Genomic DNA, 60,948 nt, shown 5'->3' with positions numbered 1-60,948 from the left:
GAACTAAAACCAACTTACCTGAATTAGAGAGCTAGTGTTATTTTCCGACAAAATAATGCTTGCTAGAGTAGTCAATGAGGAGTATCCTGCAATGGTCCATTGGTCAATATGGTAACCTTAGATCCTGGATCCAATGTTTTCAGCACAGGCTCCCAAACTTCCAATGCTAGTGGAGTCAAACAGAATAAAGGCAAAGAGAAAGTTTGAGAATTTCTAATGTATCTTGATTTCTCTAAAAATAGAGTATATATACAAAGTATGCAGAAACCTAATAGGAAAGTGATTACCTAATTACATCGTAATATACTCCCCCTTAACTACATAACATTCTAAATAATTACACAATCCTAATTACATAACAATTGCTACAATCAAGGGATACAATTAAGGAGTGACTCACTCCAACACTCCCCCTCAAGTTGGAGCATATAGATCACTTATGCCCAACTTGTCAAGTGAGTCATAAAATGTCTTTGTGAGAATGTCTGCCAACTGCTCCTCAGAAGGTACAAAGGGAAAAGAAATAATCTGCTGATCCAACTTCTCTTTAATGAAATGTCTATCAACTTCCACATGTTTGGTTCTATCATGCTGGACAGGATTATGAGCAATTTCAACCGCAACTTTGTTATCAAAAAACAAGGGCATGGCCTTTTTCTGTTTGAATCCCAAATCCCTCAACAAATGCCTCAACCATAACATCTCACAAACTCCACGGGCCATTCCTCTATATTATGCTTCAGCACTAGAGCGGGCCACCACTTTCTGCTTCTTAATCTTCCAAGTAACCAAATTCCCACCAACAAACGTAAAGTAACCAGAGGTAGATCTCCTGTCAGTTATACAACCTGCCCAATTTGCGTCTGTATACCCCAAAACGTCCAAATGCCTATGCTTAGAGAACACCAGCCCCTTGCCTGGGGCAGACTTCAAATACCTCAAAATTCTAATCACAGCTTCCATATGAGCCTCACTAGGATTATGCATAAACTGACTCACAACACTAACCGCATAAGCTAAATCTGGTCTAGTGTGCGACAAATAAATTAATCTCCCAACTAACCTTTGATATCTGGCCTTGTTTGTGGGTACCTAATCCGGATACTCAGCGAACCGATGGTTCTGCTCCATAGGTGTATCAGCTGGTGTACAATCGAGCATACCTGTTTCTGCTAACAGATCAAGAACATACTCTCTGGCTCAACATAATACAATCTTTTCCTCGAGCAACTTCAATCCCCAAGAAATATTTTAAACTCCCCAAGTCTTTCATCTCAAACTCTGTAGACAACTCTCTTTGCAACTTCCTCATCTCCTCAAGATCATTACCTGTCACTACCATGTCATCTACATAAATAATTAGAGCCGTGACTCTACCTTTCTGATGCTTAAGGAATAAAGTATGATCAGAGTTGCTCTGCCTGTATCCAATCCGTTTCATAAAAGTTGTGAACCGACCAAACCAAGCTCTTGGGGACTGTTTGAGGCCATATAGAGACTTCCTTAGACGACACACCACCCTGGTCCCAGTGGAAGTACCATACCCCGGAGGTAAGTCCATGTAGACTTCTTCATTCAAATCACCATGTAAGAAGGCATTCTTAACATCAAATTGTTGAAGAGGCCAATCAAGATTAGCTGCTAGAGATAGAAGTACTCGAATTGTATTGATTTTTGGTACTGGGGCAAAAGTTTCATCATAGTACGTCCATGCCATACTTCTGGGTGTAACCCTTTGCTACTAGCCTTGGCTTATATCTGTCTACAGAACCATCAAAATTGTGCTTCACTGTATATACCCACCTGCACCCAACTGTTTTCTTTCCAGGAGGTAGTGATACTAACTCCCACGTTTGATTTTTCTCAAGTGCATCCATCTCCACGGCCATTGCTTTTGCCCACTTCTCGTCCCTCATTGCATCCTGCACTTTACTAGGAAGTGACAAAGAAGATAATTGATTCACAAAGGCTACATATGGTTCAGACAACCTATGAGTAGACACATAATTAGCTATAGGGTATTTGGTCTTAGCACATAAACTTGGTTCATATTTCTTGGGAGGCTAACCACGATTGGACCGTTCTGGTAAGACTCGGGTTTGAACATGTGTAGAATCAATTAAAGGAGTAACACTATTAGACAAAGGTGGGTTATAGGACAAAGGCAAACTACTACGTACCTCAGATGAAGATTAAACAGGGGAGACTGCTGATGGAGAGAGAGAGACTGAATGATTAGGAGCTCTCTTCTTGAAGGGTAGACGATTCGGCAATTGTCTTTTCTGTTTCGAAATTCACAATGCTCAGGTTTTTGATGTGATCCTCAATGGTGACACTCTTGACTAGCATATCGTCGACATATACTTCCATTATTTTCCCGATATGATCTGCAAACATGGTATTAACTAACCTCTGGTACGTTGCTCCAACATTTTTTAGGCCAAACGACATTACCTTGTAGCAATATAGACCCTTGTCAGTGGTGAAGGATGTGTGCTCTTAATTGGAGGGTTCCATGGCGATTTGGTTGTACCCCAAGAATGCGTCCATAAAGCTCAAAAGCTTGTGGCCCGCGGTGGAATCGACAAGTTGGTCAATTCTTGGCAGGGGAAATTTGTCCTTTGGGCAGGCCTTGTTTAGGTTGGTGTAATCAACGGTCGCCATTGCCATTGGGTTTCTTTACCATTACAACATTTGATAGCCATTTCGGGTAGGATACTTCCTTGACGAACCCGATATCTTAGAGTTTCTTGACTTCTGCCTGGATGGCTTTGTACTTTTCTTCTGTGAAATCCCTTCTTTTCTGTCTAATAGGTGGAACGTCCGGCGATATGGTGAGTTTATGAGTGAGTAGGTCTGGCAAGCGGGAGCACGAATTTCTTAAGAGGAGGACGTCCCGGGAGCACAATATATGTAGATGCCTAAGGATCAGAGATGACTCATCCATCTTACCCTTATTTTGCCTTTCCATTCTTTTTATGTTTTTTCTATGTTTTATTTAGTTATATTTTGCTAAACCTTTTTCTAGGGATAGGATGATGCCCTATCATGATTATTTATGTACTTTGGTGTTATATTGATGGATTTATAGTTTCTTTATGATGAATGCTTAATCACTATTTGAATTGATGCTTTGTGTTTAAGTTTTTTGATTGATCACCTTAGGGCTTTGCATTTAGAAATTGGAAGACAAATTTGAAGCAGAGATGCAATATAATTTGATTAGCTCTTGTGATTAAGTGTGGTAAACTACATTATTAATACTTGAGAAAGACTAATGGTTTGCTTGATTCTCTTATTTTCTAGAACGTAATGAATCCTTGCATGTTAAATTTATTCCTGAGAAGGATAGTGCATATCTAGGGTATAAGATCTTTACCCGAGAGGGAGAGCATCATACACTTAAGGAAAACTATGGTCTAGGGTACCTTAGAAGGACTTAGATACGGGAATTATCATCTAGAGAAACAAAAGAATCTGTTAATTGCATCGAAACATAAATAGGATTATTAGTGGTTGATTCTGATACCCTAGGTTTTATCATCTTTGCTTTTCAACTTATAAACTTTATTTTGTTTGTTTGTTTGTTTCACATTATTTCTCTATTTGAAAATCTAAAAATAATATCTTCTTTCTCGATTGTTCATTGTGTTGTTAGGATTTTGTGTTTGGATTAATTGAGTTAGGATTTAAATTGATTATCAATCCTCAGTTGGAACGACCTCGTACTTGCACACTATACTAACGATGATTCGTGCGCTTGCGAGTTTTAATTAAAATTTCACAACAGTCAGCTATCAACCACTAACATTAGCATAACCAAAGATTCTACAGCATAAGTCCAATAGTCCATTAAATAGCAGGCAGCTACTAGAAAAGCAAACAAAACTTAAATTACAGAGAGAGAAAAAAACGACAACACATTTCAACCTAGCCCTAACCCCTTAAGCAATTAAGGAAGGAGGGCATCTACCAGAAAAGCAAAAAAGACTTAAATTACAGAGAGAAAAAAACGACAATACATTTCAACCTAGCCCTACTCCCAACCCTTTACGCAAGGTGTGGGGGGACAGAAATTAGAAATGCCAAGTCCATACATATTTATCTATTACAATAAAGCAAGCTACTCCAGATACAAATCCCACAGCTATTCCAATGACAACTCCCCTGTATTCTACTCTTGATTTGCTGTGTGGTTGTGGCTGTGGTTTTGAAAAAGATAGACAAGGGGGAGCAGGATCGCCGCAAAGATTATTCCCTTCGAAGCTTGAATTTAGGAAGGTCCCAAACTGATGTCCTGTAGGGATCTCTCCATCCAATTGATTGTATGCAACAGAAAACTTGGACAATGAGCAGAGATTAACCAACGAGGGTGGTATTGCCCCTGAAAGTTTGTTATGAGACAAATCCAGAGTCTCTAAATTGGTCATCGAAGATAAACTACTCGGAATTGGTCCTGACAGACTGTTGAATTTCAGATCCAATACATGAAGGGATTTCAGATCCAATACATGAAGGGATTTCAGGCTCCCAAACTCTGGCCAGATTTCTCCACTGAGATTATTGTTGTCAAGTGCCAGCGTAGGTCGAAAGCTCGAAACTTTATTGTGCTGCAATCCCCTTTCACTTGCTTTGTTTTTCTGGAAAAGAGGAAATTCAGGGGAAGGTTCCTGAACCGAGCAAATATTCCAATAAATGAGGCTCCTTAGTTCAGTTAAGCTTCTAGGGATATCTCCAGTAAGAGAATTGTTTGATATGTCTAAGTAGAAGAGACTACTAAAATTACCAAACCAGACCGGAATTGTTCCTTCAAAGCGGTTCCAAGATAAATCTAACAATTGCAACATGTTGCTGTTACTCAACCACTGGGGCATTGAACCTGTGAGCCTACAATTTGCAATAATGAGAACCTTCAACTTTGCAAAATGAATGGTTGGATCAACAAGCAATTCTTCATCATAGAAGTTCATGGTGAGAATCAAAGTAGTTAGATTCTGACACTGCTGTAAAATTTGAAGGGCATATGATATATTAGAATGGCTGGCGTTCGAAAGTGAGAGGTAATGGAGAGTATGAAAATTCTTAAAGGTTTCAGGTATTTGGCCACTCAAGTTGTTCCGGGCAAGATTTATACTATTCAAATGCCGACAAGAGGGAAGATTGGATGGAATGACCCCATCAAATTGGTTTGAACCTAGATCAAGAGAGGCCAAACTTGTCATTGCTGAACAGTTTAGATCAATTGGACCTGACAATGAATTGTTTCTCACATTAAGCATGGAGATAGTTGGGGAATTTGACAAGGAAAGGGGTATCTGACCACTGAAATTATTTGAATGAGCACCAAAGTACTGTAATCTTCCAAGGCTGTGGAAAACATCCGGAATAGTTCCCGAAAACAAATTAATGGAGATATCCAAATGAACAAGGTTGATGAGGTTACTAACTTCACTCAGCATCCCAGAAAGCTTGTTACTTTTAATGCTCAAATGGGTTAGATTTTGCAGCCAAACTAAGCTTTCAGATATTCCACCTGTGAGATCATTATCGTAGAGATGGAGGTCATGCAAGGAACTACAATTTCCAAGACTTGGTGGGAGGTCACCAGACAAGTAGTTCACAGCCAAGTTTAGTACACGAAGGTGATGTGAATTGACACAGATACTTGCCGAAAGAGGACCATTCAAGTTGTTATCAGAAATGTCAAGGGACTGGATTGAAGGTAAATCAGAAACAACTGGAATGGGACCAAAAAAAAAATTAGAGCTTAGATCTAAGAGGTCTAAATTTGGCAGATGAAACAATGAGATTGGAAGTGTGTCATTGAAGATATTGTCTGATAGGTTAAGTATCCTAAGCTGTTCCAAATTGCCTATAGATTCAAAAATGTTGCCAACTAGTCTTCTACTTGGAAGCTCCAACTTAACCACTCTGTAGCTATCAAGAGAATCATTCAGTCCCAGAGAAGATGAAGAGTTGCAAGTGATACCTGGCCATTTGCAGCAATCAGAAGAGAAATCATTTCCCCATCCATCAATAACAGGAGATAAACCTGTCATGAAATCTTGCAATGCTTGACAGTCATTTGGATTGCACGTCAGGTTCTGAAAGCTCGAAACTTGAGCTTGAAAACAAAATCCAGTAACAAGGATGACCACAAAGATTTCTTGAACCCTCATATTAGATCAGACCGCGGGGTGGGGGGGGGGGGTAGTTGGGAACAAAGATTTCTGAACTGAGCTTAGTGATGATGGAGAATGACAACCCTATTAAGGAAGTGGTGGAGGATGTTCAGTGGGATGATTGGTAGAAATACTCGTAATCGGTCTTGGAATGAGGTTTTGGATGAAGAATGTGAGGGTAATATTGATGCTCTTATAAGTCCGGAGGTGGGCTTTGGTCTAGGATGACTTGGCAGTTTGACTTCTGTACGTCTATCCGCCCATTAATATAATACTCATACTATGTATATCAGTATATGTATTAACTTTTTGCTGAAAATCTGAGTGGGGCACGGGACCCACTGGGCCCCTGCCTCTCTCCGCCTCTTAGCCTATGTGGTGCAGCTTTTGAATATATTTACCATATTGTTGATCAAGTGATGATGGAGAATAACAACCCTATTGAGGGAGTGGTGGAGGATGTTCAGTGGGATGATTGGTAGAAATACTCCTAACCGGTCTTGGAATGAGGTTTTGGATGAAGAATGTGAGGGTAAAACCAGGGTTTGAAATATCTGCGATATTTCCGATATATCCCCCGATATTTCCCGTTTTCGATTGACCGATATATCTTAAGGGGTTAATATCTTATCTTCTACCGTTTCTACGAAATTTTTCTGACACCGTCACATATCCCGGATATATTAGATATTTGAGATATATCCCCGATAAAGTGAAGAAATATCTGTAAAATCTGATGGAAACAAACAAAAAATACAAAAAAACTCAATAATTCTCTAAAGGGAAAATTTTATAAACAGTACACCAACTAAAAGCCACTAATAATTTCTATACATAAAGTTACAAATTATAAATTTTAGTACACGAACTTAGAATTCCGACTCATTATCTAGACACGACGTCATTAACACCGTTTACTCTCATGTCATTACTCACTTGTCAGAGGGTAAGTAATTTAGTACTTTTACCTCTCTTTGACTTTGACTCTCTCTCTTTCTCTCCGTCCATGGCCGTGACTGGAACTCAGTTATTGCAGACTTGGCTCGGAGAGGTAACTCCGTCGAAGCCCTCCAGACCTTTTCTTCAATGCGAAAGCTCTCTCAGAACCAACCGCTCCTCCTTTCCTTGCGCCATCAAATCCTGCTCGGCTCTATTGGATCTTCACTCCGGCAGGCAAGCCCACCAGCAGGCCTTGACAATTTTTGTTGGAAGTTTTCGTTTTTTTTTTATGTGTAATTTGATGGAAGATTAGTATTTTGTTGACTAGATAGTTCGGATCAATTTTGATTCTGATGTAGAGAATGTCTGACATCCTGGTATAAGAAGATGATGACGAGACCGAAGGTGTTCGTAGGATAACGACCGATGATCGCTGACTGGAAGAAGAAGATGATGATGATAGAGGAAGAAGTAGATCAAATCTAGAGTAAGAAGAAGATGACAAAGAAAGCGGAGGAATGGATTCATGATTTATCATCCCATTTGCTGTTAGCGTTCTGTACTTTTCTGGAAATTTCTTGGCTCCTTCTCAACTTAAGTTCGTGGTTGATTAAGCCTTGTCTCATATGTTGAGAAACAGAGGTGAATCAAGTTCCCACAGTTCTTATTCAATGGTTCCATCATGAGCTTTGGCATATGATTGCAAATTGATATAACCTCCTGGAAATAAGAATTGTGCCCAATTTTATTTTCTTTTTTTTTGTCTTGATTTTTCTTTAGAAATTATTGTCCAATTGATTGTGCCCAGCAATAGACTATTTTTGGATCATTCGTGTGGAACAAGAATGAGGAAGGGCGACCTATCTCAAGACTATATCATATTTGAAAAATTTACAATATCCCATGAAAAAAGGAGAATATTCTCTAAAATCAGGAGAGAAATTGCTGTAATTTTTTTAATTTTAAAAAATAAAAGCTAATTGACATGTGCGGAGCACATGTTAAGGGGCTAGTATAAATAAAAACACTAGTTTAGCAACCTACTACAGTACTAGTTAATTACTCGTACATATTAAATATCACAATTATATTATAAATGTATAATTTTAGAGAGGCTACATTGTAAATAGGTTTATTATAGGTCAGTTTAGTCTATGTAAAAGTTTCATTCAAAAATATCATTTTATAAATGCAATTAATATGATTTCTTTATTTTTAACCGAAATCGAAAATTTTTACGAAATTTCCTTAAATTTGAAGTACCGAAATCGAAATTTGAAACCTTGGGTAAGACTACTATTACTTAAACGGTACTTTTATATGCATTGTCCGAATTCAACTTGTACGCCATTTAGTGTGGAACAATGACAATTCAACTTATACGCCATTTAGTCAAGGTTGAGTGATCTATATATTGTGGAACAATGACAATTCAACTTGTACGTCATTGACAATTCAACTTGTACGCCATTTAGTCAAGGTTAAGTCAGTCAAGGTTGAGTGATCTATATATATATTGTGGAACAATGACAATTCAACTTGTATGCCATTGACAATTCAACTTGTACGCCATTTAGTCGAGGTTAAGTCAGTCAAGGTTGAGTGATCTATATATTGTGGAACAATGACAATTCAACTTGTACGCCATTTAGTCAGGTTTGAGTTAGTCAAGGTTGAGCGATCTATATATTGTGGAACAATGACAATTCAACTGGGTTCCAGCCATAAAAAAAAAAAAAAAAAGTAAATCACATTCACATTATCAATATACAGCACAATTATAATTACATATAGATAAAAACACTAGTTTAGCAACCTACTACAGTACTAGTTAATTACTCGTACATATTAAATATAACAATTCTATTATAAATGTATAATTTTAGAGAGGCTGCATTGTAGATAGATTTATTAAAGCATCTTTAGCAATGCTAGCCATTTTTGAGTCAAATTTTAGCTAAAGTAGCTAAAAAGTCATTTTAGCTAGTCACTTTAGAATTACATCTACATCAATGCTCTCTATTTTAGCTAGTTTTGAATTTATATTATTTTTTAAATGAATATTAAATAGTTTAAATGTATTTATAAATTACATAAAATAACTTAAAAGGAATGTTTTAAATTATAGAGAGTCTCATCCCGCTCTCTATATTTAGGAGCGAGATAGCTAAAAGTTATAATAGAGAGTCACTTAGGAGTCTAGTGCAGTTGCTAAAATAGATAAAAAGCTAAACATGCTCTCCAAAATAGCTAAGGAGCCACAATAGAGAGTCTGCTAAAGATGCTCTTAGAGCTTAGTTTAGTCTATGTAAAAGTTTCATTCAAAAATATCATTTTATAAATGCAATTAATATGATTTCTTTATTTTTAACTGAAATCGAAACTTTCTCCGAAATTTTCTTAAATTTGAAGTACCGAAATTTGAAACTTTGGGTAAGACTAGTATTACTCAAACGGTGCTTTTATATGGATTGTCCAAATTTAACTTGTACGCCATTTAGTGTGGAACAATGGCAATTCATCTTGTACGCCATTAAGTCAAGGTTGAGTGATCTATATATTGTGGAACAATGACAATTCAACTTGTACGTCATTGACAATTCAACTTGTACATCATTGACAATTCAACTTGTACACCATTTAGTCAGGTTTGAATTAGTCAAGGTTGAGTGATCTATATATTGTGGAACAATGACAATTCAACTTGTACGTCATTGGCAGTTCAACTTGTACACCATTTAGTCAGGTTTGAGTTAGTCAAGGTTGAGTGATCTATATATTGTGGAACAATGACAATTCAATTGGGTTCCAACCATAAAAGAAAAAAGTAAATCACATTCACATTATCAATATATAGCACAATTATAATTACATATAGATAAAAACACTAGTTTAGCAACCTACTACAGTACTAGTTAATTACTCGTACATATTAAATATCACAATTCTATTATAAATGTATAATTTTAGAGAGGCTACATTGTAAATAGGTTTATTATAGGTTAGTTTAGTCTATGTAAAAGTTTCATTCAAAAATATCATTTTATAAATGCAATTAATATGATTTCTTTATTTTTAACCGAAATCGAAACTTTCTCCTAAATTTCCTTAAATTTGAAGTACCGAAATCGAAATTTGAAACCTTGGACTGTGAAGAGAGATCTCCTCAAGACAAATCAGCTGGGTGAAGAGAAATCCCCTCAAGGCGAATCTAGGTGAGGAGAAAACCCCTTCAAGGCGAATCTAGGTGAGGAGAAATATCCTCAAGGCGATTTTGGGTGAGAAGTAATTCTCTAACTGCAAATTTGTGTGAGGAGTGACTTTGTACTGTGTAGTCTGTGACTATGACTGTGTCTGTAACTCTATACTCTGTAGTTGAATAATAGAAAGAAGATAAAGGTTCAATTTACCTGTGAAGGTAATTTTGATCATATCACCCAACATGAAGACCACGGAGTGAGAACAACTGGTCATGGTGCTCAAGAGAAGACCCGATATGGGAAGAGGAATAGAGGTGCAACTGATGATCAAAGTACCTCATTTGATGTTTCTTTAATTGCCTTGAGTTTTGACTCTATCAGTTTAGGCACAGAGCGCCGTGGGATCTCAAATGAATCTCATGAAGGCAACAATCAATTTGGCTATGATGCATATGGATATAATCAATATGGAGAAGTATATGATCAGTCATCCAGTTAGATTCATTCTTATTATCCCCTTATAGGGGAAATAGTCAGCAGCTCTAAAGAGATCTATAACTATCATGTTCATTACTACAATTCGTACTATATGGGTCATATGTCTTGGTCTGATTATTGCATTTTCGTAGACCAGCTAGTGGTTTTTCAACCACCTAGAGTCTCTTTTTGGATGTAGATGAAGTAGACATTCTTATGTATTTATATGTAATTCTAATAAATTGACTCTTTCAAAAACAATATATTTTCTCATATATCTCCGATATTTTCGATATCTCCATTTTTCAAAGTTCCGATAGATATAAAGATACCGATATTTAAAACCTTGGGTAAAATTGATGCTCCTATAAGCCCGGAGGTGGGCTTTGGTCAAACGATGACTTGGCAGCTTGACTTCTGTACGTCTATCCGCCCATTGAAATTAAATAGCTACTTCAGGAGATGAAAATCTCTATATATTCCTCCCATGAACGGCCCCATGATAAGCCAGCTTTCTACCAAAATGTCTCACTTATAAGTGAAAAAAAAGAAGTAAGCAATAGCCACAATTTAATTGTTTCACCAATTAGTCAAAGCACAGTTTCTGTCAATAAACCATAATACACGTCTTGAACTATGCATCAAAAATATCTATGAGTACTGAAGTGAATCATCATCCACAAATTTGTAATATGGAATTTTGGATAAACTTGTTCTAAATGCGCTTTCTGTAATTCTGTAAAGAGTTTCTCAGTCATCCTAATCCACAATCTTATACGAATTAGTTTAACAGATCATATGTTGAACTATTGATATTGATTATCAGTTTGTTGAAAATTATATCATAATATCCAATTAAATATGAATGAAAATATAACCACCTGGTGTGGTAAGGTTGGTCGAGCTGCCTAGTATGGAACCTCCATGTCTAGAGTTCGAATCCTAACTCTCACCAGTTTGTGGCCAGCAGGTTTGAGGGACTTTCCGGGTTCATGCGGCTGCGGTGGGAGATTAGTCTGACTTTGCTGGGATACTCTTGTGAACCTCGGTCCGAATACTGACTGGGTGGGTGTGTTACTAACTTGCTAACGTAACCGAGGTGGCTTGCTACCTCACTCCCGATCAAAAAAAAATTATCAATGAAAATATAATTAATCATAACCTTTCAAATTGAAAGGGTACATGTTTTTATTCAAATAGGTGTCTTTAGAAATTAGTGTCTCTCAAGGAGATAAGTGAACAAACATATTGGTTCACTTGGAGTTCTATATAGACCCATAGTCATATCTCCTCCAGATACACATCATATATAGATCAATATAGAAAAAAGAGATCAAAGAGATCAAGAGAATCGAATCAATGATTTCTTTCTCATTTCTTCTACAAGGAGTCTTCTTCGTGTTAAGAGAGTATAAAATATAATTTATAGTTCGCCGGAGTTCAAAATTATAGTACGTGCTTTAATTTTGGATCATGGATTGTTGTATTCTAGAAGATGGATGCCCACTGAACTGCAAGCACAAGGGTAGGGGCAAAATTTTTCTTTAGTCTAGTGAACTATGCATGCATCAATTGAAAAATCAAGTCAATGATTTTCTTTTCTTATACTGCTTTAATTTTTTTAGGATTGCACTCTTACTTACAATCCTTGTCGTAACATTCATTTGTCTACAAATTCAAATACTGCACTCGTATACTAGGACTGAAACATTACTTTCAATCCTTATTAAAATTTCTATTATGATTAAACATCATATATGTGATTGTCCCCCAACGTAGTCCACTTTGCACACAAGAATTAGCTAATTCGGGTGTCAATTCTCATTCCGAATCGCATAAAAATATGATTGACTAGCACTCGTCCCGGTTGTTAATTCATGGCGCAGAACCTAAATAGAGCACTTGAAAGATGAGAAAAATGAAATGTATTCATATTTTAAGACAACATAACTCAATATTAAGATTTGGCAAACATATAATGCTCGGAGGCATCACAATTATCATATTGCTAATATCCTTGTGTTCCTAACAGTCAAATTCCCAATGCTTGATCTCAGAATCCCAAAGCGTACACAGAACTAGTCGAACAATCAAGGATTTCAACTCCTGACCTGATTGGAGGACATGGAATCGAAGCCCATCACTTTGAAGAACTCCAAAGAAACAGGACATCACTCTTTGATTCAAGCACGTACAGAACAGATGAAGATAATTTGATGTAGAAACAGATAAAAAAAAAATCAAAACATATATGAGGAAATGAAATTCATGAAAACCCAGAAAAACAGAACTGAAAAAGAAGCAAATAATCAAAAAATTAGAAATAACTCCTAGCTTGTGAGGGAAGCCAATTGAAAAGCACAACTATTATAGAGGAGTACTGAAGAGATTATGATGAGTGGAGAGGGAGGATAAAGAGTGAAAAATAAAGCAATGCGGCTAGGTTAGTTTGGTTTGTTACATAAGTATAAATAGTGAGGGGTAGAGAGATTAGGGTTTCTATAATCAAGTGTGTGATCAAAGGTTTCTTGTGGAACTCTTAATCAAGAAATATAAAAGAATACAATGAATTATGGAGGAAAGAATTGGAATCGTATTCAACTGCCTGCTTAATTCATACAATGATTACTGTTTATATACAATTAATGATTTTCTAAAATAGAAAACTAAATATAATAATTGAATTTAAACCATAAATTATAAATGGTTTAAATTTCTTAATCAATATAAACATTTAACTTTAAACGGTTTCAAACTGTTAATGGTAAACCGCAAAGTTCTAATGGTTTATAATAATTTAATAATAGAATATAGTATAATATATTGACTGATTTCAATATATTATTATGTTGATCCTCCTGGATCATGGCTCCCCATTTTGAAGAAGCTGGAGCTCCTGCAAAAGCTAGAACTGCAAATGAGAGAACTTTTGAATTTCTTTTTCATTGCGAAACCACTTTGACTTGCTTGGCAATTGACCTTTCCTTCCAATGCGGTAGGATTCTATCTGACCACGGCGAGTCGTAGTGATTTTCTTCTCGAGAATGCAATCTGCCGTCAATGGGTCTTCCCTGTCAAACCACAAATCGTCTAGCGGAGGAAGTCGAGAATCCTTAATGGTGCGTTTGGATGAGAAAATTATAAAATCCGTAGGAATTTATAAATGATGGAATCTTTAACTCCATCAATCTAAAATTCCATTAATTGCAATTTCTATTGTTTGGTTGCATCTATTTAGGATTTGAAATATGTAATAAATTAAGAAAGTTTAAAATAAATAAAAAGATAAAATAGAAAAAAGTCTTGTTTTGGAAATAAAAATTGAATACTGCAAAGGAATTCGTAAATGACACCTATTTTGGTGGAAATTGAAGTGAGGAATTTAAATAACGAATTCCTTCGTTTTTTTCCACAGAGAAATTTAAAATTTCCAATCTGATAATGCCAAACGAGGGAATTGGCTTTTAGGAATTATGAAATCCTCACTTTCAATTAAATTCCATCATTTTTTCCCTCATCCAAACACACTCTAACATCTTCGTCATCATCCAATAATGATGGTTCGAATGGTTTCAAATACTCAGCATTTATTACTGAATACAGCTGCATGTAAGGTGGCAGCTCAAGTCGAAATGCATTCTCTCCAATCTTATCCAAGATCTTGAATGGCCCATATCGAATTGGCTTTAATTTCTTTCCTACACCATGTAATCTTTCCTTGCTGAGCTTTAACCAAACCATATCACCTGCCTTGAAGTTATGTTGGAGCCTACGTTTGTCATGTCGCGCTTTGTATCGTTGTTGTGACTTCTGTAATTGCTCCTCAACTTCTTTATGAATCTTTGAAATGCGCTCCAAGAGTCGCTGTGCCTTTAACCTATCTTCCTCTTCTTCTCCATTTTGCTTGTCACCAAATGAGAAGGCCATATCAAATGGACTTGAAGGTAGGTAGCCCAAACAAACTTCGAAAGGTGACTTCAAAGTAGAACTATGAATTGCCCTATTAAAGACAAATTGTAAATATGGTAAACTCGCATCCCAAGTACGAGGATGCTTAGAGTTATATCCTCTCAATAGATGTACCATGGTCCGATTTACCACTTCTGTTTGTCCATTCGTTTGAGGATGAAAAGCAGTACTATGTTTCAGCTTTGTGTCCATCAATCCTCATAAAGACTTCCAAAAGTGACCAAGAAATCTGCTATGTCGATCCGAAATGATAGAAGTAGGTAACCCGAAATGTTTCCAGACTTGGTGGAAAAACAACTTCGCTGCACCTTCTCCTGAGATTGTCTTCTTACAAGGAATTAAGATCACTATTTTGCTGAATCTGTCTACCACAACAAACAAGTAATCAAACCCAGTGGTGGTCGTAGGCAAACCACCCAAGAAGTCCATTGAGATACTTTCCCAAGGTCTATTTAGTACAGGAAGTGGTGTATACAACCCCAACTTCCTCGAAGGTTTTGATGTGTTGCACAACACACAACCTCGAATAAAACGAGAAACATCCACATGCATCCGAGGCCAATAAACATAACGTTGTAGATTGAGTAGGGTTTTGTCAACTCCGAAGTGTCCTGCACATCTAGAAGTATGAGTCTCCCTAATCCACTGCAATCGGTCTCCATTGTTGGGGATGCATAGTTGTTTTCCCTTGAACATTAAGCCATCCTTCATCTCAAATTGGCATGGCTTCCCATGTTGTAGCTTAGCAAAGAACACTTTGAATTCTGGATCATTGTCATAACTTTTTACGTACTCAAAAAGTACCACAGGTTGGAGTTACATAGCCACCAATAAAGTGGAATGTCCTGGAGGTCTAGACAACATATCTGCTAACTTGTTTGTAACACCTTTCTTGTACTTAATGATGATGTTGAATTGTTGCAAATAAGTCATCCACTTCATATGTCGAGCTTGTTGCAACTTGGACTGTGTCTGCAAGTACTGCAAAGGCTTATGGTCTGAGTGCACTATAACTTCCTTACCTAATAAGTAGCATCTCCAATGTTTCACACACTGATATAAAGCAAACAACTCCTTATCGTAGGTAGGGTAATTCTGCACTGCAGCATTGAACATCTCAGAATAATACTCAACTGGCTTCCCATCTTGCTTCAAAATTCCACCTAAGGCGTAATTACTCGCATCTGTTTCTACCCCAAATGGTCTTTGTAAATTTGGCAAAGCTAATACTGGAGCTTCTGAGATCTTCTTTTTAAGCAACCGAAATGTATCCTCATGTTAGTCTAACCACTCAAATTTTCTCCCTGCCTTAGTCAATTCAAATAATGGCCCTGATATTTTAGAAAAATGGTGGATAAACTTACGTAGATACTGGCAAGCTCCCATAAAGCTACGCACCTCAGTTACTGTACGAGGCCTAGGCCAATTTGTGATAGCCTGCACCTTGGACTGATCAACTTTCAACTCTCCTTCACCTACTATAAAACCAAGATACACTAAAGAACTCTTCCCAAACTCGCATTTCTTCAAATTCAATCGCAACTGAGATTGCCTCAATGTCTCCAACACTTTTTCAACATGAATCATATGTTCTTCCCAAGTAGGACTGAACACCAAGATATCGTCCAAGTAAACAATGACAAAATCATCAATGTATGAACGAAGTACCTCATTCATAAGACGCATAAATGTCGCTGGAGCATTGCATAAACCAAACGGCATTACGAGCCACTCAAAGAGGCCCTGTTTGGTTTTGAATGCTGTTTTCCATGTATCTTCTTCTTTGATTCTGACTTGATGGTAACCAGACTTCAAATCTAGTTTAGTGAACCATCGAGCTTACTGTAATTGATCCATTAAATCATCTATCCTTGGTAATGGATACCAATTTTTAATAGTGATTTTGTTGAGTGCTCGGAAATCAATACACATACGCCAGCTGCCATCTTTGTTTGGGACCAACAACACTGGGGATCCACAAGGTGAGTAACTTGGTTTCAATACCCCTTGCTCTAGTAGCTCATTGACTTGTCTCTTGATCTCTTCGCTTTCTTCCACCGAATGACGATACATACCCAAATTAGGCAATGGAGATCCTCCAACGAGTTGTATCTCATGCTCTACTGGGCGTTGCGGTGGTAAGCCTTCAACATCCTCAAACAAGTCTGAGAATTGTGATTGTAACCCCTCCATATCACATTGTTGCTTAGGAGTAAGCATCGCAGTAGATAACACATATGTAGATGGGGTGTTTTCTCGTGGTCGAACCACCAATAAAACGAACTTCCCACAAGCATTCACCATCCTTTTAGCTTGATCAGCACGGATCAAACTATTATTAAAGGAAACATTGCTTGCATGAATGAAGTACTCTACTCCATCCTTCAGAAATCGATACTTTTGAAGTCGTCGATAGAACACTGCATCACTATCCCATAAGTATGGACTACCAAAAATTACTTGGCATACATCCAATGGCACCACCTCACAAGTCACTTCGTCAATGTATTCTCTAGTAATTGCAAACTTGAAAGTACATTGTCGAGTAATTTGTGACTCAACGTCTTTTTGTATCCATCCTAACAGGTATGGTTTAGGATGGGGAGACGTTGTTAACTGCAACTTCCAAACTAATGCCTCCAAAATGAGATTCTTTTGGCTTCCCGGATCAATTATAGTGTCTATCAAATCGTGCTTCACTTGTATACGAACATTAAACAAGTTTTCGCGACCTTCTGGATGAACAAGCTTCTGGGTCATAAGAGTCAACTTCGTGTCTGGTTGCACCATTTCTGGAATCTCCACAGTCTTGTTAGCATTCAATGCCTTTTTAAGATCTTTTCGATTACTTCTTTTCTCTTTTTCTTTCTCCCTAAGCTCGGGATGAAGAATGTAACATGTTTCTTTGGTATGACCTGGCTTGTTGCAATGCTCACATTTTGTCTGCTTCTTTCCAAAACTTTGCTCCCTATTTTTACTACTGCTACTCCCAACTTCAAAACTTCCTTGAATTCCCCTTGTCCTCCTTTTTGTCGACTTTCTTGTTCTTTGATTCAATGGCAGTTGCCATTACTAATGCCTCTTAAAAGTCTTCAATGTTGAACAATCGCAACTCTTTGCGAATATATTCTTGCAAGCCCCCGATAAACTTCATGAGGAGTTCATGGTCATCCAAGCCTAGATCCAGCACCATAGCCTGATTTTGAAAATCGGCTCCATAATCTTGTACCGACTGTCCAAAACTCTGCCTCAAATGCTGCCACTTGAACCATCTATCCTCTTCGAAGCTAACACGGTAAAACTGCTTTCTTATCGCTCGCTTAAACTTTTTCCACGTCATAGTCGTTATACTACAACGTTTGTTATAAGCCTTCCACCATGTCAAAGCATGCTTGGTCAACTTTAATGTTGCAAAGTTGATCCTCTTACAGTTATTATACTCATAAATAGTATAATAAGTTTCTAATTGGTCAATCCAATTATCCAACTTCTCGGCATTGATAGCACCGTCATACACCGAAATATCGATCTTAACATCAATTTAAAGACCATTCATAGAAGTTTTGGACTTACCAGCTTTATCGGCACCCGATTCCTCCTCTTGGCTTTGATCTGCACCCGACTCCTCTGCAGATTCCTGTTCCTCGTCAGAATCATCCTCTTCACTAAAATTCACCTTTTTCTTGGCTTTTTTAGTAAATCTCGAGGCCTTCCTTCTAGAACCTTCTGGAATCTCATCTAGCGGTTTACGTGCAGAATCCTCTACCAACTTTGTCATCATCAGCGTCATCTTCTCCATTTGTTGCGCCAACAACGCAATCTTATAATCGGTTCCTTCTTCTTCTGCCATTGCTTTCTTCGATCTTCTTTTGTCGAAGAGCTTTTTCTGAGATTAATGGTCCAACAAGTTCTTCACCCGAAACCTTGATTTGTTTGCGAGTTGAGACCATAAACCACAGGCTACAACAGGATCTATTGCTCTGATACCACTTGATCAAAGGTTTCTTGTGGAACTCTTAATCAAGAAATATAAAAGAACACAATGAATTATGGAGGAAAGAATTGGAATCGTATTCAACTGCCTGCTTAATTCATACAATGATTACTGTTTATATACAATTAATGATTTCCTAAAATAGAAAACTAAATATAATAATTGAATTTAAACCATAAATTATAAATGGTTTAAATTTCTTAATCAATATAAACCTTTAACTTTAAACGGTTTCAAACTGTTAATTGTAAACCGCAAAGTTCTAATGGTTTATAATAATTTAATAACATAATATAGTATAATATATTGACTAATTTCAATATATTATTATGTTGATCCTCCTGGATCAGTGTGATTTGGATTTTAACTTATTAATGGAGTCCTTAGAGGATGCAGAACCAAAATTTGATAAATTCACCAACTTTTCAGACTGTAACGAAGATTTTGCTAGGTAGCTGATGTTGGTATATATACCTTCCGGGCACAAGTATCGAAAGCACAAAGCTCATCTAACCACCAGAGAACAGCAAAGTACCTGTGAGCAGGGTTCTCGATACCCCTCCGGTCGGTATCGGGAACTCAACCGTCCCACATTGGGCGCAAAGAAACCGCATCTCCACAAATCCTCTACAAATGGGTCATTACCAACACCCCGAATTGAAAAGGTAATTTTTTACTATCGCTTTCCATTATCTTTATCTTATAACGATACTGACTTAGGGATCGGAGCGTCGAAGGCCGGCACACCCGGTCTTCCCTCAGACCTCTGTTTGTTTTACAGATAAACGAGACCGATAGCGATAGTGACAGAACGAGACACCCACCCCGTGATTCCGCTAGACTAGACCTCCATCTATACAGCTGAAACATTTGGCGCTAGAAAGAGTCCCCTCGGACTCTTGCTGGCAGGACAACACACTCTACCAATGGCTACCAGCACCACCTATACACATGATGACGATCAATCCCTCGAAGGAGCGGCCCGCGAGGTACAGCGCACGCTCGAATTCCTCAGCCCAAACAACGAAACACCCTTGGTCATAACGACCGACCCCACCACCGCACTCGAGATCGCCATGCACGACATCATGGAATCACGTGCGCAGGCGGAGGCCGAACACTCTGTGGCTACAACAGGCAGTAGAGAGGAGGAAAACATGGCTAACCAGAACTGCATTCTTCGCGATGAACTCTAATGCAAGGTCGCGAATAATGAAGCACTTGATAGGGCCCGTCAACAGGAGATTCCGATACCTACCATCAGCGATGTCAATACACCTGGGACCTTCCTAACCACAGACCCGAGTACTGGCCTAGCTGGCACATTCGTCCCACCCACAACAGAAACTTCTAGAGGTCCCGCAGGCCCCACACCAGGGAACACAGGCGCAGGTCCACAAATAGTCTACCTCAACTCACCTCTCTTCCCCAACCAGCTAGGTACAGCACCACCACCTCAACCTGTACTCGACATGGCAGGCACATCGGGCACCAATACAACCATGGCCGCCACCACTGTGCCTCCACCTGACCCCAACACAAGACTGCTACTCCAAATGAGTGACACTATCGCTGCCCTACAGGTACGGATTGAGAACGCAGAAAACAGATCTGGTTGGCAGTAGATAATGGTAGGGTTTCAAGGGAAGATGGGACCGTTCACACCTCGAATACAGGCCGAAAAGGGCCCACAGGAGGCAAAACCCTTCAAAATTGAGAAATACAATGGCACACGGGACCCATATCATCACCTCAAGGTATTCCAGTCCCTGCTGCATGGGATACGATACACTAACGCCATGGCCTGCCACACGATACATTCGAAGAAACTTTAACGGACAAGGCCTTACGTTAGTTCCTCAACTTGCCCACCAACTCCATCGATAGCTTTCAGGAACTCGAGGACAAGTTCCTCCGGCAATTCATCTTATGCGGCAGTGGCTATTACACAACACCCGATGTTGGTATATATATACCTCCCAAGCACAAGTACCGGAAGCACAAGGATCATCTAGCTGCCAAAGGGTAACAAAGGAACTCCCAGACGGGGATCCCGATACCCCTCGGGGGTGGTATAAGGACCCAAATCGTCCCACACCGAATGAAATGAAACCATGCTCCCCCAAATCCATTATACAAGAATCATGTCCAACACCCAAAAGAGGTGACTGTTTACTATCGCTTTCCATTATCTTTAATTATCTTATAATGATACTAACTTAGGCATCGGAGCATCGAAGGTCAGCACACCCGGTCTTCCCTCTGACCTTTGCTGGTTTTACAGATAAGCGAGACTGATAGCGATAGTGACAGAGCAAGACATCCCGTGATTCGGTTGGACTAGACACCCCTCTGTACCGCTGAAACATTTGGCAGTAGAAGGAGTCCCCTCAGACCCTTTCTGGTTGGACATCACACTCTACCAATGACTACCAGCACCCTCGATACACATGAAGACAATCAGTCTCGTAAAGGAGCACACTCTAGCAATGGCGCGCAAGGTTCAGCACACGCTCTAATTCCTCAGCCTAAACAACGAAACACCCTCAGTCATGACGACCGACGCCACAACCGCACTCAAAACCGGAATGCACGACCTCATGGAATCGCCTGCGCAGGCAGAGACAGAGTGCATGGCTGCTGCTACAGCCCGTAGGGAGGTGGAAAACATGGCCAATCAGAACCACATTCTTCGCGATGCATTCCAGCAAAAAGTCGCGAATAACGAAGCACTCGATAGGGCCCGCCAACAGGAGACCCAAATACCTACCATCGGCGGTGTCAATACACCTGGTGCCATCCTAACCACATATCCAAATACTGGCTTAGCTGGCACTTTCATCCCACCCACATCAAAAACTTCTGGAAGCCACGTGGGCTCTATACCAGGGAGCACAGGCACAAGGCCACAGATAGTGTACCTAAACTCACCTCTCTTTCCTAACCAGCTAGGTACAGCACCACCACCTCTTCTCAAACTCAATATGGCAAGCATATCGTGCACCAACACAACTATGGCCACCGCCACTGTGCCCTCACCTGATCCCAACACACGACTGCTAATTCAAATGAGCGAGACTATCGCTGCCCTACAGGCACGAATCGAGAATGCAAAGAGTAGATTTGGCTGGCAGTCGAGAACGGCGGGATTCCAAGGGAAAATGGGACCATTCACACCTCAAATACAGGCCGAAAAATGCCCACAGAAAGCAAAGCCTTTCAAAATCGAGAAATACAATGGCACGCGAGACCCATACCATCACCTAGAGGTATTCCAGTCCCTGTTGCATGGGACGCGATACACCGGCGCAATGGCCTATCACGCATTTGAGGAAACTTTAACGGACGAGGCCTTACGTTGGTTCCTCAACTTGCCCACCAACTCCATCAATAGCTTCCAGGAACTCGGGGACAAGTTCCTTCGGCGATTCATCTTATGCGGCAGCAGCTATCGCACAACGCCTGATCTCTTTAGACTCAAGCAAAGGCCCAATGAGCGTTTGAGAGACTTTGTTCGAAGGTGGCAAAAACAGGCTACACAGTGTTGTTCTCTCGACCCAACCCTAGCGGCATCGGCATTCAAGCAAGCCCTCCAGCCAGGATACTTCTTATTATAAATCAACACCAACCCTCCCGCAACATATGATTACTTACTCGACGCCGCCATCGCCTTTTCTCAGGCCGAGTACGATACTTTCGGATGTGATACGGGCGCCAGTACAAATCCTGTCAGTGTACCTCAGCTCAATAGCCCTACAGGAAACATAGATAGTAGGAACAGAGATAGCAACAAAGACAAACCCGTGCCACACAATGAAAGAGCTCCAAGAGAGAGGCCCATTTACAACGACAAGAGAGACAAGCAATACGGCAAAAGCCTCGAGAAACCCAAGCACACCTTGTCAAGCAGCCGATACCGTGATGCACCATATAGCAGCAACCAATACAAAGAAACCCGAAAGTATGATGCACCCAGGTATGAGATCTATACCACGCTCACCACCTCTTACAAGGACATTTGGAACAGCCAGAAAGATATCATCCCACGCCCGCCAAAGCGTAGACCCGGACAAGAGAAGTCGCGAGACAACGGTAAGTAATGCACCTACCATGAGGAAGCCGGCCATCCCACCAATATTTGTTGGGCTCTAAAGAATGCCATCGAACACCTCATCCAAAACGGTAATCTCCTACAATATCGCACTCCTGCAATGGGAGCCAATGCCATCGAGGTCTATGGCCAGATACTTACCATACATAGTGGCGCCCCCAGCGCTAAGACTCTCCACCTACCAAAGCGCCAATGCCCTCGGGGGCATGAAATACTGGGACTCAATCTTGAATGCGACACTCGACAAGTAGATTGGGACTCGATTGCTTTCAATCACCTGGAAGACACCATAAGAAAGCACCACAACTACCCCTTCCTGATCACTATAGTCATCGACCACTATCGATGCCACCGGGTCTTGGTCGACAGTGGCGCTACGGTCAGCATCATGTTCGGCAGTTGTTACGAAGGCCTAAACCGAGACAAAAGAAACTTACCCAGGATCACGAGCCTTTAATCAGCTTTGCAGGGGAAATCACACAACCTTTGGGGTCAGACAACCTGCGCATAAGACTCGACAGCTGCAGCACTATTGCCACAATGACAACACACTTCATCATTGTCGACTACCCCTCATCCTACAACGTCATTCTGGGGCGAGACGCCATCTGGGGACTTCAATGCTTCGTGGCAGGTCACATGCTGATGATGAAGATACCCACTCCTGGGGGTACCCTCACAATTAGAGGTGACCAAGAGGTGGCGAGACAGTGCAACTCTTTGACCGTCTCAAGAGGGCGCGGCAGACATGATGTACTCATGGCCATAGACCTTCCTTCCCCATCCGACAAGCCTGACAACCCAAGGGAGGACCGCGAGATCCAAGACAACCGCAATACACGCAGCAAGAGGAAGGACAACAAAAGGAAGCTCAAGCACCCAAGGCCAAACGCCTTGGAAGACCTGATATCGGTTTCCATATCCGATACACTGCCAGAAAGAAAGGTCAAAATAGGTTCCAAAACGAACCCAAGCTTTCAAGCAGAGCTAACCGCATTCCTCAAGTCCAGACAGGAAGTATTTGCATGGTCGTACGTCGACATGCTAAGAGCTTAGAGAGCTTCAGTGACATTAATGATTGTGCCATTTGGCAACAAGAATTGAGCTGGTCCTCGACCATACCATGAATCAATTTTGATGACCCTGCCATCGTAGTCAATAAAGATCGAGTAGACGTCATCTCAAGAAATAACTGCTTATTTTGAAGTATGGTGTGCATAGTAGCACCATCCGCGAGGCATTCTAGCTCTCCAGGAAACATACTTGAATGAATAAAGTTTGAATCAAAATCGACACTTTATTTCAATGAAAGGAAATGATTACGTCAAAGTTTCTAGATCAAAATTTTAATCCAAAAATAATAATCAAGCTTTAGACAAGTAGTAATTACCCAATCCTTTCGGTAACTCCAATTAAGCATAACCAGGAAAGTAAGAGGAGATGTCGGTGGAGCAAAGCTCGCTTAAGTACCACTTATCTCAACTATTTTCCTAGATATCATACTTAATTGGATGGGCCTAGTGGCGAAAGAGTTATAACCAATGTCTTTGTTGACAATATTTTTCAAAGTTTGGATTTAGATCGAAACAATGACGTTATGGTCAAATTTTGATGCTTACGAACGCTCTTAGTCCGTAGCTTACGAACGTTCTTAGTCCGTAATATTTCGATGCTCACGAACTCTTTTAGTCTGTGGTTTACGAACACTCTTAGTTCGTATATAGCGTGAACTCCCCACGGTTCTGCTTTGAGAATCGAACTCACGTTACAAGAAAGGTGGGATGTAGAAAAAGGGAGGTTGCAAGTCCTTGAGAAAAAAAAAAAGAATTAAAAGTACTGAAAGCGAGAACTTTTAGTAAAAAATACATCAAAATAGGGTCGCTGGAAAATTTGGCCAGATTCTGGTCGAAAAACGTTCGCCAGAGGTCGGTCTAGTCACCGGTGGCTGGCCGAAACTACCCTAAATTGGTTCTGTCTGGTTTTTTTGCAGGCGGTTCAGGAAGTTCGATGGCCGGTTCAGTTACTTCTTGGCCGGTTCTTCAGCTTCTGCTTCCGGTTCCTAAATCTTAGGGTCGAGACACTATAGGTGGCCGAATTTGGTAGCTGTAGGCAGTCTGGAAGGCGGCGAACCAACGGATGATTTGTTGCGGACGGTTTGAGCTTCTGGTGGTTAGTTCGGTAGGTTTCCGGCCGGTTCTAGTGGTTTTACCGCCGGTTCTCAACTCCTGGTGTCAAGGGCTTTAAGGTGTGCGGCAGAGGCCGAAAGGGTTTCAAGGTTTTGTATTCGGATTTAGGGTTTTGGCTTCTTGCATCAGGGTTAGGGCTTCGTGCTGATAACGTGTTTTAAGAAAAAAGATGCAGAGAGAATAGTAGAGAGAATTGGGAGAATAGTTTTGTATATTCATTGATAATAGGAGCCCTATATATAGGGATTACAAAGTACAATATCTTGGAGTACAAGGATTCCTATTCTAACTTGAATTGGGAATTCTCTCCTATTACAACTATAGAACTAATCCTAATTTGAGAGGCACACCGAAAGTTAACATTCTTCAACAATCTTATTGAACTTACTTCCAAGAAGCTTTTAAGGAATTCTCTGTTGAGTGGGCTTTCAACATCCTTATTTGGTTTTGCTTTTATAGCAACAAGCACTCTTACTGCCTCTGGACATGTTACTTTTGCTGTATAACCATCCTGTTGGATTGAGTTGCAGCAAAAGTTACATCAACATCTGAAGAAGACAATATATAAACCTTCAAAATGCTTTCAATCGGAAATGTTCCCTTGCTATACAATCTTGCATTTTACCAAACTCTGAATCGGGATCATTACTAAGGTTGTCTCTTTGTCCAAACATGCATCTTATGCTGTTAGACTCGGCAAGAGAACACGGAGACAGTTCCGGTTGAAAACCTTAGAACCGAAAACAGTAAAGGAAACTTTGGCTACAAGCCCAAGACTACAAAGAAATGACTTTTGGATGCCACAAGGTAGAAAGCAAGTACCTTGCATTTTCCTTTCCCATTCTTCACAATGCATAATGGATCTCTAAGACCAGTTTGGACATGACCACTATGCACACTATTTTTGTATAAGTTGAGGGCACGTTTACTTACTTGGAATGGGAGGGAATGATTACGGGGTAAAAACATTCCTGCGTTTACTAACACATAAAGGAATTGGAATGATTTCGGGTAAAAGAATTTATGTGTTTACTAACACATGAAGGAATCAGAATGGATGTAGGTCCCACCTCCTTATCAGAAATCGATTTCTGAATACTCAGGAATTTGATTACGAAGGAGGGAGATGGGTTTAGGAATCAATCCTCTGGAATCAATTCAATACTGATTCCTTTCTTCTCCCATTCCACTTGTCTCCGATTCATGATTATTTTCCATTCCAAGTAAGTAAACGTGCCATGAATTTCAGAACTTTAAGGCCGTCAAAGAAAGGATTGGAGCCATCAAAGCCCCCATAAGGTTCATTCGAAGTAATAACAGTTATGTTCATGTACTCCATTTCAGCAAATTCATTCTCTGGATGACTGCTATTATGCGAGTTTTGCATGATTGAGACTGCTACACCAGATGTAAAAGAGTCCCACATAAAATAGCTCTGCTGATAGTTCAATAGTATCATATATTCATTTGAATCATAATTAAAAAGAAAGAATGTAATGATATAAATATGAGAGAACTCTTGTAACACAACATCAAACATAACCAGGGATTTACAGCAAAGAATTGGTCATCGAACCAAGTATCATGTTGCATTTTCAAGGACTTGAAGCAATATTGTGCCTCATATGTAGTCTGACTCTTCTCAAATGCTTCATAGAAGTTTTGATTATTCGGAATGGTGTTTGTTGCATCTAAAGGAACAAGGGTGACAGGAATTCCCGAATGAATGACCTGAGAAGATCAATATCATAGTCAACTGCAGCCATTTTTAGCTCATAAAAAAAAATGTCAAATTAGAAGGCTCTGCATAAGTTATCATAAATATGTACACTTCATATATTGTAGTATGTAACTGACAAACAACCATTGTAGACTTGAAAAGTCTAAGCTGCTGGGGAATCAGCCAATGACGTATTAAGCTAACACCCTCCCTCATTTGCAGCCCTATCCTCTAACTGTATTGTTCGAGGATGGGTTTGCACATTCCATCCCAAAAAGAAGCCTGGAATGGGGATCAAAGAGGTTTCAACTTGGATTCTGAAAAACTCTAGTACCATATGAAAGTTAAATCTTGAATCTTAAAAGTTCAGTACTTCAGTTATATGAGAATGTATCAATGCAATGCATGTCAAACTAAACCTGGTAAGCAGCAAAGGGGTCTCCATAGATATATATATTTTTTTTTGGTCAAAAGTCTCCATAGATATTGAAGTCTGCATAAGGATTACTGGTATAGTCGGTGAACAAGTTACTAGGATCACCACATTGCTCAGACACACAAGTCGGGGTAGCATTTTTGGGGCAACCACCAGTCGGGTTCTTTGATCTCACACCAACCCCCATCACATAAATATGCTCAACATTCTTCTTCAAGTGTGGATTATTCATAAGGAATATGGCAAAGTTTGTATGTGCTCCTATAACAAACACAGTTATTTTGGGACCTGCAGATATTTTGTCAATCATCACTTGTTGAGCAGCAGGTTGTCGAAATGGACTATATCTCCTGCTCCCCTAATTTCATTGAAAGAATAAAAGAGGAAACAAAGAAAATAAATTTATGACCATAGTAATAAGAAAAGAATAAGTGAATAACAGTTCTGTACTTGTCATACATGAATTAATTGAATACTCAATTAGGTTCACAACAAAACTGTAACATTGTGAAAGTACATCACTCTGCAAGAGCTGAATTAAAACAGTGTAAATATAGCTATCAAGAAAACCGATATAGTTGTCCGATTGAGTCTGATAAGAAAAATATTCTAACTCTGCTCATCCGAAGGATAATTGATAGCGTAACTAAATCTAGACTCACAAAAAAAAAATTCAAAAAAAAAAAAAAACCCAGAAAGTACAGCTGATCCATAAAAGTACATGTTTTGTGTAATCTACTGATACCTGTGGGAGGAAGGCTTTTCGGATGACAAAATTAGTATCCCTATCTAATCGACCTCCAAGTCCTGTAGGAATAGCTTGTCTATATCTGCATCCTCCCGCTGTTGTAGTCCCCTGATATTCAATTTTGAACTCTATTATTAATCTTCATGTGCTCATAGTTAAGCATGGACAATGATATGGCATGTTATGTTTTCAAGTTGTCAATTTGGTTGAGTACGTATCCATAGATTTGGCTTAACCGATAGTTCAAATTGATAGTATGAAAACGTAACATATCAAACTATCCGGAAAGAAATTGTCTCCCAATTAAGCCAGTGTATGAGAGACTGCGATTAGTTCATGCCTGTTCGATTAATTAATGGGAGATATCCACCAACATTTGGGAGAATTGTACGAACTTCCAGTATACCTAATACCTCCCTCACCTCCAACTCCAACAGCAACATCATCACGTCCCATCATGTAAAGGAGGTAATATATTTGGTTCACAGCATGCCCCGAATTGGTCCACGCATTTGCATTGACTGTTACTGCCTGTGGTAACAAGATTTTCAATATCCCAGTCACATTATTGTAATAGTCTATGAAAAAGGAATCGAGCGTCAATTCTCTTCTATAAACCAAATCATATGCAATAATAGAGAGTTGGACAATGTAATGGCCAGAAGAAAGATTTGGTTTTCTTTAAAAATGACATGCGCTTCACGCGTCTTCCTTAGGGATTCTAGAGCTCTGCTAGGGTTTGCTCGCTATAGTTTATGGGCCGCCGGGGTAGTTAGGTGGTGGCCGCTGTGGCCAGGCTTTCAGTTATCCACTTTAAATGATTAACGTAACTTTTTCATCCACGCCATGTGTCATGGGGTATCTGAGGATAGGTTTGCTGATACCCATGACAATCCTCGATAAGCTCGGGTTATTTCTTGCTGAGATATCCGAAAGGTCTTGCTACTTTTCTCCACCTCTGTGTTATGTGTTTCTGAAACTGGAACCATGATGATTCTCGTCGCACTAGAAAGAAAGATGCATAAAGACGCCACCTTTGGGATTTTGAAAATCTCACATCAGATCATTTGGACGTTTGAGTTGTCCAACCAATTTAATGGTAAGAACATAAATTTGAACAATTCTTAGGTTCACCCATAGGGTGAACGAGCAAATTCACTCCATTGTCGATTAACATACTTTTACTTAATAAATTCATAATTCAACGGTCCATATCTTAAATAAACCTTTAAAGATCATCTTTGTAAAAAATCAATCGAATCAGAAATCGTTTAATTATCTAATTGAATCAAACAAATAGATGGTTTTAACAACACTTACTATTATTATGATGAACCGTTTATGTATTTCATAGAAATTAATAACTAAAAAGTTTTCAATTTGATTGCTTTTTTACAGAGCTAATCTTTGTATTATATTATACAACATGAATTGTCAGATTAGGAAATTATAAAGTTATTATGCCTTAATCCACAATGGGGGTGAATATACTCGTTCACCCTAGGGGTGAACCTAAGAATTGTTCCATAAATTTTCATATTCAGTTTTCAGGTACGTTTTCCTCTGTCCCAAGTTATCCTTTTGAAATGTACTTCCTTTATTACATCACTAGTAGGTATCTTTACCATTTTTTTCTTATCAAATTGGAGTGTCATCCATTAATATATAGAAAGAGGCAAACATTACACAATAACCGGCCCTATGAAGGGCCTGACATAATTGAGCTATTATTAAGAGCCCTAATACTAGAACCCTACGTAAAGCTGCCTTTAATAGAAACCAAAGAACAAGCAACCAAGTAACGATGACACAATCAAGAAGGGTAACGAACCAAGCAAAATTCCCAACCTAACTTAATATGCCACTTTCGGGACCTCCCTACACAGAGGGGGCTTCCCCAAGAGCAATTATACCCTAGCTAGAGGCCAAAGGCCAAAAACTTGGTCTGCAGGAGGAAAGATTTGGCACTTCTTTCCGCACCTCTTCCATTCATTTTGGAGATGTCAACAATCTCATTGCTTGCAATTGCTACCGAGGTTGCGAAACTTTGAGTAACCAAGTCTATGGAAGACATGATAAGGTGGGAAGGACAGATATGGGTAGTTGGAATTGAGAACCAAGGTAGAAGAATGGTTGCAGCAGCTCGAAGTTGTTCGAGATAGATCGAGCTAGGGTTAAGGTGCGGCAGTTTTTTTCCTTAGGGTTTCAAAAATCTTTCTATGTATAGGCTAATAAAAATAATTAAAAACAACCCAAAATCAACTCTATATTAATGATTAAAGAAAACTACAATCAAGGGAAAAGATGCAAGAGCTACATCGAAATGAAAAACAACAAAAACAATACTAGATGCAACAAGTCATCGGAAAGAGAACCTAGTAAGGATACTAAGGGATGCAATAAAGCATCTGATGAAGCACTGGACAAAACACGGGCTATGTAAAAAGTTACCAATGGTATGATCAATCATGCTTCCATGCAAAAATATACATCGAATAGAGGGTAATCTTCCATCAATGTAACCGGCAGTAAGACCAATCAAGCCTATTTCACACAAAAAAATGTGTTGAATAGAGAGCAATCTTCTACCTAAGTAACTAGATAACCAGAATCAAGACATAGCAAAAAGAATGGCCCATAATGAATTTCCTAGATCCCAAATATGAATCCAAATAGTAGAAAGCCCAAGCACCTTACCAAATCAGAGGCCCAGGCCCAAGTGAAAACATTTTGGGCACCGAAGCAAAAACTGGGCACCTATACAGTCCATAACACCCTCCTGTGGAACCCCACACCCCGTCTACTAACACCGGCGCTGAACTGCAGCACCGTTGTCTCTCGCCTAAGTCAGATTGTCGCAACGCCGTCAATCGCCGAGTGGGATCCTCTTGCCAAGAACACCTTCTGGTTTGGTATGAGAAGCAACGAACAATTATCCCGGATTCCCACCGCCGTGCCTACAACTGCACTCCACTAGTAATCGACAACAGCCCATCTCGAGCCCCTCACCTAGCCACACCACTACCAAACCAAAATCACATGCAATTGGTCAAAATTGACTTGAAATGCGCTCGAATCGGTCTGAATAGCTCGACTCTCGGTGCCGTCCCAATTTAGGAAGGCAGCGCAGCAACATATATCTTCCCCCCACTAAACAGAGGCATCATAATCAGATTGGATCTGAGAAAAAAAGGTCATCATAGGCAAAGTTACTAACCACGATCTGTTACAGGACAGACATAAGCCATACACAAAGGAACCGACACCAAAACAGTTCTCATCGATGATGGAGGAAATTACTGAGAGGCCAAAGACGGCGCTCTTGCTACCTTAGCTTAGCAAGCCTGCTAGGTATTTTCATCCTGTTAGTTAGAATTTTAGATACTTTCTAACACAATTTAGCTACTTTTACAAAGGGTTGCCTTACTCATGCTTCTAGGATGACTAGAACTAGGGTATGTACTTCAACTTTTGCAAATAGCCAAAAATAAAAAAATTAAGTTCTACATGATTTGACGCTACATGTTTAATTAATTTTCAGAATTTGAATCAACCAAAACTTGGATTATATTTCTGCAAAACTTAAACTCATGAGCAAGCAAATAATATATATATATATAGGGCCCTTTCATTAAGGTATCCTTTATGGGACGCACTTTTTGATCACATATCAGCATCTCAACCCTGTTCAATTCTTAAGACTTCAGATTTGGTCATTCATGAACGGTTTAATGATTTTCAATTATATATCACGTCTCTTCTAGTGAGGGATCCTTTTTTTTTTTTGCCATTTTAAGAGATCGCTTATTAGACTAAGTTTTCGATCACATATCAACATCTCCATCGTTCAGATGTTATGTCTACGTGAGTAGATCAATTCTCTAAATTTTCAACCAAATTGATAATCGTTAAGGCATTCAAAAATGTGATTTACAATTATAAACATGAACGGTTCAGGTCTGAAAGATTTGGTTTCTCCTTTGATTTAATCTAGTTCAATATCTTAACGGTCACCAATTTAGTTGAAAATTTATAAAAGTAATCTATTCATGGAGTCCTAAGAAGCGAATGATGGAGATGCCGATATGTGATTTATTCATGGAGTTCTAAGAAGTGAACGACCGAGATGCCGATATGTGATCGAAAAATGAGTCTTACAAAGAATCCCTTAAAATGACCAAAAAATGGATCCCTTAGTGGAAAGAGTACCCTCTCTCTCTCTCATCGGTGTCGACGTCAGTATCCAAAAGAATCCGGTGAGGTCTTCCCTCCACAACTGTCTGCAAGCTACCTCTGATAACCACAACTAGTACTACAAGCATTCCCCAAGAAAAGTGCTTCTGCAACAGCATTTTCTCAGCTAGCTAGTTGTGAATTAGTACCACTCTTTATGATCTCTTTCTGGTTTTCCACAACATACCAGAAATCTTTCCCTGCTGGAGAGCCTTCAACCAAAACGAGCTCATATTTATATCAAGATTCACATAAAAAGGAACATAAGGTAAGATAAACAGAGAAACCAACAAGACACAAGACAGGCTAGTGATTAAACAAAACGAAGTTATGAACCAACACAGCAAAAAAGCTATAAACAGACCAAAGTTGAGAAATCAATTATGAAAAGTATGGGACACACGTCACACACGCCGGAGGCACGTGACTAGAAATAAGGCTCGAGATTGCCAACCATAATTTTTACCCCTTGGCCCAACGGTTTTGTCTAGAATACAGCAATTGTGATCACGGAGGGGCAATATTGACATTTCTATGCACTAGAGAAAGGGAGTAACATTATATTATCATTTTTTTTTTTGAAAAGGAGATAACTTCATTCAATTATCCATGGCCAGAATGGATGTACTGTCTTACACCAAAATCATAAATGGTCTAAGCTACCAGACAAAGGACAGGTGCATTCACTGTTAACACATTCGCTCACTTATTAAGCCTAACCACAAGAAATAAAATCCTCCCTACCAACTTCAGTTAAATAGTAACCTAGTCGCCTAGAGACCTCAATTGGTGTACAACTAGAGAAACTAAGATGCAAGTAGTAGAAGATTAAACTTCTAGTAATAGCTAGGCAAAGAAAACTGGAAAGACTAAAGCTTTCCTTTGCCCTTGTCTCTAGGGCTGGGAACTGTTCCAATGCTAGTAGGAAAAGTGATCTTCACAGGAGTACCACCAAGCTTCTTATTGGCATCTGAGCTTTGTTCTTGCTTCCAAGAGGCCTACCAGACTTCTTTTTTAGAGTGACCAAAGTAAGGTCACTATCCTCTTCAATGAGACCAAGTGCCTCCGCCTACAGTGTAGGAATCTTGCCACCCAAGATTGTTTTCAATTTCTTGGGAGAAGGATGGTTATCACCGTTACGCTCCCGTTTCTTGGAAGCCAGATCAATATGCTTCTTCTGCATACCTATAGGGACAACAAGATCATAAGAAACATCCACAACAGGTTCCTCACCTGAGGCTCCGGTACTCTCCAACCTGTGCTCCAAATGAATACCCGCAGACGTAGGACTGATTGCAGTTGGAACCGGATCTGTGGGAGAAGGAGGATCCGAGTTCAGACTCTCCACTCGGCGAAAAGATGGTCGCTTCTTCTTTGGGAAGGACAGGGAAGGAGAGAGAAGGTCTCCCTTGCTCTTAGCAGAAAAGGCAAAAGAGCTCCCTGAGGTCGAAGCTCCTGGAAAGTGTAGAACCTTAGGAGTAGGGTTTACTGCATTTGGCTCCTCACAAGCAATTCTGGCATGTGTGACCAAACCACACTGAGAGAATTTCCCCTGTAAATGCTCGAACTGGAATTGCAACATAGGTTCAACTCTGTTATCGAGGAAGGCTCTTCTTTCAAGCAGGATCGGTTTGGATATGTCATGGGTGAACAAAACCCTAATCACCCCCTTCGTAAACTCCTTCTTGTCGAAGTCCAAGAATCCACCCAACAGATTGCCAATCAATGTGAGATTCTCGGGTTCTTCATACAAATGAGGTATGCCAGAAACCCTAGCTCAGATCCGAAGATGCTTAAACGGAATCTCATGCAATGGCTTAACGCCATCATATTCTTCAAAACAGACAGGAGCATGATCAAAACACCGTACTCCCTCCCCGGAAGAACTTTATTACGATCACGTGCAGAAGCAAAAGAGAACAAGAACAGATCACCAGCCCGTTCCTGAATCTGGAACTCCTTATCCACCATCCAGGTTCGATTGAAGTAAGACATGAATACCTTTGGGTCGATAGGTTTTCGGGTCAAAGGCTTGCCAATGAGAAGGATTGGGAGGACTTGCGCCCCCAGATCAGGGGCTCGACCCCCTTCAGCAAGAGAAAGCGAGGCTGCAAAGCTCGCTGCTACCGCATCAATGGAGGCCATAGGCAAAGAGAAAGTAGGGGAGAAGAGAAGGGGACGAAGCAATTGTTGAGGGAGGCTAGGAGGCCGTAGGCAAACTAGGGTTGAGAGAAAAACTCTCCTAGGGTTTTTGTTTTGTTTTGGTGATGTCAGTAATATGATAAATCAAAAGCCTAATTCCTAAATCATCAAAGCATTTACATATCAGTTTTTAATGGTGCATCACTCTCTTAATGGCTGAATCAATCTCTTTATTTCTCATTATACTAATTAGTTTGTGTTTAAGAATAATAGAATTGAGAGAGATTGATGAGAGAATTGTGTATATCATTATTGAGAATAGGAGCCCTATATATAGGGATTACAAAGTACATGTTCTAATGTTACAAGGAAAACTAATCCGAGTAGGACTAGGAATTCTAGAACCTTCTCTCCTATTACAACCATGAAACTATTCCTAGTTTGATAAGGCACACTAAGTCGATTTTCCTTCAACACTCCCCCTTGTGCCGCTCAAACTTGGTGATGACGCTTCATCCGTTGCCTCGTTAAAAACCTTGCTTGAGTGAAAAACCCTGTGGGACAAAAATACGCTCGAGGAGGAGAAAAAGAGTACAACACGTCCACTACTCTTCGAGATCGAACATGTAGACATCATAACTCCCCCTGATGTCGATATCTCCCCCTGATTGCTACAATCGTGGGAGTTCGGATAACTTTCTCAATCCGATGCTCTTCACATGTTTCTCAAATGTGGATTTAGGTAACGACTTAGTGAAGTCCGCTACATTATCCTCTTATCGGATTTGATTCACTTCAATCTTTAGAAGTGATTGTTGTTGCTGATTATAGAAGAACTTAGGCGATATATGCTTGGTGTTGTCGCCTTTGATGAAACCTAACTTCATTTGTTCAATACAAGCTGCATTATCCGCATAAATGCATGTAGGTTCATCCGTGGTAGACATTAAACCACAACTTCCTTGAATATGTCTAATTATAGACCTTAGCCATATACATTCACGCACGGTTTCATGTAGAGCAATAATCTCTGCATGATTTGAGGAAGTAGCAACAAGGGTCTGTTTTGTAGACCTCCAAGATATCGCAGTCTTTCCCAAGGTAAAGACATAACCCGTTTGGGAGCGACCTTTGTGAGGGTCAGAGAGGTACCCTGCATCAGCAAAACCCATCAAAACATCATTGTCGTTTTGATGGAGGGGAGTAGGGAGACGCCGGCCACAATGGACGGGGGCGGCGCCGGCGACGGCAATATGGCCGGCGGTCAACTCTTGGACGGTGGCTTTTTGCCTTTTGGGGTCCGATCCCGAAATTCCGTCATTCCTTTTCTCTCTGTAGGGATAGAATAGGCCCATATCAATCGTACCTCTAAGGTATCGAAAGATTGTCTTTACACCAATCTAATGGCGGTGTGTTGGCGCAGAGCTATGTCTAGCTAACAAGTTCACTACGAAGGAGATGTTCGGTTTGTGCATTGAGCTAAGTACAATAATGCGCCTATTGCACTTAAGTAGGGCACTTCGGCCTCTAATGATTCTTCGTCCTCATCCTTTGGACGAAACGGATCTTTTCCAGGCTCAAGACTACGACCAATCATGGGAGTACTCACAGGCTTTGCTTTATCTTCATTAAAGCGCCTTAGAATTTTCTGAGTATATGCAGACTGATGGATCAAAATTTCATCACTACGGTGCTCGAGTTCTAAACCGAGACAAAACCATGTTTTCCCAAGATCTTTCATCTCAAATTCAGATTTCAAGTATTTAGCAGTTTCCTTTAACTCATCTAGAGTTCCAATTAGGTTCATGTCATCGACATAAACTGCTACGATTACAAATCCGGAACTTGTTCTTTTAATGAACACGCATGGGCATATTTCATTGTTAATATATCTCTTCCCAATCAAGTAGTCACTTAGACGGTTATACCACATCCGTCCGGATTGTTTTAATCCATATAGTGAGCGTTTTAATCTTATTGAAAACGCGCTCCGTGGTTTAGAGCCACTTGATTTGGGTAATTGAAGTCCATCTGGAACCTTCATATATATCTCTGAATCTAGATCCCCATAGAGATATGCTGTAACCACATCCATAAGCTACATGTCAAGTTTTTCGGAAACTACCAAACTAACAAGGTAGCGGAACGTTATAACGTCCATTATGAGAGAATATGTCTCCTCGTAGTCGATTCCAGGGCGTTGTGAGAAACCTTGCGCCACAAGGCGGGCTTTATATCTTACCACCTCATTTTTCTCATTACGCTTTCTAACAAAGACCCATTTATGGCCAACAGGTTTTACATTAGGGGGTGTCTGCGTTATAGGCCCAAACACCTGTCTCTTTGTTAGTGAATCTAATTCAGCCTGGATCGCATCTTTCCATTTAGGTCAATCCGCTCTTCGTTGACATTCTTCAACAGAGCGAGGTTCGATATCATCATATTCTATAATTCCTTTAGCAATATGATATGCAAATGCATCATCAATAGCCATAGAATTTCTATCCATCATCTCATGTACACTAGTGTAATTCATGGAGATCTCTCTATTCTCTGGAGTTGGTTCTGACATTGGAGCGTCCCCCAATGATGTCTCTTGGACATAACCATAATCCAGAATATTCTCATGAGATGGATTATTTACATCGATGATTAATGGATTATTTTGTGCCAAACTCGCTTTCTTTCTTGGGCGAGAATCCATCGAACCTATAGGCCTCCCGCGCTTCCTGGCAGGAGCCATGGGCCTAACCACAACGTCCATCACTATGAGAGGGGACGTTGGCGCCATGCTCAGTTGCCCTTGAGATGGCGTCATGTCCTCTAATTTTAGGGACATCAATCCTTGCAGGCACGTTTGCAGCAGGTATGTGTGATCTCGTCACTTTAGTGATATCAGAAAACACATCAGGCATCGATTCTGCTACATTCTGAAGATCGAGAATTCTCCGCACTTCAATTTCGGACTGTGCGGTTCGGGGATCAAGATGAGACAGAGTGGGGACAGACCACGACAATTCCTGTCGTTCTTGTTAAACATTTATGTTCTTATCTCCCTTTAACGATGGGAAGACTGTCTCATCGAAGTGGCAATCTGCAAATCGAGCGGTAAAGAGATCGTCTGTCAAGGGTTCTATGTCGCGGACAATGGTTGGAGAATCATATCCAACGTAAACGCCTAATCGTCGTTGAGGACCCATTTTGGTGCGCTGTGGAGGCGCAATAGGCACATAGACTGCACATCCAAATATGCGTAAGTGTGAGACATCAGGGTCATACCCAGTGACCATCTGGGACGCAGAAAAGGGTTGAGTGGCAGTGGGCCTCAGACGAATAAGCACAGTTGCATGCAATATTGCATAGCCCCAAGTAGAAATAGGGAGATTGGTACGCATTACCAATGCCCTAGCAACCATTTGTAGTCGTTTAATGGCGGCTTCTGCGAGACCATTTTGGGTGTGAACATGAGGAACTGGATGTTCAACTTCAATCCCAATGGACATGCAATAATCATCAAAAGTTTTTGATGTAAACTCCCCAGCGTTGTCTAATCTGATAGACTTAATAGGATGATCAAGGTGGTGAGCCCTTAACTTAATTATTTGTGCTAGGAGTTTAGCAAATGCAGCGTTCCTTGTGGACAATAGCATGACATGTGACCAGTGTGTCAATGCATCAACCAACACCATAAAATATCTAAATGGTCCGCATGGTGGTTGAATAGGTCCACAAATATCACCTTGGATTCTCTGTAAGAATGGTATATTTTCTTTAGTGTCTTTTGCATAGGATGGTCTCGATCCTAATTTTGCTAAAGAGCAGGCTTTGCAGAACGAATGATGGGCTTTAGAAACAACCAATGAGGATTTTGGTTGAGCCACGAAGTCACAATTGACTTTAGAAGCAAAATTTGGAGTAGAAAAAGCATTGGTGGCGTCAATGCCACCTTGAGGCCGCAGGGGGACGATGGCGCCGGCCAAGGATGGCCGGTTCTGGGGGTGAACGGGGCCGTGAGGCGCAGGTGCTCTTTCGGTGTCCAAAATCCGATTTTTACTTCTTTTCGTTTTGAAAAATGGATGTCCGTGTGAAGTTTTTAATATACGGATCATCATATCACGACCTGGGTGTCCTAAACGGTCATGCCAAAGCCTATATGTGTCAGAATCTCATAAATCATCTCTCATAACATGATTGGATTCAATTATTCGAATAGTGGTTGCATACAACCCACTAGATCGACACATAAGTTTCTCTAATACTCGTTTATGTCCGTAGTCATTAGAAGTGATGCAAAAGAACTCTTGTCCATTCTCACAATGTGTTTCCACATGAAAACCATTGGCTCTTATATCTTTGAAGCTCAATAGGGTTCTTCCTGCCCTAGGAGCGTAGAGAGCTTTAGTGACATTAATGATTGTGCCATGTGGCAACAAGAATTGAGCTGGTCCTTGACCATGAATCAATTTAGATGACCCTTCCATCGTAGTCACTGAAGATCGAGTAGGCGTCATCTCAAGAAATAACTGCCTATTTCGAAGTATGGTGTGCGTAGTAGCACTATCCACAAGGCATTCTAGCTCTCCGGGAAACATACTTGAATGGATAAAGTTCGAATAAAAAAGGACACTTTATTCCAATGAAAGCCAATGATTACGTCAAAGTTTCTAAATTTAATCCAAAAGGATAATCAAGTTTAGACAAGTAGTAGTTACTCAATCTGTTTGGTAATTCCAATTTGGTTGTGACCAGGTAAGGTAAGGCGAGATTTTGGTGGAGCGTTGCTCACTTTTAAAATCGTTCTCTCAGTTCAAACCATTCCTAGACATCACAATTACTCTTGAGTGCACCTAGTGAGAAAAAGTTATAACCACTGTCTATGTTGATAGTTTCCAAATTTTTAGATCTAGATTGAAACCAATGACGTTTATATGGTCAAATTTTTATGCTTACAAACGCTCTTAGTTCGTAAAAATCGATGTTCACGGACGCTCTTAGTCCGAAGATCACGAACGCTCTTAGTCGTATAGCGTGAATCCCCACGATTCCGCTTTTAGCAAATCGAACCCACCTTACAGAAAAGTGGGATGTAGAAGAAGGGATTTTGTAAGTCCCCGAAGAAAAATAAAAATAAATTTCAATTTCAACAATGGGAACAACTTACTAGTGAAAAATTACTCATGAATTTCGGAATTTGAAATTCTCAATACACCCGCGTGTTGGTGCAAGCGTGCTATCGATCCTGGTTTGGGGATTGCAAACAATCTTTCAATCCCTGCTGTGTGGCCGATATAGGTCTGGCCGAGGTAAGCCGAGGAGCTGGCCGACAGATGCGTACGCAGGGGCGCGTAGGCGCTGCAGGGGCAGGCACGCAGATGAGGCTAGAGTGGGCTAGGAGCTGCTGCAGTGATGCTTGAAGGTGGCAGCAGTGGTTTTCAAGGATTTTTTGTTGAAAATCGGAGCAGATTTGCCTCTTAACAGCTTTCACTTCGATTGGTGTACAGGTCTCAAAACAACTCCGATAAGGCTGAAATTTGGAGGTTAGATAGAAAAGACAGAGACGAACAACTTTGATGAAGTAAGAATTTTGATCTGAGGTCCCTATCAAGACGTTTCGGGGCTTTCAAGAAGGCAGATCTGCACAGGAACTAGCGTCCTGCTGTGCTGCAGGGGCAGCAGGCGTGCGGCGATGCTGCAGGGGCAGTAGGCGGCACACGGGCGCGTAAGGGCTGCAGGGGCAGCATGCAATGCAGGGGCGCGCAGGTGGGCAGCAGCGGCTAGTCTAGCACAGGCTAGGTGCAACGGTGAAAAGGTGATGTTGAAGAATTTTCTGGTTTTGGATTTTTGATCTCAATGTTAGGGCTCGTGTTGATAACGTGTTTAAGTAAAAGGGAATTGAGAGAGATTGATGAGAGAATTGTGTATATCATTATTGAGAATAGGAGCCCTATATATAGGGATTACAAAGTACATGTTCTAATGTTACAAGGAAAACTAATCCGAGTAGGACTAGGAATTCTAGAACCTTCTCTCCTATTACAACCATGAAACTATTCCTAGTTTGATAAGGCACACTAAGTCGATTTTCCTTCAACAGTTTGATCCTATATTTTTGACTTTATAGCAATTACTGTAATTGATGTACATATGCTTAATTTGTATAATCACACATCATTTGTATATGGCCACACGCCTACACTATTGTAATACAAATACCAATGAAATCTCAAGTTTGAGGTGTGCAACACAATTACAAAATCAGATTGATGGTATCAGAGGGAGCCTTAGTCTAAAAACATAGATATATTTATTCCATCAAAGCATACAACATAGTCATGGGTTGCTTCGAAGTACAATGAACAGCTTTCCTTTGTTAAACATATAAGCCAAAGACCAAAATTCCAATGACACTTTCTATACTCCTGGTTCTGTATTCTTTTCTCTGTGTTGCCTTCTTTGAGCTAAAATTAATAGCAGAATGCCTACTCTGCAGGCTCAGTTTGATTTGGTGGTTTCTGCCACAATTTTTTTTGCTCTTCAAAACTTGCTAATACAGCAGACTGCTTTGAATCACTTAGCCGTTCTGCGAAAAGTTCATAATATGCCCTGGGATTTACTTTGTCCAATACTTTGACTAATTTTCCTTGGTTTTGATAAGTCAAAATTTCCCCATCTCTGGATTCAATATCATCAGCAAACACTTTGAAGTGTTTGAGTTTGAAGCTTTGGCTCAGATGAGAATCACCGTCCAAGAGAACTGCACCAAGGAGTTCCCCTGAGAAAGTTCCCTGCAGCATAATTACATATGAGAACAAAGATCATTCAATAGAGGGTGACCAAATGTTGTTGGAATCAAGTAGAGCTCATGTCATAAATTTCTCAAGCTCTTTAAATGTGTATCATCTTATTTGCAGCCGATCATTAATCTTTCTTTAGTAGAAACAAACTGTGGGGTAACCAAACTCTGAACTCTCAGTCGGTTCTTGTTTTCAAGTATGCTGTCAGAGTAACAGTTTCACAACATAGCAGCCCAAATACATAGTAACAGAACATTGACCAAAATGGTTGGGAAATGTTCTCTTGGCAAACATTCCTGGCATGTTATGTTGGTACTGTCAATTTGAATCAATGATCAAGTATGTAGTGCAGATTATTCTCTCAATGCATAGCATGCTAGATATCACAAACAGAAGAATATTCCTAAAATCGCTACATGCATGAAAAACCTGTCATAATACTGCTAAAGTATTTAGGCATTTTCTTAGATAAGAAGCATTACCATGTGGTGATAGCTATGGTGTAATTGTTGCAAACGGTATAGCCTTGACAGCAATCGCCAGGCAAACAGAGCTTCTGGTGTTGTCTTCTTCGTGCTGCGCAGCCTTTTTAATATTTTTGGAAAATCACTAACTCTCTGCTGGATGCCAAGAGGAATGAGTGTGATGTTAAGTGAGGAATCAAACACAGTCTTTGCAGCCAAAGGGTCAAGAAACATATTGAACTCGGCATATTCACTGGAAGGAATCGAAAACACATTTCCTTTGTCATTTTCACTGCGGCAGATATGTCCTCCAACTATATACACATCCTGCAATGAACATCATCATCATGGTATCATGTCATTGTTAGCTTGATATACCTTGTTCACGCATTATAAACTAAAACCAACTTACCTGAATTAGAGAGCTAGTGTTATTTTCCGACAAAATAATGCTTGCTAGAGTAGTCAATGGTCCATTGGTCAATATGATAACCTTAGATCCTGGATCCAATGTTTTCACCACAGACTCCCAAACTTCCAATGCTAGTGGTTGCCTGAGTTCAGGGTTATCTGTATCCCGTGGGGCTTGATATTTCACAGAATTTTCTGCTGTATACCTGATGTAACAGCAACTTAAAGTTTCAGTCAATGTCCTAGGATTAGGCAATTAAAAATAGCCTAAAGCCAAAACTTTTTCATGTGATTGTAATTTCTGTTACCTTCTTGGGCTTCGAGGTAAGTCACGAGCGAGGCCGTAGAGAGTGTCTGAATCCAGTAATCCACCACCCCCATGTGGGATAGCCTTAACATTTTTGCAGTCTCCAACCGCAGAGAAAGATGGGTCAGATTGGTTCATAGCAAATACATCTCCTCGACCAACTGGAATGTCGTCACGACCCATCATATGCAGCAAGTCATATATGATATCTATTGTTGCAGCATTTGCCCAACCAGTAGGGGTCACTAGTATTGCCTGAAAGCAAAGAGAAAGCCACTTGGTTTAGTTACATTCAAAGATATGTGAGCAGTGCTAAAATTGAAGCAATAAAAAACAAACACCACAAAACAATTTAGATACCAAGGGTATTATAAGAAACTCTAGTCGTGTTTTAAAAGTTAAAACTCTAGTGGTGCGTGGGAGTCTAAGACTGCTAGCGAAAGTAAATCCCAAATTCCCAAGGCATATTATGAACCCAGATGCCAACTTACGCTACTCTTTCACTTCAACAGGAAAAATAAACTCTACCTTGAGATTAATCTCTTCAACAGGAACTTTGAGGAGGTAAAGCAAAGCTAGAAAGTCTCCAGCACTCATATCCATGTCAAACACAACAGGTTTGCCCAGTTTAGTATTTCCAAAATCTGGTTTATATGTCACTTCCTTGTAGAAAGGAAATTGTGTTGTAAAATTGAATTTCCCTGTTTGTTGAGGGCTGTTTAGAACCTGTAAAAGCCAAATGGAAAAAAGTGCTAATATCATTATGTCATCCATATATATCACAAAACATTGCAGAAACTTAAACGAAAAGGGTATCTTATTGAACTTACTTCCAAGAAGCTTTTAAAGAATTCTCTGTTAAGTGGGCTTTCAACATCCTTATTTGGTTTTGCTTTTGTAGCAACAAGCACTGTCACTGCCTCTGGACCTGTTACTTCTGCTGTATAACCATCCTGTTGGATTGAGTTGCAGCAAATGTTACATCAACATTTGTAGAAGACAAAATATAAACATTTGCATTGTTTTCAATCAGAAATGTTCCCTTGCTATACGATCTTGCATGTTACTAAACTCGGAATTGGGATCATTACTAAGGTTGATTCTTTGTCCAAACATCTTATGCTGTTAGACTCGGCAAAGAGAATACAGAGACACACCGGTTGAAAACATTAGAACCAAAAACACTAGCGGAAACTTTGGCTACAAGCACAAGACTACAAAGAAATGACTTTTGGATGTCACAAGGTAGAAAGCAAGTACCTTGCATTTTCCTTTCCCATTCTTCACAATGCAGAATGGATCTCTAAGACCAGTTTGGACATGACCACTATGCACACCATTTTTTGATAAGTTGAATTTCGGAACTTTAAGGCCGTCAAAGAAAGGATCGGAGCCATCAGAGACCCCATAAGGTTCATTCGAAGTAATAACAGTTATGTTCATGTACTCCATTTCAGCAAATTCATTCTCTGGATGACTGCTATTATCCGAGTTTTGCATGATTGAGACTGCTACACCAGATGTAAAAGAGTCCCACATAAAATAGCTCTGCAGATAGTTCAATAGTATCATATATTCATTTGAATCATAATTAAAAAGAAATAATGTAATGACATAAATATGAGAACTCTTGTAACATAACATCAAACATAACCAGGGATTTACAGTGAAGAATTGGTTGTCGAACCAAGTATCATGTTGCATTTTCAAGGACTTGAAGCAATATTGTGCCTCATATGTAGTCTGACTCTTCTCAAATGCTTCATAGAAGTTTTGATTAATCGGAATGGTGTTTGTTGCATCTAAAGGAACAAGGGTGACAGGAATTCCTGAATGAATAACCTGAGAAGATCAATATCACAGTCAACCAAAGCCATTTTTAGCTCACAAGTCCTGTATTCTCTTTGCACAAGTTATGAGAAATATGTACACTTCATATACTGTAGTATGTAACTGACAAACAACCTAGACCGAAAAGTCTGAGCTGCTAGGGAATTAGCCAATGACGTATATTAAGCAAACCCCCTCCCCCATGTGCAGTGCTATCCTCTAACTGTATTGTTCAAGGAAGGGTTTGCACATTCCATCCCAAAAAGAAGCCGGGAATGGGGATCAGAGAGGTTTCAACTCAGAACTCTGAAAAACTCTAGTATCATATCGAAGTTAAACAACTCTTTAATCCTAAAAGTTCAGTAATTAATTTACTTATTAGAGAATGTATCGATGCAATGCATGTCAAACTAACCTGGTAAGCAGCAAAAGGGTCTCCATAGATATTGAACTCTGCATAAGGATTACTGGTATAGTCAGTGAACAAGTTACCAGGATCACCACACTGCTCAGGCACACAAGTCGAGGTGGCATTTTTGGGGCAACAACCAGTTGGGTTCTTTGATCTCACACCACCCCCCATCACATAAATATGCTTAACATTCTTCTTCAAGTGTGGATTATTCATAAGGAATATGGCAAAGTTTGTATGTGCTCCTATAACAATCACAGTTATTTTGGGACCTGCAGATATTTTGTCAATCATCACTTGCTGAGCAGTAGGTTGTCGAAATGGACTATATCTCCTGCTCCCCTAATTTCATTGAAAGAAGAAAAGAGTAAACAAAGAAAATAAATGTATGACCATAGTAATAAGAAGAAAAAAATAACAGTCCTGTATTTGTCGTATATGAATCAATTGAATGCTCAATTAGGTTCAGAAAATAACTGTAACATTGTGAAAATACATCACTCTGCAAGGGCTTAAAACAGTGTAACTAGACCTGTCAATAAATCTGATATAGATCAGATCAACCTATGTCCGATTGAATCTGATTAGAAAACTATTCTAGCTCTTCTCCTCCTAAGGATAATTGATAACATAACTAAATCTAGACTCAAAAAAAAAAAAAGAGAAAGAACTGCTGATATATAAAAGTACATGATTTGTGTAATCTACTCGTACCTGTGGGAGAAAAGCTTTTCGGATGCCAAAATTAGTATCGATATCTAATCGACCTCCAGGTCCTACAGGAATAGCTTGTCTATATCTGCATCCTCCTGCTGTTGTAGTTCCCTGATATTCAATTTTGAACTCTATTAATCAATCTTCATCTGATCATAGTTAAGCATGGACAACGATATGATATTATGTTTTCAAGTTGTCAATTTGGTTGAATACGTATCCATTTAGTCACTTATGTAAAACCAATAGTTCAATTTGATAGTATGAAAATGTAACATATCAAACTGTCCAGACAGAAATTATTTCCCAATTAATGAAGTCAGTGTATGAGAGACTGCGAGTAGTTCATGCCTGTTCGATTAATGGAAGATATCCACCAACATTTGGGAGAATTGTACCATCTTCTAGTATACCACCCTCACCTCCAACTCCAACAGCAACATCATCACGTCCCATCATGTAAAGGAGGTCATATATATGGTTCACAGCATGCCCCGAATTGGTCCACGCATTTGCATTGACTGTTACTGCCTATGGTAACAAGAATTTCAATATCAAATCATGTGCAATAATAGAGAGTTGAACAATGTAATGGCCAGAAGCATTATTGAAGGCAATGCTAGCTGTTAACTGAGGGATATTTTCCAGTGTTTTTGAGATAAAATTTTAAATCTTTTAGTTTTCTACATGGTCAAGTTCAGTAATAATCAATATCAACACGATGGAGAAAGCAGAAAAATGTGTGTCCCCCAACATGGTGACTTAATGAGATAATGCAATAATATAAAATCATGTGACAATGCTGAATGCTCAGTTATGCATCCAACTAAAAAGTATTAAAAACTTAAGAGTTTACTACTTTAGCATTAGATTTTGTTTCCGATGATGCTTTACCATTAGAATTACAAGAGCATAAGTTTATAGTTTAGTTCTCATGTTTAAAAAAAATGTTAAAGAAAACGATGTGATATAAAACAACAAAACACTAGCGATGTCTTTATTAAAGTTTTTGTTGAAGGAATATCGATTTAGTGTGCCTTATCAAACTAGGAGTAGCAATAGGAGAGAAGGTTCTAGATTTCCCAATCCTACACGGATTGGTATTTCTTGTAACATTAGAACTAGTACTTTGTAATCCCTATATATAGGGCTCCTATTCTCAATAATAATACACACAATTCTCTCTACAATTTCTCTCAAATCTCTTTTTCCTTAAACACGTTATCAGCACGAGCCCAACCACAAAAGCCAAAAAGCCAAAACCCGAAAAGAATTTCATATCGCCAAAACTGCCGCAGCCCCTAACCCGTGCTAGCATTACTGCAGCCTGCCCCGCACGCGCCCCTGCGCTCCCGCGCCTAGCTCGCTAGCCTCGCTAGCATCTGCGCCCAGCTGCCCCGCGCTACGCGCCTCTGCGTCCGTTGCAGCCTTGCTCCACACGCTGCCTCAGCAGCTTCTGCGCACCCGTGTGCTTGCTGCCCCGTAGCTTCCGCGCACCTGCAGCCCTTTGCAGCGCCCCCTGCCGCTGCAGCAGCCCTGCAGTCCTACCGCGTCCCACAACGTGCCTGCAGCTCAGCATCGCTGCCCCTGCAGCATCACCGCAGCCCCTGTTGCTTGTGTACCCTGCTGCCCCTGCAGCGTCTGCATCCTAGCTACGTTTTGTAGCCCCCGTTGGCTAGCAACCCAACCTGCCGGCCACACTCTCGGCCCCATCCCATTAGTACACAAGCCTAGCACCGCCGAGCCATTAGCCACGAGCAGGATTGTAAACAAGTTACAATCCCAGGTTAGGATCGAACATCCACTTCAATCCTAGCTTAGGATTAAGGTAACATATGCAATCTCGACCCAGGATCGATAGCACACCTGCGATCCTACACGCCTGCATCGACACGCGCGTGATCCAAATACAAGTAAGTATTCAAAAGAGTAAGTTTTGAAGTTCCTATAATTCAAAATTTAATTTTTCCGGAGACTTACAAAATCCTTTCTTCTACATCCCACCTTTCTGTAACGTGGGTTCGATTTGCTAAAAGCGGAATCGTGGGGATTCATGCTACATACGAACTAAGAGCGTTCGTAATCTTCGGACTAAGAGCGTCCGTGAGCATCGATTTTTACGAACTAAGAGCGTTCGTAGGCTACGGACTAAGAGTGTTCGTAAGCATAAAAATCTGACCATATAAGCGTCATTAATTGGTTTCAATCCATATCCAAAAATTTGGAAACAATCAACAAAGACAGTGGTTATAACTCTTTCTCACTAGGCGTACTCAAGAGTAATTGTGATGTCTATGCAATGTTTGAACTGAGAGAACGGTTTTAAAAGTGAGCAACGCTCCACCAAAATCTCGCCTTACCTTACCTGGTCACAACCAAATTGGAATTACCAAACGAATTGAGTAACTACTACTTGTCTAAGCTTGATTATCCTTTTTGGATTAAATTTAGAAACTTTGACGAAATCATTGGCTTTCATTGAAATAAAGTGTCGATTTTGATTTGAACTTTATTAATTTCAAGTATGTTTCCCGGAGAGCTAGAATGCCTCGTGGATAGTGCTACTACGCACACCATACTTCGAAATAGGCAGTTATTTCTTGAGATGACGCCTACTCGATCTTCTGTGACTACGATGGCTGGATCATCTCAATTGATTCATGGTCGAGGACCAGCTCAATTTCTGTTGCCAAATGGCACAATTTTAAATGTCACCGAAGCTCTTTATGCTCCTAGGGCAGGAAGAACCCTTTTGAGCTTCAAAGATATAAGAGCCAATGGTTTTCATGCGGAAACGCATTGTGAGAATGGACAAGAGTTCCTTTGCATCACCTCTAATGACTACGGACATAAAAGAGTCTTAGAGAAACTTATGTGTCGCTCTAGTGGGTTGTATGCAACCACTATTCGAGTCATTGAATCCAACCATGTCATGAGAGATGATTTATGGGATTCCGACACATATAGGCTTTGGCACGACCGTTTGGGACACCCAGGTCGTGACATGATGATCCGTATATTAAAGACTTCACACGGACATCCATTTTTCAGAACAAAAAGAAGTAAAAATCGGATTTTGGACACCGAAAGAGAACCTGGGCCTCACGGCGCCGTTCACCCCCAGGACCGGCCATCCTTGGCCGGCGCCGCCGTCCCCCTGCGGCCTCAAGGTGGCATTGACGCCACCAATGCTCTTTCTACTCCACATTTTGCTTCTAAAGTCAATTGTGACTTCGTGGCTCAACCAAAATCCTCATTGGTTGTTTCTAAAGCCCATCATTCGTTCTGCAAAGCCTGCTCTTTAGCAAAATTAGGATCGAGACCATCCTATGCAAAGGACCCTAAAGAAAATATACCATTCTTGCAAAGAATCCAAGGTGATATTTGTGTACCTATTCAACCATCATGCGGACCATTTCGATATTTTATGGTATTGGTTGATGCATCGACACGCTGGTCACATGTCATGCTATTGTCCACAAGGAACGCTGCATTTGCTAAACTCCTAGCACAAATAATTAAGTTACGGGCTCACCACCCTGATCATCCTATTAAGTCTATAAGATTAGACAATGCTGGGGAGTTTACATCAAAAACTTTTGATGAATATTGCATGTCCATTGGGATTGATGTTGAACATCCAGTTCCTCATGTTCACACCCAAAATGGTCTCGCAGAAGCCGCCATTAAACGTCTACAAATGGTTGCTCGAGCATTGGTGATGCGCACCAATCTCCCTATTTCTGCTTGGGGCTATGCAATATAGCATGCAACTGTGCTTATTCGTCTGAGGCCCACTGCCACTCAACCCTTCTCTGCGACCCAGATGGTTACTGGGTATGAGCCTGATGTCTCACACTTACGCATATTTGGGTGTGCAGTTTATGTGCCTATTGCGCCTCCACAGCGCACCAAAATGGGTCCTCAACGACGATTAGGCGTTTATGTTGGATATGATTCTCCAACGATTATCCGCTACATAGAACCCTTGACAGGCGATCTCTTTACCGCTAGATTTGCGGATTGTCACTTCGATGACACAGTCTTCCCGTCGTTAGGGGGAGATAAGAACATCAATGTTCAACAGGAACGACAGGAATTGTCGTGGTCTGTCCCCACTCTGTCTCATCTTGATCCCCGAACACGACAGTCCGAAATTGAAGTGCGGAGAATTCTCGATCTTCAGAACGTAGCATAATCGATGCCTGATGCGTTTTCTGATATCGCTAAAGTGACGAGATCACACATACCTGCTGCAAACGTGCCTGCAAGGATTGATGTCCCTAAAAGTAGAGGACATGATGCCAACTCAAGAATGCATGAGCATGGCGCCAACGTCCCATCTCACAGTGATGGTGACGTTATGGCTAGGCCCACGGCTCCTGCCAGGAAGCGCGGGAGGCCCATAGGTTCGATGGATTCTCGCCCAAGAAAGAAAGCGAGTTTGACACACAATAATCCATTAATCATTGATGTGAATAATCCATCTCATGAGAATATTCCGGACTATGGTTATGTCCAAGAGACATCATTGGGGGACGCTCCAATGTCAGAACCAACTCCAGAGAATAGAGAGATCTCCATAAATTACACTAGTGTACATGAGATGATGGATAGAAATTCTATGGCGATTGATGATGCATTTGCATATCATATTGCAAAAGGAATTATAGAATATGATGATATCGAACCTCGCTCTGTTGAAGAATGTCAACGAAGAGCAGATTGGCCTAAATGGAAAGATGCGATCCAGGTTGAATTGGATTCACTAACAAAGAGACAGGTATTTGGGCCTGTAACGCAGACACCCCCAAGTGTAAAGCCTGTTGGCCATAAATGGGTCTTTGTTAGAAAGTGTAATGAGAAAAATGAGGTGGTAAGATATAAAGCCCGCCTTGTGGCGCAAGGTTTCTCACAACGCCCTGGAATCAACTACGAGGAGACATATTCTCCCGTAATGGACGTTATAACGTTCCGCTACCTTGTCAGTTTGGTAGTTTCCGAAAAACTTGACATGCAGCTTATGGATGTGGTTACAGCATATCTCTATGGGGATCTAGATTCAGAGATATATATGAAGGTTCCAGATGGACTTCAATTACCCAAATCAAGTGGCTCTAAACCACGGAGCGCGTTTTCAATAAGATTAAAACGCTCACTATATAGATTAAAACAATCCGGACGGATGTGGTATAACCGTCTAAGTGACTACTTGATTGGGAAGGGATATATTAACAACGAAATATGCCCATGCGTGTTCATTAAGAGAACAAGTTCCGGATTTGCAATCGTAGCAGTTTATGTCGATGACATGAACCTAATTGGAACTCTAGATGAGTTAAAGGAAACTGCTAAATACTTGAAATCCGAATTTGAGATGAAAGATCTTGGGAAAACACGGTTTTGTCTCGGTTTAGAACTCGAGCACCGTAGTGATGGGATTTTGATCCATCAGTCTGCATATACTCAGAAGGTCCTAAGGCGCTTTAATGAAGATAAAGCAAAGCCTGCGAGTACTCCCATGATCGGCCGTAGTCTTGAGCCCGGAAAAGATCCATTTCGTCCAAGGGATGAGGACGAAGAACCATTAGAGGCCGAAGTGCCCTATTTGAGTGCAATAGGCGCATTATTGTACTTAGCTCAATGCACAAGACCGGATATCTCATTCGCAGTGAACTTGTTAGCTCGACATAGCTCTGCGCCAACACGCCGCCATTGGATTGGTGTAAAGACAATCTTTCGATACCTAAGAGGTACGATTGATATGGGCCTATTCTATCCCTACAGAGAGAAAAGGAATGACGGAAAGTTGGGATCGGACCCCAAAAGGCAAAATGCCCCCGTCCATGGAATGGCTGCCGGCCATGTTGCCGGCGCCGCCGCCGCTCATGGTGGCCGGCGTCCTCCTATCTCTCTCCATCAAAACGACAATGATGTCTTGATGGGTTTTGCTGATGCAGGGTACCTCTCTGACCCTCACAAAGGTCACTCCCAAACAGGTTATGTCTTTACCATGGGAAGCACTGCGATATCTTGGAGGTCTACAAAACAGACCCTTGTTGCTACTTCCTCGAATCATGCAGAGATTATTGCTCTACATGAAGCCGTTCGTGAATGTATATGGCTAAGGTCTGTGATTCGACATATTCAAGGAAGTTGTGGTTTGAAGTCTACCACAGATGAACCTACATGCATTTATGAGGATAATGCAGCTTGTATTGAACAAATGAAGTTAGGTTTCATCAAAGGCGACAACACCAAGCATATATCGCCTAAGTTCTTTTATAATCAGCAACAACAATCACTTCTAAAGATTCAAGTGAATCAAATCCGATCAGAGGATAATGTAGCGGACTTATTCACTAAGTCGTTACCTAAATCCACCTTCGAGAAACATGTGAAGAGCATCGGATTGAGAAAGTTATCCGAACTCCCACGATTGTAGCAATCAGGGGGAGATATCGACATCAGGGGGAGTTATGATCTCTGCATGTTCGATCTCGAAGAGTGAAGGACGTGTTGTGCTCTTTTTGTCCTTCGACCAGGGTTATTTTTATCCCACAGGATTTTTGTTACCTGGCAAGGTTTTTAACGAGGCAACGGATGAAGCGTCACCACCAAGTTTGAAGCGGCACAAGGGGGAGTGTTGAAGGAATATCGATTTAGTGTGCCTTATCAAACTAGGAGTAGCAATAGGAGAGAAGGTTCTAGATTTCCCAATCCTACACGGATTGGTATTCCTTGTAACATTAGAACTAGTACTTTGTAATCCCTATATATAGGGCTCCTATTCTCAATAATAATACACACAATTCTCTCTACAATTTCTCTCAAATCTCTCTTTCCTTAAACAGTTTTTGTATTCATTGAACATTATCATATAGTGATCCGACATACGAGCTAGTCTTTAGTTAGGCCGTATTGCCAAAAACAATAGTCTGACCGTTCAATATTGTCTTGCCAAGTGTACAAGTTAAAAAAAATATATATAAGGATAAATTTTTTTCCGTAAAAAACATTAGGTGTTTTGGGTATAAAGTTTTATTTTATTTTTTGAACAATAGCAACACAAATGACTTTTTGCTGTAATGGACATTGATTGGTTGACTGGACCTGACACGTGAATGTACAAATAATTACTCAAGTGATTAAAAGATGTAGTTACTGAAAAGTAAAATGGAAACGAAAGTTCTCTTACCCCATTTGACCAAAAAGGTTAAAATCCAACGTTTAGCTTTGTAAAAAGTTAGCACTTTAGCCAACATAATAGAAATAGAAAGATCCAAAAGAATGATTTAGAGTTTTCGACTGGTCATTATTATAATTAAATTCCTTTTTCAGAAAAATAACAGATATATTGATTGATCCACTCGATTAAATGGTCTATTTATTTTATTCGTGCCTGTAGGACGACTTAAAGTGGGGTATGTATTTCAACTTTTGCAAATAGTCATCCAAAGAAATTTAAGTTCTGCATGATATGACGCTACAGGTTAATTTTCAGAATTTGAATCAACCAAAACTTGGATTGTATTTCGGGCAAAACTTAAACTATGAGCAAGCAATCAACTTATATATATGAAAATGAAAAATATATGACCTGAGGTTTTGCTAAAAATGAATAATATATCATGATTATGAACTAACCTCCAACTGAAACTCTGATCTGTTGAGCTTCAAGAGGTACAAGAGAGCAAAGAAATCATCGGTGTCGACGTCGGTATCCAAAAGAATCCGGCGAGGGCGTCCCTCCACCACAGTCTGCAAGCTACCCCCGATAACCACAACTAGTACCACAAGCACTCCCCAAGAAAAGTGCTTCTGCAACAGCATTTTCTCAGCTAGCTAGTTGTGAACTAGTACGACTCTTTATGATCTCTTTCTGGTTTTCAACAACAACCCAGAAATCTTTCCCTACTGGAGAGCCTTCAACCAAAACGAGCTCATATTTATATCAAGATTCACACAGAAAGGAACACAAGGTAAGGTAAACAGAGAAACCAAGAGGACACAAGGCAGGCTAGTGATTAAACAATACGAACCAACACAGCAAAGAAGCTATAGCTAGACAGACCAAAGTTGACAAATCAATTATGAAAAGTATGGGAGACACGTCACACACGCCGGAGGCACGTGAATAGAAACAAGGCTTAAGAATCGCTGCTGGTTTTTCTTTCATGTATGGATTGCCAAGCACAATTTTTATTACCCCCAAATCGTTCTCTTTTTACCACCGAATAATATTGTGTTTTTTTTTTTTTTTTTTGAATTTGTGTTTTAGGATGGTGAGGTTTTGACAAGTAGTAATGATGCAAGTGTTAATTTATTAGTTATTACACAATGAGCGTAGACCATGGAGGTCCAATCATGTTGGTTCAATATTCCCTATGATGTCAGAATGAGAAAGTTTTCTTTTCTTCTTTTGACCCTCTCTATTTGCCCTTTTTTTTGGTCAACTGTAACTTAATTAAAGAGGGCCGCCTTGATGAGATAGACAAGCTTATTTATGAGACAGACAACCCTCTCTATTTCCCTATTTGGGACCCTTTATGAGACAGACAACCCTCTCTATTTCCCTATTTGCGACCCTTTATGAGATAGAGAAGCCAATTCTCTCTGGTAAGAGCAAGTTTACCTGTTGAGTTGAGGTCACTGGGTCAATACTATTCAATACTTTTTGCTTTTCATTTCCACCATCTAGGTTATTGGGTCAGATACTGTTTACAAAATGTCACTCTAAATCACTTTCTGGGTCAATTTCGTGACCTGCCAACTGATATTCGGTGACATTTTGTGAACAGTATCTGATCCAATAACCTAGATGGTGGAAATGAAAAGCAAAAAAGCATTGAATACTATGTACTATATATATATATATATTATATATATATATATATATATATATATATTAAAGTAAAATGGATTTGGTATTATTTATTTAATAGTGACCGGATCATTTTGCCACTGCATTCTTTGAAATTTTATCTAATTACTTCTGACACGTGTTCTGTGTTACTATGTTGTTTCAGGGTGTTTTCTCTTCTTTGCTCCACCAAACGATAGAGGGAGCTGAGCGATTCCATCTTTTTTTTTTTACTCCACTACGCTCTGTTTGTTTTTCACTTTTCCTTCACTTGCGCCGAGTGATAGAGAGAGACATAAAGGGAAGATTGTTCTTCTTCTTTACGCGACTTGGCCAGAAAAAGAGGAATGGAGAACTGAAGAGCTTTCCATCTAAGGAAGAAGATCACGAATCTAGGTATTTGATTTTCGATTCTTTTTGTTTTTTTAATAAGTTTCTTGACTTTCTTCTGGTTTCTCATGCATTGGTTTTTTGTTTTGATTATAATATTTTCATACTAAAGAGCACAAACAAGATGAAATCTTTGAAATTGGTTAGAATATGAAAGTGAAAAATCATGTGTTAACGATCTATATATGTTTGTTTTGAAAGAAATCTGCAATCTTTCACTGAATACTACAGTATAACCCTCCTAATGTCATATGCCCTTATTGTTACTACCTTATGAAAATTATGTGAAGAAACAGACAACATCTTATGTCCAATATAGCTTATGAACCTATGACTTCACTGTCACTAATTTCTACCTTCTTCTATTCCTTTATTGATGTAGCTTCAGAGTAACTGTAGTTATAGAAGATGAGTGATGAAAGCACCGCCATCATTATGGGAAAACCAGCTTATGAAATATGTAAATTTACAGTGACAGTATAAAGCTAATTAGCAAGCAAACAAACCTGCAGCATCGCGCGAGAGAAATTTGCTAGTATATATACTAAAGTAGAATGGATTTGGTACTATTCATTTAATAGTGACCGGACCATTTTGCCCCTGCATTTTTTGAAATTTTACTAAAGTAGAATGAGTTTGGTACTATTTATTTAATAGCGATCAGACCATTTTGCCCCTGCATTCTTTGGAATTTTACCTAATTACTCCTGGTAAGTGTCCGTCTTATGTGTTACTGAGTTATTTCAGGGTATTTTCCATTCTTTGCTCCACCGAATGACAGAGGGAGCTGAGCGATTCCATCTGTTTCTTTTGCTTTGCTCCACTATGCTCTGTTTGTTTTCCACTTTTCCTTCACTTGCACATAGAGAGAGAGAGAGAGAGAGAGAGAGAGAGAGAGAGAGAGAGAGAGAGAGAGAGAGAGAGAGAGAGAGAGAGAGAGAGAGAGAGAGAGAGAGAGAGAGAGAGAGGATGATTGTTCTTCTTCTTTGCGCGAGTTGGCCATAAAGAGAGGGATTCAGATCTAAGGAAGAAGATCACGAATCTAGGTATTTAAATTTCAATTCATTTTTTTTATATATATAAGTTCTTTTGGTTTCTCATGTGTTGGTTTTTTGTTTTGATTGTAACACTTTCATGTTAAAGAGCACGAACAAGATGAACTCTTTGAAATTGGTTCATATTATGAAAGTGAAAAATCATGCGTTGATGATCTATATATGTTTGTTTTGAAAGAACCTGCAATCTTTCACTGGATACTACAATGCAACCCTCCTAATGTCATATATATGCCCTTATTGTTACTAACATATATATGAAAATTATGTGAAGATACAGACAACAACTTATGTCCATTACAGTTTATGAGCCTATAACAATTTCCACCTTCTTCTATTCCTTTATTGATGTAGCTTCAGAGCAACAGTGGTTATAAAAGATGAGTCTGATGAAAGCACCGCCATCATTATGGGAAAATCAGCTTATGAAATATTTAACTTTACAATGACAGTATAAAGCTTAGCAAGCAAACAAACCAGCAGTATCGCGCGGGAGAAATTAGGTAGTAGCATATTGAAAGGGTGACATATAGTAGGTGATTCAAACAATTAATTGCAGTGATTTTTTTTTAAATAAAATTTTACATATAAATGAGTCCGATGTATTTAATCATAATGAGCACCCACTACCTAATGACGAAGTCATGGGTTCGAGTCACCATGGGGGTAGGAGTAAAATCATTTGATCCTCTTTTTCGATTAAATTGAATAATAAGAAAAAAAATCATAATTTTTACAGGAAATAAGTAAAAGAAAAAAGAAAGTATTATGTAATTGCATAAAGTCTCCGTAAACTAAGCTTTTTCTTAATTTTGATAAGCAATATTTGTCAATTTCAAGGATCAAATAATTTATTTTGTGTATATGACACATTGTGGTATGTGGGTGAAATGTGTGAATAAGATTGAAAGTTTTTGCGTGTCAAACACTCACGTTGAGGTTTCAATTTTGATACTCAAAAGAAAAGTAGAGAGTCTTATAATTTGCAAGTAAGGTCAGTTATGACTTATTGGTAAACCATGCCACAAGCGGACAAAGAGAATTGAATTGTTGGGAATGTGAATTGTTCATTGTTGTTCATACTAAAATAAGCAGACTTTGGAAGAAGAAAAATCCAATTATAAAGATTTGGACATCTTCACTCATTGTCAATTTATACGGATTTAGCTTGCATGTGAATGTCCCAGGACACCTACTCTATGTCAGTCCCTACAAATTGTCCCCTTAATTTGTTGGATGGTAATTAGTGTATCTCGACTCCATATTGGTGTTTGGTTTTTGACTTCTTGTACGTTCTATCATGGCCCCCAATAATTTAGTATTCACCACAGTAAATCACGGACCTACAGAAACTTTCACGAAAGGTACCGCCAACAGAGCTATATATGCTCACTATCTGAATCAGATACACTCTTTCGAACCGGTTCTTTCTTATAATCAATATTCACCATGAACTGAATATTAGCTTAGCTTATATGTATAAAAGTTACCAATTACCGTCTGGTTTGTTCTGGTCCCAGAAGAATCTGATGTCGATCAAGAGGTTGATGATGATGATGAGTTGGTCCTGAGGGGTCTCTTTACATTTCAGGAAATGATGGCACTTGTCCACGTGTGACTCGCTCGCAGTTCCATTTTGATTTCCAGAAGATTTGTTTTGCTCCATCATCTCTGGGTCCATTCTCGTTCTAAATGTTGCCATTGGGAATGGATGGATTCTACTCTCCGCGAATAACATTCTAGTCAAAACCGTAGATACATGCATGCATCCAAGTAACAAGCCCTTGTTCCATCTTTTTCAATTTTTTTTTGGCGAAATATCTTTTTCAATTTTGGCGGTTGGATGTGTTTTAGGGCGGGTTTTGCACTTTTTACTTTTTATTAGTCATCACTGCTAGTAAGTGGACATCTAATCCGACTAATTAAGTTGTTTTTCACCTTTTAATTGTGCTTCAAAAGTCTTTAAAAAAAACAAATATATACGATCTGATTAATTAAACAAAGAAAAATGAAAACACGTCAAAACATGTGTAACAGTTGTCAATATAGAGTAAAATTTATGAATGTATCATTACAATTTGATCGTGTTTATTGATCTAATTAACATGATCGATTTAAAATGCGGAACGAAAACATGGGAATTGATCGTGGGATTTCGGTGCAACATGAGCTACCTGAGGTAGAAGCAATATGACTAGTTAGAGAAAAATAAAAACTCATCAGAATGAACAACAAACGGATAAGTATGCTATAGAGAAATTATCAACTATAGAATTAATAACGTAGATTCATTTGTTGTGAGATGAAACAAGAAAATTAAGGTAATCCAAGTAGTCTTTCACCATCATATCAACACAAGATTTGGAGAAAAAGATTTTACGACTTCATCAACAAAAACTAATTATTGTGACAAATATTAATTGGGGACGGATCCGTGACCAACTAAATTATAGTTAAGATTATACTCTGATTCTAGACCATTAGATCATATAACAACTAATGGTTCAGATTAAACAAAATCTGTTATTTATTTTTTAAATAATATATTCTATTAAATATCTAATCAAATAACCAGCCATTAATTTCTTTCCTATTCTCCTTCAAATTCATTATTACAGACAACTTAAAAAATGCTCAATAATTACAGGATCCATTTCCTCAAATTACTTTCTTGTTTCTCTTATTCTCTAAATTCATTTGTTGCAGGAAAAATAATTAATTGCGAAAATAAAATTGATTTTTTTTTTTTTTTGGCATTTTGATTGATATGCAACTCACCTAAGGAGTAGAATCAACAAACGAAGAATTTTTTTTTCTCAACCTCTAAACAAAATTTACTCTATGTTACATGAAAAATTCTAAATAGTTTTCCAATTGATACCTTAAAATTAATGAGGTTAGAGAAGAAAGTGACTAAATAGATAATTTGATTTGGTATTCCGAATTGGGTTTTTCCTGCAGTAAATGAAGGAGTGGGAAAAAAGGAAAAAGTATAATCATCTACTTTTGTATTTTAGAATATGCATTTATTAAAAAAAAAAAACTGATAAAAAATATTATTTAATCTGAACCATTAATTGTTATATGATCTAATGGTCTAGAATCAGAGTATAATCTTAACTATAATTTAGGTGGCCACGGATCCGCCCCCATATTAATTACATCACATATATTTACATCACATGAGTCATTATTTAGTTCTAGGCTTTAGCTTAATAATTAGCTCATTAGTCGATCTAATTATATTAAACAATGAATGATCTCCATTACAGTATTAATGCTATTATCCACTTCCTGTTTGTTCGATCTATATTATATACATGTGGAAAGAACCCACCATGCACACATCAAGATCCAAATTTTCAGCCATTGAATGAGCACGAACTACTTTATATATGATGATGCTGATGAGGTATTTAGTCCCCATTTATAATTCTTTTAGTTCTTTATCTAATGGTGGCGATTGGATAAGTAGGATGTATCGACTCTATTGGGACAAAGAAGAAAGTTATGATTAGAAGACTTGAGAAGTTTAAGAATATTTAAGCTAAAAGTTTAACTTTGATCTTGAACAATAGTGCAAACTTAAAAGAAGAATCAAAGATTTGGGAAGAAAAAGATATCCCATTCAAATGTTAATTGAAAAAAGGATTAAGTTCTGCACTAATCTATAAAGGTACTTTACTTTTTTTGATAAACAGGCTTACTTCTAAGAAACTCATATTGTTAGTTTTGGTCAAATTAGATACGTTCATTTTCTTCCCTCAGTAATGGGTTGTTTGTGGCTGGACACGTATTAGAGTCATCTACTTGTGAAATAAAAAACTATCCCACCTTTAAACTTTTTTGTACATATTCAATATAGGATGAAGTTAGGCAGTTAGCAATCGAAAAAAAGATATAGGATGAAGTTTCAAGCAGTAGAGATAGAGGGTTGAGGGTCTTACGGGTTTTCATGGATTGCACCGTTCTTTTCACTCAAAGTACTCAAATCAAATTTTTATTTTAAATGTTTTGGTATAATCTAGAAATTTGTTTTTTCACATAAAAGATTGACATACTTCATAATAGAGAATAATTTCTCCCACAAGGGAATGTACCATTGTGTGTAATCTACAGACTAAAAATCTCTACTTTGGATCATAGGTCATTTAGTAGACTCTAATACTATTTGGTAGGCCTCTCACTCTTACGCGTGCTAGTGGAATGTATCAATTGATATATATCATTCAACTACCTTTGCTACAGTGAGCTGTTATCTTATAATGTCTATACAATTTAAAGAAAATATTTACGAAGTATTGGATAGTTACTTCTATGTGAGACCGTTACGTTTGATCAATTGATCCAAAACCTAATAGTTACATCTTCAATGTGAGACCATTATGTATGATCCAAAACCTAATTAATGCCATGTTCAAATCTCTCTTCCTCTTTGAATTTAGTAAAATGTTGAAGCTATGATCGAGATCCTATTTCATCGAAAACAATTTTCAATGACCTAATGTTTCACGGCCAGCCTATTATTGTCTAATCTCTACTCAAAGTCATGTTACACATGCAATATTAGAGTTAGGACCGACACACCTTTCTAATGAAGCTACCTAGACAAATTAAAAACTATATATCCGCTATTTGATAAAACAATCTAGTAAAATTTCAATATATATTGGATGAGTTCCGATTGCAAATCTCTTTTGTTCTAAAGATCGGATTTAGTCGAATTCTAACCATTGGAGGTACTCGATACTGCTCGAACACGATTTTCAACAACCTGATGTTCCATGCACAGCTTATTATAATCAGTGTTGTCTAATGTTACATATTATAAATTAATTAGGGCAACTCCAACCATTGGCTCTATTTGGGGGTGCTATTCTCATTTTAGCACCCCTTGTTGCACTATTCATATAGGACTCAATTCTCATCTCCAACAATGAGGTGTTATATGAGGGTGTTATTTTCACTATTCTTGACTAAAATATAATATGAGTATAATTTTGATGAATATTATATTTAAAATATGTTAATTTAATTAAATAAGGTAAAAAAAATAATTTAACATTTTATCATAATATTTAAAAATTATTCTTATTATTTAATGAATTAAAAAAAATTATGAAGGAGATGGAGGATATTTGGTGTGAGGAAATAGAAAAGAATGGGTTGGTATTTATAGAATTTCCTACAAATTACTGTTCCAACGGGTATATTATTTTCCCTCAATTTTCTGGTTATTTTTTTATTTTTTTTTAGAACAAAATGGAATTAATAACCCTTGATTTAATAAGAGCCATTGATTGGTTTTTTTTACATCAAATCTCAGCCCTCAGATTGCAAATAGATCAGTTTTAGTAAAAAAAAAACAATT

The 60,948-nt window shown here is 39.2% G+C and overlaps 3 protein-coding genes across 4 annotated transcripts; all 3 read right to left on the bottom strand.

The window, feature by feature from the left end:
- Positions 1-3,874: 3,874 nt before the first annotated feature.
- On the bottom strand, positions 3,875-6,185 carry LOC133711969 (phytosulfokine receptor 1-like). The gene has a single exon (XM_062138044.1). It carries the CDS (start codon positions 6,177-6,179, stop codon positions 4,077-4,079), a length of 2,103 nt encoding a protein of 700 aa, XP_061994028.1. The 5' UTR covers positions 6,180-6,185; the 3' UTR covers positions 3,875-4,076.
- Positions 6,186-16,606: 10,421 nt separating this feature from the next.
- On the bottom strand, positions 16,607-18,617 carry LOC133711305 (uncharacterized). Its single transcript, XM_062137447.1, has 3 exons — positions 18,341-18,617; positions 17,917-18,229; positions 16,607-17,813 (listed from the first exon to the last, which is right to left on the bottom strand). The coding sequence occupies exons 1-3, from the start codon at positions 18,615-18,617 to the stop codon at positions 16,607-16,609; spliced, it is 1,797 nt and encodes a 598-aa protein (XP_061993431.1).
- Positions 18,618-40,243: 21,626 nt separating this feature from the next.
- LOC133711968 (nucleoside hydrolase 3-like) lies at positions 40,244-53,463 on the bottom strand. 2 transcript variants are annotated; one of them, XM_062138042.1, is made up of 12 exons: positions 52,917-53,463; positions 45,621-45,800; positions 45,270-45,380; positions 44,559-44,897; positions 43,979-44,155; positions 43,574-43,861; positions 43,144-43,266; positions 42,842-43,039; positions 42,315-42,568; positions 42,008-42,212; positions 41,614-41,922; positions 40,244-41,122 (listed from the first exon to the last, which is right to left on the bottom strand). In XM_062138042.1, exons 1-12 carry the CDS (start codon positions 53,100-53,102, stop codon positions 40,817-40,819), a joined length of 2,676 nt encoding a protein of 891 aa, XP_061994026.1. In that variant the 5' UTR covers positions 53,103-53,463; the 3' UTR covers positions 40,244-40,816. The 2 variants fall into 2 exon arrangements, with proteins under 2 accessions (XP_061994026.1, XP_061994027.1); XM_062138043.1 differs by lacking the exons at positions 45,621-45,800; positions 52,917-53,463 and having other exon boundaries at positions 44,559-44,827; positions 45,270-45,383.
- Positions 53,464-60,948: the final 7,485 nt, after the last annotated feature.

The sequence above is a fragment of the Rosa rugosa genome, chromosome 5 (assembly GCF_958449725.1).
Source record: "Rosa rugosa chromosome 5, drRosRugo1.1, whole genome shotgun sequence".
NCBI lineage: Eukaryota > Viridiplantae > Streptophyta > Magnoliopsida > Rosales > Rosaceae > Rosa > Rosa rugosa.
The sequence above is the reverse complement of the archived record's forward strand: the minus strand, read 5'-3'. Positions and strand labels throughout refer to the sequence as shown.

Coding starts and splice junctions, on each gene's coding strand:
- LOC133711969 (XM_062138044.1), bottom strand. CDS start 6,179: ATGAGGGTTCAAGAAATCTTTGTGGTCATCCTTGTTACTGGATTTTGT.
- LOC133711305 (XM_062137447.1), bottom strand. CDS start 18,617: ATGGCAGAAGAAGAAGGAACCGATTATAAGATTGCGTTGTTGGCGCAA. Junction 18,230..18,340: donor ATCGGGTGCCGATAAAGCTG/GTAAGTCCAAAA, acceptor TTGACCAATTAG/AAACTTATTATACTATTTAT. Junction 17,814..17,916: donor GACCATGAACTCCTCATGAA/GTTTATCGGGGG, acceptor ATTGAATCAAAG/AACAAGAAAGTCGACAAAAA.
- LOC133711968 (XM_062138042.1), bottom strand. CDS start 53,102: ATGCTGTTGCAGAAGCACTTTTCTTGGGGAGTGCTTGTGGTACTAGTT. Junction 45,801..52,916: donor GATCAGAGTTTCAGTTGGAG/GTTAGTTCATAA, acceptor TTGTTACCATAG/GCAGTAACAGTCAATGCAAA. Junction 41,923..42,007: donor ACACTAGCTCTCTAATTCAG/GTAAGTTGGTTT, acceptor TGTTCATTGCAG/GATGTGTATATAGTTGGAGG.